The sequence below is a fragment of the Zea mays genome, chromosome 1, assembly GCF_902167145.1.
Source record: "Zea mays cultivar B73 chromosome 1, Zm-B73-REFERENCE-NAM-5.0, whole genome shotgun sequence".
NCBI classification, from domain to species: Eukaryota; Viridiplantae; Streptophyta; class Magnoliopsida; order Poales; family Poaceae; genus Zea; species Zea mays.
Genome location: NC_050096.1, coordinates 276,900,201 through 276,971,235, shown reverse-complemented (window position 1 = coordinate 276,971,235; position 71,035 = coordinate 276,900,201). Strand labels below are relative to the sequence as shown.

At 45.7% G+C, this 71,035-nt stretch overlaps 4 protein-coding genes and 2 long non-coding RNA genes across 9 annotated transcripts; 5 read left to right on the top strand and 1 right to left on the bottom strand.

The window, feature by feature from the left end:
* Positions 1–10,300: 10,300 nt before the first annotated feature.
* LOC103643941 (late embryogenesis abundant protein 19) lies at positions 10,301–11,906 on the top strand (the record flags this gene model as incomplete). The annotated part of the gene is made up of 5 exons (XM_023301009.1): positions 10,301–10,622; positions 10,753–11,102; positions 11,177–11,285; positions 11,635–11,728; positions 11,812–11,906. Coding segments are annotated over exons 1-5 (939 nt in total), but the record flags the coding sequence as incomplete, so codon positions are not given.
* On the top strand, positions 11,907–12,813 carry LOC103643940 (uncharacterized). Of its 2 annotated transcripts, XR_561391.2 has the most exons (5): positions 11,907–11,995; positions 12,084–12,203; positions 12,280–12,474; positions 12,601–12,651; positions 12,735–12,813. It is a non-coding gene; the product is annotated as an uncharacterized lncRNA (long non-coding RNA). The 2 variants fall into 2 exon arrangements; XR_561390.2 differs by having other exon boundaries at positions 12,280–12,651.
* A 4,124-nt stretch (positions 12,814–16,937) lies between these two features.
* LOC103643939 (uncharacterized) lies at positions 16,938–18,306 on the top strand. 3 transcript variants are annotated; one of them, XR_002266871.1, is made up of 6 exons: positions 16,938–16,976; positions 17,057–17,130; positions 17,232–17,327; positions 17,881–17,937; positions 18,052–18,144; positions 18,234–18,306. It is a non-coding gene; the product is annotated as an uncharacterized lncRNA (long non-coding RNA). The 3 variants fall into 3 exon arrangements; XR_002266869.1 differs by having other exon boundaries at positions 17,881–17,955; XR_002266870.3 differs by having other exon boundaries at positions 17,881–17,955; positions 18,223–18,282.
* Positions 18,307–38,073: 19,767 nt separating this feature from the next.
* On the top strand, positions 38,074–38,836 carry LOC118476169 (uncharacterized). Its single transcript, XM_035964370.1, has 2 exons — positions 38,074–38,357; positions 38,433–38,836. The coding sequence occupies exons 1-2, from the start codon at positions 38,133–38,135 to the stop codon at positions 38,757–38,759; spliced, it is 552 nt and encodes a 183-aa protein (XP_035820263.1). The 5' UTR covers positions 38,074–38,132; the 3' UTR covers positions 38,760–38,836.
* A 62-nt stretch (positions 38,837–38,898) lies between these two features.
* Positions 38,899–39,680, bottom strand: LOC109943540 (uncharacterized). The gene is made up of 3 exons (XM_023301361.2): positions 39,627–39,680; positions 39,360–39,552; positions 38,899–39,275 (listed from the first exon to the last, which is right to left on the bottom strand). The coding sequence occupies exons 1-3, from the start codon at positions 39,656–39,658 to the stop codon at positions 38,979–38,981; spliced, it is 522 nt and encodes a 173-aa protein (XP_023157129.1). The 5' UTR covers positions 39,659–39,680; the 3' UTR covers positions 38,899–38,978.
* Positions 39,681–40,019: 339 nt separating this feature from the next.
* On the top strand, positions 40,020–45,404 carry LOC103643936 (cyclase-associated protein 1). Its single transcript, XM_008667109.3, has 10 exons — positions 40,020–40,388; positions 40,865–41,036; positions 41,126–41,190; positions 42,224–42,548; positions 42,634–42,799; positions 43,500–43,609; positions 43,679–43,734; positions 43,824–43,880; positions 44,313–44,456; positions 45,000–45,404. Exons 1-10 carry the CDS (start codon positions 40,104–40,106, stop codon positions 45,084–45,086), a joined length of 1,467 nt encoding a protein of 488 aa, XP_008665331.2. The 5' UTR covers positions 40,020–40,103; the 3' UTR covers positions 45,087–45,404.
* Positions 45,405–71,035: the final 25,631 nt, after the last annotated feature.

The window sequence follows — 71,035 nt, the reverse complement described above, 5'->3', positions numbered from 1 at the left end:
GTTCGAAGTTGGAGTCCCCTGGTGCACCGGACATGTCCGGTGGCACACCGGACAGTCCGGTGCGCCAGACCAGAGAAGCCTTCTGTTGCTCCTTTGCTCTTGTGTTGAACCCAACTCATGGTCTTTTTATTGGCTAAGTGTGAACATTTTGCACCTGTATAACTTATACACTAGAGCAAACTAGTTAGTCCAAGATTTGTGTTGGGCAATTCAACCACCAAAATTATTTAGGAACTAGGTGAAACTCTAATTCCCTTTCAATCTCCCCCTTTTTGGTGATTGATGCCAACACAAACCAAAGCAAATATCTAAGTGCATAATTGAACTAGTTTGCATAATGTAAGTGCAAGGGTTGCTTGGAATTGAGCCAATATAAATACTTACAAGATATGCATGGATTGTTTCTTTCTTGTTTAACATTTTGGACCACGTTTGCACCACATGTTTTGTTTTTGCAAACTCTTTTGTAAATCATTTTCAAAGTTCTTTTGCAAATAGTCAAAGGTAAATGAATAAGATTTTGCAAAGCATTTTCAAGATTTGAAATTTTCTCCCCCTGTTTCAAATGTTTTTCCTTTGACTAAACAAAACACCTCCTCAAGTAAATTCTCCTCTTAGTGTTCAAGAGGGTTTTAGGATATTAAGTTTTGAAATACTACTTCCTCCCCCTTTAGAACATAATAAGATACCAATTTGAAATTGACCAATTGAAAATCTCCAATTTTAAAAACTAGGTGGTGGTGCGGTCCTTTTGCTTTGGGCTCATATTTTCTCCCCCTTTGGCATGAATCGCCAAAAACGGAACCATTAGAGCCCTCTAAGTAATTTCTTCCCCTTTGGTCATAAACAAAATGAGTTAAGATTATACCAAAGATGAAGTCCTTCTTGCTTTCTCCCCCAAAGATGGAGAGTGGCTTGGAGTGACGGCGAAGGATGAGTTACGGAGTGAGAGCCTTTGTCTTCGCCGAAGACTCCAATTCCCTTTCAATACACCTACGACTTGGTTTGAAATAGACTTGAAAACACATTAGTCATAGCATATGAAAGAAATATGATCAAAAGTATATAAATGAGCTATGTGTGCAATCTAGCAAAAGAAGTTGCGAGAATCAAGAATATTGAGCTCATGCCTAAGTTTGGTAAAAGTTTGTTCATCAAGAGGCTTGGTAAAGATATCGGCTAATTGATCTTTAGTGTTAATGTAAGAAATCTCGATATCCCCCTTTTGTTGGTGATCCCTAAGAAAATGATACCGGATGGCTATGTGTTTAGTGCGGCTATGCTCGACAGGGTTGTCGGCCATTTTGATTGCACTCTCATTATCACATAGCAAAGGGACTTTGGTTAATTTGTAACCGTAGTCCCGCAGGGTTTGCCTCATCCAAAGTAGTTGCGCGCAACAATGACCTGCGGCAATGTACTCGGCTTCGGCGGTGGAAAGAGCGACCGAATTTTGCTTCTTTGAAGCCCAAGACACCAAGGATCTCCCCAAGAACTGGCAAGTCCCCGATGTGCTCTTCCTATTAATTTTACACCCTGCCCAATCGGCATCCGAATAACCAATCAAATCAAATGTGGATCCCCGAGGGTACCAAAGCCCAAACTTAGGTGTATAAGCCAAATATCTCAAGATTCGTTTTACGGCCGTAAGGTGTGATTCCTTAGGGTCGGCTTGGAATCTTGCACACATGCATACGGAAAGCATAATATCCGGTCGAGATGCACATAAATAGAGTAAAGAACCTATCATCGACCGGTATACCTTTTGATCCACGGACTTACCTCCCGTGTCGAGGTCGAGATGCCCATGGTTCCCATGGGTGTCTTGATGGGCTTGGCATCCTTCATCCCAAACTTGTTTAGAATGTCTTGAGTGTACTTTGTTTGGCTAATGAAGGTGCCCTCTTGGAGTTGCTTTACTTGGAATCCTAAGAAATACTTCAACTCCCCCATCATAGACATCTCGAATTTCTGTGTCATGATCCTACTAAACTCTTCACATGTAGACTCGTTAGTAGACCCAAATATAATATCATCAACATAAATTTGGCATACAAACAAGTCATTTTCAAGAGTTTTAGTAAAGAGTGTAGGATCGGCTTTTCCGACTTTGAAGCCATTAGCAATAAGAAAATCTCTAAGGCATTCATACCATGCTCTTGGGGCTTGCTTGAGCCCATAAAGCGCCTTAGAGAGTCTATAGACATGGTTAGGATACTCACTGTCTTCAAAGCCGGGAGGTTGCTCAACATAGACCTCTTCCTTGATTGGTCCATTGAGGAAGGCACTTTTCACGTCCATTTGATAAAGCTTAAAGCCATGGTAGGTAGCATAGGCCAATAGTATGCGAATTGACTCAAGCCTAGCTACGGGTGCATAGGTTTCACCGAAATCCAAACCTTCGACTTGTGAATAACCCTTGGCCACAAGTCGAGCTTTGTTCCTTGTCACCACACCATGCTCGTCTTGCTTGTTGCGGAAGACCCACTTGGTTCCTACAACATTTTGGTTAGGACGTGGAACTAAATGCCATACCTCGTTCCTTGTGAAGTTGTTGAGCTCCTCTTGCATTGCCATCACCCAATCCACATCTTGGAGTGCTTCCTCTACCCTGTGTGGCTCAATAGAGGAAACAAAAGAGTAATGTTCACAAAAATGTGCAACACGAGATCGAGTAGTTACCCCCTTATGAATGTCGCCGAGGATGGTGTCGACGGGGTGATCTCGTTGGATTGCTTGGTGGACTCTCGGGTGTGGCGGCCTTGGCTCTTCATCCTCCTTGTCTTGATCATTTGCATCTCCCCCTTGATCATTGCCATCATCTTGAAGTGACTCATTTGCTTGATCTTCTATTTTATCAACTTGAGCCTCATCCTCATTTTGAGTTGGTGGAGATGCTTGAGTGGAGGAGGATGGTTGATCTTGTGCATGTGGAGGCTCTTCGGATTCCTTAGGACACACATCCCCAATGGACATGTTCCTTAGCGCTATGCATGGAGCCTGTTCTTCACCTATCTCATCAAGATCAACTTGCTCTACTTGAGAGCCGTTAGTCTCATCAAACACAACGTCACAAGAAACTTCAACAAGTCCTGAGGACTTGTTAAAGACTCTATATGCCCTTGTGTTTGAGTCATATCCTAGTAAAAAGCCTTCTACAGTTTTAGGAGCAAATTTAGATTTTCTACCTCTTTTAACAAGTATAAAACATTTGCTACCAAAAACTCTAAAATATGAAATATTTGGCTTTTTACCGGTTAGGAGTTCATAGGATGTCTTCTTGAGGATTCGGTGTAGATACAACCGGTTGATGGCGTAGCAAGCGGTGTTGACTGCCTCGGCCCAAAACCGATCCGAAGTCTTGTACTCATCAAGCATGGTTCTTGCCATGTCCAATAGAGTTCGATTCTTCCTCTCCACTACACCATTTTGTTGTGGGGTGTAGGGAGAAGAAAACTCATGCTTGATGCCCTCCTCCTCAAGGAAGCCTTCAATTTGAGAGTTCTTGAACTCCGTCCCGTTGTCGCTTCTAATTTTCTTGATCCTTAAGCCGAACTCATTTTGAGCCCGTCTCAAGAATCCCTTTAAGGTTTCTTGGGTATGAGATTTTTCCTGCAAAAAGAACACCCAAGTGAAGCGAGAATAATCATCCACTATTACAAGACAATACTTACTCCCTCCGATGCTTATGTAAGCAATCGGGCCGAATAGATCCATGTGGAGTAGCTCAAGCGGCCTGTCGGTCGTCATGATGTTCTTGTGTGGATGTTGGGTTCCAACTTGCTTCCCAGCTTGGCATGCGCTACAAATCCTGTCTTTCTCAAAATGAACATTTGTTAATCCTAAAATGTGTTCTCCCTTTAGAAGCTTATGAAGATTCTTCATTCCAACATGGGCTAGTCGGCGGTGCCAGAGCCAACCCAAGTTAGTCTTAGCAACCAAGCAAGTGTCGAGTTCAGCTCTATCAAAATCTACCAAGTATAGCTGACCCTCTAACACTCCCTTAAATGCTATTGAATCATCACTTCTTCTAAAGACAGTAACACCTACATCAGTAAATAGACAGTTGTAGCCCATTTGACATAATTGGGATACGGAAAGCAAATTGTAATCTAATGAATCAACAAGAAAAACATTGGAAATGGAATGGTCAGGTGAAATAGCAATTTTACCCAAACCTTTGACCAAACCTTGATTTCCATCCCCGAATGTGATCGCTCTTTGGGGATCTTGGTTTTTCTCATATGAGGAGAACATCTTCTTCTCCCCTGTCATGTGGTTTGTGCACCCGCTGTCGAGTATCCAACTTGAGCCCCCGGATGCATAAACCTACAAAACAATTTTAGTCCTTGACTTTAGGTACCCAAACGGTTTTGGGTCCTTTGGCATTAGACACAAGAACTTTGGGTACCCAAACACAAGTTTTTGACCCCTTGTGTTTGCCCCCAACAAATTTGGCAACTACCTTGCCGGATTTGCTAGTAAGCACATAAGAAGCATCAAAAGTTTTAAATGAAATAGCATGATCATTTGATGTATTAGGAGTTTTCTTTCTAGGCAACTTGGCATGGGTTGGTTGCCTAGAACTAGATGTCTCACCCTTATACATAAAAGCATGGTTAGGGCCAGAGTGAGACTTCCTAGAATGAGTTCTCCTAATTTTGCTCTCAGGATAGCCGACAGGGTACAAAATGTAACCCTCGTTATCCTGAGGCATGGGAGCCTTGCCCTTAACAAAGTTGGATAAGTTCTTTGGAGGGGCATTAAGTTTGACATTGTCTCCCTTTTGGAAGCCAATGCCATCCTTGATGCCAGGGCGTCTCCCATTATAGAGCATACTTCTAGCAAATTTAAACTTTTCATTTTCTAAGTTATGCTCGGCAATTTTTGCATCTAATATTGCTATATGATCATTTTGTTGTTTAATCAAAGTCATGTGATCATGAATAGCATCAATATCAACATCTCTACATCTAGTACAAATGGAAACATGCTCAACACTAGATGTAGAGGGTTTGCATGAATTAAGTTCAACGATCTTAGCACGCAAGATATCATTATTATCTCTAAGATTAGAAATAGTGACATCAAAGTTTTTAGCCTTAGCAATCAAATTTTCATTTTTCTACTTTAAGGCTAGCAAGAGAAATGTTTAATTCTTCAATCCTAGCAAGCAAATCATCATTATTATCTCTAGGATTGGGAATTAAAACATCACAAACATGAGAATCAACCTTAGCATTTAATCTAGCATTTTCATTTCTAAGGTTGTCAATGGTCTCATGGCAAGTGCTTAGCTTACTAGACAATTTTTCACATTTTTCTACTTCTAGAGCATAAGCATTCTTAACCTTAACATGCTTCTTGTTTTCTTTAATTAGAAAATCCTCTTGGGAATCCAAAAGGTCATCTTTTTCATGAATAGCACTAATCAATTCATTTAGTTTTTCTTTTTGTTCCATGTTAAGGTTGGCAAAAAGGATACTCAAATTATCTTCCTCACCACTAGCATTATCATCACTAGAAGATTCATATTTAGTGGAGGAGTTAGATTTAACCTTCTTCCTTTTGCCGTCCTTTGCCATGAGGCACTTGTGGCCGACGTTGGGGAAGAGAAGTCCCTTGGTGACGGCGATGTTGGCAGCGTCCTCGTCGTCGGAGGAGTCGCTTGAGCTTTCGTCGGAGTCCCACTCCCGACAAACATGGGCATCGCCGCCCTTCTTCTTGTAGTACCTCTTCTTCTCCTTTCTTCTCCCCTTCTTGTCGTCGCCCCTGTCACTATCACTTGATAATGGACATTTAGCAATAAAGTGACCGGGCTTACCACACTTGTAGCAAACCTTCTTGGAACGGGACTTGTAGTCTTTCCCTCTCCTTTGCTTGAGGATTTGGCGGAAGCTCTTGATGACGAGCGCCATTTCCTCATTGTCGAGCTTGGAGGCGTCTATAGGTTGTCGACTTGGTGTAGCCTCCTCCTTCTTTTCCTCCGTCGCCTTGAATGCGACGGGTTGAGCTTCGGATGTGGATGGATCATCAAGCTCGTTGATCTTCCTCGAGCCTTCGATCATGCACTCAAAACTTACAAAATTCCCGATAACTTCCTCGGGGTCATTTTAGTATATCTAGGATTACCACGAATTAATTGAACTTGAGTGGGATTAAGGAAAATTAGAGATCTTAGAATAACCTTAACCATTTCATGGTCGTCCCACTTCGTGCTCCCGAGGTTGCGCACTTGGTTCACCAAAGTCTTGAGCCGGTTGTACATGTGTTGTGGCTCTTCCCCTTTGCGAAGCCGGAACCGACCGAGCTCCCCCTCGATCGTTTCCCGCTTGGTGATCTTTGTGAGCTCATCTCCCTCGTGCGCGGTTTTGAGTACATCCCAAACCTCCTTGGCGCTCTTCAACCCTTGCACTTTGTTATACTCCTCTCTACTTAGAGAGGCGAGGAGTATTGTTGTCGCTTGAGAGTTGAAGTGCTCGATTTGGGCCACCTCATCCTCATCATAATCCTTATCCCCTACGGACGGTACCTGTGCACCAAACTCAACAACATCCCATATACTTTTGTGGAGTGAGGTTAGATGAAATCTCATTAAATCACTCCACCTAGCATAATCTTCACCATCAAAAGTTGGTGGTTTGCCTAATGGGACGGAAAGTAAAGGTGCATGTTTAGAAATGCGAGGGTAGTGTAGGGGGATCTTACTAAACTTCTTACGCCCTTGGCGTTTAGAAGTTACGGAGGGCGCATCGGAGCCGGAGGTCGATGTTGATGAAGTGTCGGTCTCGTAGTAGACCACTTTCCTCATCCTCTTTTGCTTGTCCCCACTCCGATGCGGTTTGTGGGAAGAAGATTTTTCCTTCTTCTCTTTGTGGTGAGAAGAAGATTTCTTCTCCTTCCCTTTGTTGGAGGAGCTCTTCTTCTTCTCCCTCCTCTTGGTACGGGACTCTTCCGATGAAGTGCTCCCGTGGCTTGTAGTGGGCTTTTCGCCGGTCTCCATCTCCTTCTTGGCGTGATCTCCCGACATCACTTCGAGCGGTTAGGCTCTAATGAAGCACCGGGCTCTGATACCAATTGAAAGTCGCCTAGAGGGGAGGTGAATAGGGCGAAACTGAAATTTACAAATATAAACACAACTACAAGCCGGGTTAGCGTTAGAAATGTAATTGAGTCCGCGAGAGAGGGCGTAAAACAAATCGCAAGCAAATGAGGAGTGTGACACACGGATTTGTTTTACCGAGGTTCGGTTCTCGCAAACCTACTCCCCGTTGAGGAGGCCACAAAGGCCGGGTCTCTTTCAACCCTTCCCTCTCTCAAACGGTCCCTCGGACCGAGTGAGCTTCTCTTCTCAAATCACTTGGAACAAAAGTTCCCGCAAGGACCACCACACGATTGGTGTCTCTTGCCTCAATTACAAGTGAGTGTTTTATCATAAGAAAGAATGCGAAAGAAAAGAAGCGATCCAAGCGCAAGAGCTCAAATGAACACTACAAATCACTCTCTCTAGTCACTAGGGCTTTGAATGGGATTGGGAGAGGATTTGATCTCTTGTTGGTGTGCTTTGCAATGAATGCTAGCTCTTGTATAGTGATTGGAAGCTGGAAAACTTGGATGCAATGAATGGTGGGGTGGTTGGGGTATTTATAGCCCCAACCACCAACTTGACCGTTGGTGGAGGCCGTCTGTTTGATGGCACACCGGACAGTCCGGTGCACACCGGACAGTCCGGTGCCCCAGCCACGTCACCAGTTCCGTTGGATTCCGACCGTTGAAGCTTCTGACTTCTGGGCCCGCCTTGATGTCCGGTGGCGCACCGGACATGCACTGTAGGGTGTCCGGTGCGCCAGCATGGGCGTGTCTGACCTCTACGCGCGCTGGCGCGCAATAAATGCGCTGCAGGTAGCCGTTGGCGCCTGAAGTAGCCGTTGCTCCGCAGATGCACCGGACAGTCCGGTGTACACCGGACAGTCCGGTGAATTATAGCGGAGCGGCTGAAGTGAAAACCCGAGGCTGGCGAGTTCCTGAGGCCGCCCTTCCTTGGAGCACCGGACATGTCCGGTGCACACCGGACAGTCCGGTGAATTATAGCGGAGTGGTCTCTGGAAAATCCCGAAGCCGAGCAGTTCGAAGTTGGAGTCCCCTGGTGCACCGGACATGTCCGGTGGCACACCGGACAGTCCGGTGCGCCAGACCAGAGAAGCCTTCTATTGCTCCTTTTGCTCTTGTGTTGAACCCAACTCATGGTCTTTTTATTGGCTAAGTGTGAACATTTTGCACCTGTATAACTTATACACTAGAGCAAACTAGTTAGTCCAAGATTTGTGTTGGGCAATTCAACCACCAAAATTATTTAGGAACTAGGTGAAACTCTAATTCCCTTTCACACACCAGAACCAAGGTGGTGGAAGCCCCGTCTTCGACTCTAGTGGCAGTCATCAGTTACTGACTGACATCCTTCCTCGGCTTGCTCAAGGACGATTCGACCCGTGGCTTGACTGAGGTTAACTCCAACGTCGAAGAACCGCCAAATAGGGCTACTTCACGTTAATGCCCCCGCTAAATGACAACAGCGGAGGGGACAAGGAGGTCCCCAATCAAGAAGAAGAGTACCAATGTCAGCACTAAGCATGCATCCTTTCTCGCGAGGCCTCCCTTCGTGAGCAGTAGGAGGAGCTTGACGCCCACGCCCTCGTGCAAAAACTCGACCACGTCAATGGCGATACCAAGTGGAGGCGCCTCGAAGCCGAGAGGCCCCGACCGAGATAGGTATGTGACCATCTTGTTGTAAGCAGCGACGATGCACAACACTTCCTCAATCCCGCACAAAACATGGTCGACACGACATTGAACAGACCTTGCCCTATCAGTGCCTGGGGCTGGATGGAAGAGCACAGAGCGCACTCGATCCATGGATAAGAAGGGGAGTACGGAGGGGGCTAGACAGTATCCATCGGTACAATCGGCACCCGCGGATACCGCTTCAACCCCGATGAGGACCGAACCGTGGGCCTCCTGCCGCCAGGACTTTGGGCTTTCAGCCACCGCATCCTTCGGGCACCCGTATCGCGGCGCTAGAGGCCCCCAATCAACATCACGAGGTATTCCGGGGAATCAGATCTCCGCCTTTGGCTGGGAGACTACCGGCTAGCATGTCAGGCGAGAGGGGTAGATTGTGATGACTTCATAGTCTGGATTCTCCCTTGTATCTGGTGAATTCGGTACGAGCATGGCTCGAAAACCTCAGACCCAGGAGCATCCAGGATTGGGCTGACCTTGAAGAAGTCTTTGTTGGGAATTTCCAAAGCACGTACGTACGCTCGGACAACCCGTGAGATCTTAAGAATTATCTTATTAATATGTATTTTACTATGTTCGTACTTAATTGTTTAATATTATACTTGATTTGTTATTTATCGAATTGTTTATTGAATTATTAACTATATATAGATTATTTTGAGTTATATATATTTTTATGACGGTATACCTAAACAAAAAAAATCCTAGTTTCCACCTTGTGAGTTGTGATCGTGACGGTTATAGCTTGAAAAAGCTCGAGGCTCGCGATCCCGCTGAGCTCGTAGTGGCTCGGCTCACGAGCCTCGGGCGAGCCGAGCCTGTTTTTGAGCTCGTCGAAGGAACGAGCCGAGCCACTCAGGCTCGTGAGTTGTGCCAAATTAATCTCTACTACTTATTAAGTAAGCAATAGTAGTCTGCCTCTGACGTGTTCTGCCTCTGACGCGTTCTGCCAACGGCTGTTCTGCCTCCGTTAGTCCCGTGCAACAAAATAAACAATACATGCACAAGTTTATGCGCCATGTTCCGTTCCATCTCTCTCAGTGAGCAACATAGAATCCACAACTGCCCTTATAAGCCATGTTCTGTCACTCTCAATAGTCGATGTGGCACTAATAAAATAGATGGCACGCACATGTGGCAGCGTTTCGTGCGGCCCAATGATTTTTGTGTGGATCTGAGGCCCATCCCATCGTGCAGCCCACTGTCCAGCGTGCAGCCTACCGTCCAGCCACGGCCCACGGCCGCCGGCGGCTCCAGCCACGGTTGTGCCGCGCGCTTCCTTCACTGCGCTCAACTCCGGCGGCCTCCCCTTCCTCTCCTCCACCCCATCATCGGATTCCACCTCCTCCCCCACCGCACCGTCGGACTCCTCCTCCCCAATGGCGGCCTCCAGCGCACTTCCGTCCTCCAACTCCTCCCCATCGGCTGCCTTCACCCAACCGGTCAGCGGACTCATGCGCGGCACAACCGTCCCCAATCCCACGACCCCCCGGTCAGCGGACTCTCCCTCTACCCACGACCTCCACTCTCGCATGCTCCCTCTGCACGACCTCTACTTTACCTGTGTCGCGGTTCGGCGCACTGGTGGCCCAGCTGGAGTCCGTAGTGGCATCGGCCAGGCAGAAGACCCCCGACGCGCTGCTCTGCTTCGACCTCCTCTCCGAGCTCTCCTCTGCCATCGACGAGGCCCCCCAAGGTCCACCCCACTGCCTCCTGACCTCACAGTTTCGTTGGATCCAATCTTTTATCCAAGCTCAGCGATGGCTTCTCGTCAGCAGCATCCTACTAGCTACCACGCCGGCGAGACCAAGGCCCATGTCGAGGTGATGAGATGAGACGCGCGCGCACCGCGCTTCCAGCCGCCGTGCCAGCACGTTGCTCGCTCTATCGTCCTTTTGCAGTTACCTACTCCACACGATAGAGTGGACACTAACGTTGGCTGCTGCATCGCAGGAGAAGACGGGTCAAGTGATGGGGGCGGCGCAGGAGAAAGGGAGGGAGGCCAAGCACAAGGCATCCGACGCCGCTGATCGCGCCATGGGGATGGGCCACGACGCCGGGGAGGCGGCCAAGGACAGGGCGTACCGGGCCAAGGACGCGGCCTCCGGCGCCGCTGGCCGCGCCAGGGACACTGCGTCCGACGCGGCCGGCGCTGCCGAGGACCGCGCCCGCGACGGCGCGCAGCAGACCGGGAGCTACGTCGCGCAGACGGTCGAGGCCGCCAGGCAGAAGGCGGCCGGCGCCGCGCTGTACGCCAAGGACACCGTGGTCGCCAGCAAGGACAAGACCGGCGCCCTCCTGCAGCAGGTGAGATGCACTGTTGGAAGGGGTTATCTGTGGATGTATTATGTCATTGAGTGTGCTGCTGATCTACAAGCTTTTGTTTTAATTTTCCTTTCCTTTTTAATGAAGGAAACTCGAATACAATAGTGGCTCTTGCTGGGAACAAGGCTGATTTGTTAGATACGAGGCAGGTGTCAGCAGATGTATGTTAATGTGCTTCTCAAGTTCTATTTTTAACACATTCATGAGCTACCACATTTGTTTATGTAGCTGCTGCCATCTTCATTCTTTAGTGATTTCTCATCCTAGAAGCTTTTGCATTCAATCGCTGCATCTTTATCGGCCAACAATATGTTTCAGAGTGGTAGGGAACATAGAATGTCTTTTTAGTGATTACTTCCAGTTTGATGTCTCGTGTAAGCTGAGACCTGGGAGCATGAAAATGTTGGTGCATGATAGCAGCAATGTTTTTTTGTCTTCCTCTCGTTTGATTGTGATGGTGTCTACTGAACCAAAACAAAATACATTAGGTAACATTATCCTATGCTGCAGGAAGCAAAGGCGTTCGCTCAAGAGAATGGTCTCTTTTTCATGGAAACTTCTGCCAAAACAGCTACCAATGTGAACGACGTGTTCTATGAGATTGGTGAGTAACTAGCATTTAAACACACAGACAGTGTGCTGCTGCTCAATCATTTACCCACTGTCACTATTACATCCTCATTTCAGCGAAGAAACTGCTTCAAGGGCAGCAGGTTCAGAACCCACAAGGCGGGATGGTTCTCAACCAGAGACCACCTAAGAGGATGTCAGTTAAATTGCAGGTAGGTTACTGACTGCACTTGTTTGTGAATACTTGGAGTGACCACAACTAAGTCACACAATGAAACTTTACTTTCCAGAGTGTAACCTGGTAACTGGTAACCATTCATAATATTTCGTTTTTACATTTTTGATATCAATATCCATTAATATGTTTCCCCGTTTTGTTTGTAAATCAGCCGGACTTCTGATAGAATGAACTGAAAGACTTCTCTAACAAAAGTGGAGCTGAGGGGAGCAAGAGTGCTAAAAGTAGTCCAATGTTTTTAGATGTTCTCGAATGTTATCTGAAATATGAGGTTTATCTCTTGCTTGATCAACAATAGAAGCAAAACATCATCCTATTGTATTTCATTCTGGTTGTGTTTTGTACAGGAGGAATCCAATGGGAAGCAGTGCATATCGACCAAGCGCGGTGGCACGGAGGACAACCCGAGAATGGTGGAAAGAAGCAGGGGAAGGACAACGCAACGAAGCCCCCTAGCTGCCCAAGGACTACATCCATGTCTGGGCAAGGCGTGGCGAGCAAGGCATGGCGAGGCGATGGACTGTCACAACCTCATGGAGAGGGTACATTTCCCTAAGGCTCTGTTGCACTATTATTTCTTTGCATCGTCATCCTTGCTGGCTACAGAGATTCGTGTGTTAAGTTTTTTTCCTTGCTTCTTATGTATAATTCATGTGAGACGGGAGAAGATCAGCTAGCAGATGAAGCCGCTACAGGATCTCGTGCCGAGTTGCAACAAGGTAACCGAGAAGACACTCTCACTCACTCACTCAATTAACATCAGGCACTTGCTGTCACTCGAGTAGTTTGGTGTGCTGCTTAGGTTTGAATTCAGAGTAAAATGTTTCTCATTTTGGGTGGTGGGCAAGGCAGTGATGCTCGATGAAATCATAAACTATGTGCGGTAGTCTGCCTCTGACATGTTCTGCCACCGGTCTATTCTGCCATCCAACCATGCCCACGCGCAATAAATAAAAAAAGGCAACAGACCGAGGGATCGAACCCCTGACTGCTCACTTAGCTCACCCCTTCAAATCACTTGACCACCTTTGGTTCTTTGTTAGAAGTAACACTCGGTCTCCCTTTACCATTTTCGTGGTTCAACTACTCATCTCTACTACATTTGGCATACCTTTTCCATAAAATAATAAAAGATCAGCAACCCAGCCTCCAGATTCTGAGGCAACATTTGGCATACCTTTTCCATCATATGAGTAGTTATGAGCACTTGGTAGTAAGTAGTAACATAAGTAACTCAGCTCTTTTGTCGAAAGTACAAATCACAGAAGAGCAGGCCCTAGAAGTTGAATTTAAACCACAAATCACAATCACACAGGATCTACCTGAACCACAAGTAAGTCCCTATCAGAAAGAAGAAAACACATGCCGTTTAGCGACAAATTAGCTGGTCGCTGGTAAGGGCTCCATCACCATCAATTACAAGAAATCAACCTGCCACAATATCATGTCCTCCAGAACTGAAAGCCCCACACTTGGTATATTCCAGCTACCTCGGGCACTTTCAGTTTTCTAAAATGTATTGTTGTCAAGACTGAATAGTGAAGACAGGCATGGCATTGCACCGTGAAGTGTTAACAACACTGGACTATTATCTCTGCCGTTTCTAACTTCCTATGGGGTTTACATGAAATGTAAGATGACAAAGTGCTTAGCCACAGCGGAGCACTGTTCTGATGACTTGATGAGTCGCGACACATTCAATTTTACATGCTACTTGGCTCCCACCTAGAAAAAAGGTGGGATTCTATTTCTAATGCCCCTGCAGCTTCTGTAAACAGAGGATCCAATTATTGTACTACAGCAGTGTAGCCTGTTCAGATTTGAGCTTGTTCGGCCATTAATAGTGTTTAGAAGCCTAACAGAGTGATTCTGTGTTGATGGCACACACTTGACACCTAGAGTGGTATCACCTGTAAGAAGAGGGTACCAGTTATTTTGTCGTGATCCAGCAAGTCACAATATGTTCTGAAACAAAGTAGCTAGAGCAGTAGAGCACACATGTGAGTTCCAGCAAACAGAATTATCACGAAACATACCCTATGGTGGTGGGGTTGATTCAACAATCAGAATAGTATTAGATGCATGCACTAAAATGAAACTGCAATTTAAAGCTCCTTGCAAACTCTACAAATGTTCTGAAACGGTGGATAGCAAGTGCATATGCTAACTTACCAAAAGATGATAAGGAAATATTTTTCTCAAATATGCATGAGAGCAGCAAGTGCCCTCATATTGGATATGAGTGCTATTCATAACAATTATCACCAGAAACTTGACAGGTTTTTCTCCTTCTAATTATTGGACCACAATGGAAAGAAGAATACTCTAGAATTTTTTTCTCCTTTGGATGGAATTAGAATATTCACACAAAAAAAACTTAGAAAAGGCCTCCAAACAAATATTGCAATTAAGACGAACAAATAATGTTACCTTTTCAGCCACTTTGGTCTGCCAGGCTTCTTATTTGTTGTTGTTGGTACAGGAACAGATTGAGATGCATCAGATTGAAGAGAAGAAGAGTTCATTCTAGAATCATCAGGTTGACTAGCAGGTTTCAGCAGAAGTGACAATCCATCCAAACTTAGAATTTCTTCACGGAGAAAGGGTCCTGCTTTTAGATCATCTGCATTTAACAACGAATCTGCAGGTCCAAAGCATTTGATACAACTCATTGCAAGAAGTCAAGAACTCATGAGTATCTAAATGTCTAACAAAGTGACAACCATGATACTCTTGTATAGTATCAGACTAACAGGGGCGAAATAAATAATTTGCCATAGGCACCACCAGTGACAAATTATTTCATGTATTTGCATGTATTTCTGCGTGTAGGGGTGAGGAGAAAAGCATGGCACTGGAATTGACCTCTGTTAAATTACACCATATATTTGAAACATACAGCTGAGAGGTAATTGTTGTTTATTTCTTAACTTGGCATGAGTCATTATGATGATGCATACCTTCAGGGAGATCATAAGAAAAATGAACATTAGCCCCAGGGACAAAACCAGCTGTATAGAAGTCCTGTGATGTGTCCAGTATTCGCTTCTTTGGAGGTACTGTATCTGTTGTTGAATCAAACAGACCCAGGCATTAAAAGATTGCAAACAGTACAGGTTTAAGTCTTTAAGATATGAGTATGGAAGATGCATAGAATTATAACTTTATATACAAGTCAAACCCACGCCAAATAATACCAAAGATCACAACGATTATCAGACTATAGATTTCACAAATTCAATCTAAGGAACATCTGGCATACAAGTTCAGTGATGCATGTTTGATTTATCTAAAAATAGGCACTATGATAGATAATCATAAGCATCACTTTATAAGTTGTGGCTGTTTAACTTTTACAACATAATCTCTTCACTGAAAATGATTCTGTGGTCCAGAATAGGCACCAAACTGCCAGAAGGAATCGAATTGAAAATAGACTTCCCATTTCTTACTATTGTATTGACTTGATGAATCAGTGTTCAGGGGCTCTACACTTATACAATCTGTCACGTGCAGATTATAGGTGTTACTGTTGACGCGAACAGTTACCTATCCTTGTAGCCAATGGGACTATTCTTATCTTTAGCGTTATAAGGAATCAGAAGATTGGATAGCAAGTATATTAGTTTTGTTAAGGATTAGTGACTAGAAAAGATTAGTTTTAATCTGTTAGGGCCATGCAAGATTACTACAAGATGTCTATGGCTTGATAATGGAAGATTGTTGGACGCACTCTACAAAGCAGCTCATGCTGCATTGTCAAGCTGTCCTGTGAATTGTCCACTTAGTCACATGGAGAAGATGGTAGCTGAAATCTTGAGGAAAATGGTACGGAAGTATAGTGAGAAGAGGCCTGATGTCATTGCGGTTGCTATGGAGAACACCACAGCAAGTTTCTCAGAACACCTCGATGCTAAATCATCTGGAAATTTTGAACCTTCCTCAGCTACTAGCCATCTGAGCAGGAGTCCAGCTATAATATGTACGAGATTGGTGTGACGCCAATACTGCGCCCACCCTCGCCTAGGTTAGTCTGCATTCTGTTTACCATTACTCTTGTGTTGTAGCAGTTCGTGATCACGCATAACCATGATCAACCATGTCGTACCTTCCTGTTGATAACTAAAAAATTGCTAACCGTGTTCTTTTATATTGCTGTACAAATAAACTCAACAGTACCTGACCTTTTCTTTGCACTGCGACGCCAATGATTACAGTTACATATCCTTTAATTCTCCTCGTACATATTATTCTGTGGACTAATAAATCTCCCAGGCCCGGGGAGGACTCGGATTTGGTGTGACTGCGAGTGAGTACTGATCCCTCGATCTCGATGTGTACTAACGAGAGCATGTTGGCGTCACTGATGCTTAACGAGCCAACAACGACTTATCAATATCGCTAAAAAGGATTAGATTAATGTACGGTTGTCGACATATTTGCCTATTATTAAAAATTCTATATTAACTCTTTAAAATAGTTTGTCCCATGATATCACGCGCTTATAGTACATTCCAATTTCAAATGTACTCTCATGTTTCATCTGGAGGATGCAACTTTCTAAGTATCCTCCATCAACACGCTTATCTGCGGTGTAGGACACCTCCTGTTTATCCAAGTTACTGATGAAAGGTCAAATTCCAAACCTTTAGACCATAAGTATCTCTATGGTGCTTATCTTTAGATCATTGTTTGGCGATATTATACATTTTGGCCTGTTTATTTTAACAGTACATTGAATTTCATTTATTGGTTCTCTCTCGTTGCCCCTTCTTTTTTTGTTTGGGTGAGGGATAAGCTTCAAGAGTTTTTATCTTTTTGTCTGGAAATGATGTTTACTTTTATTATCAAATATTATGTCAATCACTGTGTGTTGTGCCATGTGCTGCAGTTTTTTACATGTGCCATGAATTGTTATGCATTTCCTAAAACAGCCTTCCCTTTACCTCCTACGTATGATCCCTTTATTATTTTCCTTTCAGGTTTTCTCGGCTTTTGGGTATGTTCATAAAATAGCCACCTTTGAAAAGCTACAGGTTTTCAGGTCAGGTTAAAGTTACTTGCTTCAGATACTTAGTAATTTTGAAATGAACATCAAGAGCCTTATCTTATTCTTTCTGGCAGGCATTGATCCAGTACACTGATGCGGCTACTGCTTCAGCTGCTAGAGAATCCTTAGATGGAAGGAGCATCCCAAGGTGACATTTGTGTGGCCTTCCCTTTGTCATCCATTCTTGTTGATTGTTGTACTTTCTTATGCTTGTTATAAATTGAATTTTCCTTTGGACCTTTATCGTAGTTACTTGCTTCCGGAGCATGTAACATCCTGCTGCCTGCGAATTTCTTTTTCTGCACATAAGGATTTGAACATCAAGTTTCAGTCGAACCGCAGCAGGTAATGCCCATAATTTGTTTTCATGGAGTTATTCATTATTATTTCTGATGTAAGATCCATCCTTTTGTCCCATGTTCTCTTAAGTTTGATCATTCACTACTTTATGGTGTTCTTGGATAGAAGTGCTTGGAAAGAACCTATACACATGCCCAAACCGTGATTAGGCCTTTTTTCTTTTTAGTGCTCTCAAAAGCTTTTTCCCCTCGCTTTGTTTGTCTTTCTCTTTTTGGTGACTTCTTGTTGGTTTTCAACTCCAGCCTACCCCAACTTGCTTTAGAGTTATGTTGATGTTGGTGTTGTCATTTAAGCATCTCTATCTATCCCAGTCCCCACTTACGTGGGAGCCTCTTGCACTGGGTCTGCCCTTTTTATCTATTCCAATAACTAATTATTGTGCAGTAACCATTTGATTTGTTTTTCAACTTCATTCTTCATTGTCTGATTTAAATTAAACTTAAATAGGCATGCTGGTTACTAATGTTTTATTTCATTATTATTTACCATAGTTTCCTCTTATAATGGATAATATCTGATGTTATGTTTCTTTCACTAGTGGAAATTTGCTCATGTTACATTCAGTAAGCCAGAATACCTCCAAGATTCAGATATTGTAATGAATAGATTCCATGTGAGATACGTTTTCCTTTTGGCGAAAGAATCCTTTCGCAAGAACATTCATTGTAACATTGAAGTATTGTATAAGCTTTTCCTGGTATTGTTTTAGAAACAGAGACCTGTTTATGGAGGTTGGGAACAACACCTTGGATTGGAGCATACAACCACTACCCCAAAAAGGTCCTACTTAGGCAACAACCAGGTATCATGCTTAAGAATGCTCACATTAAAAGACTTTACTGTTGCATAAAAGTTGAACATATTCTGATTATGATACTAGAGCAATTACAGAACCGCCATTGTTTTGAGAAGCCTGTGAGGATTTACAACTAAAGCTGGGAATACTTTTTACATGTGATGAATGGCAAGTAACCTCCTTGTTAATTGAAAATGGATGGTTAGTATTAGGATCATCTTTTTTTAATGTCCTGAAGTATGTCTGAACTAAAGCTGGGAATGCTTTCAAACTGCAGATGAACAGGATATGAAGGCAGCCTTGTTCCAAAAGCAGTCTTTTGGTGATGTACATGGAGCTTTTGCATAGAGTAGTTTATGTGGCAGTTATCTCAAGAATTTTCATCTGGTGGATGTATAGGGTTCGTATAGCAACATTTCCTTGTAGAAAGTTGAAGTTGTATATCGAGGGTGGATTTACCTGTGTTTATCTTTTCGACCCCAAGCCTCTGGGAAGCTGTGAACCATAGCCTCATGAAATATGCCTGCTGTTGATTCAGTGTTTGTGTTTTTCTTGTTTGTCATTATTTTGCACTCGCTTTTAATATAACACACATTTTATATATAAGTTACTGTGGTATTATATGTCCTCGTTGCAACGCACAGGCACTCACCTAGTTAATCTATAAAATAACAATGAATATTGGATAAATCTATAGACAATAGGATTATTTCTTTGTTTTTGATGATAAATTTATAACATTTCACAATTTAGATTACTTATAATATTAAATGATAATTTTATATTATAAATTTATATATTTTTTTATTATTTTATAATACAATAATATTTATTATGGTGCGGCTCGCGATCCAACTTCGAACGGACAGAACCTTATTCTCGAGCTATGCAATGGGCAAGGCCGGCTCGTTCGTTTCCAGCCCTTACGATCTCCACGTAGGGCTGGACGAAATACTCATGGGTCGATAACTCGCTCGACTCGGCTCGTTAGTAGCTCGGCTCGACTCGTCTCGTTTTAATTTTGTAACGAGCCAAGCTAGCATTCTAGCTCGGTTCTCTAATGAGCCAGCTTGGGTTAGCTCATGAGCTAGCTCGTGAGCCAAACGAGCTAGGCCACAACATAAGTTTGTCTAGTCGTTGGTGTCGTCTCATCTCTCATAGTCTTGTTTTCTCGTAGTTATGTTCTGTAATATGGACATGTGTGGATGTGTCATATACTTAAATATTTGCATTATTGCATGGTTACATACCTACATTGCATATTTAATATTTGATTATTGGTTATGGTTTTGTGAACTTTATTTCTAGCAACATATGATGTTAGTGTTGTGCAATAAAATGTTACATATTTCTGAAATGGATGATGAATTGCTTTATAATGATGTTTGTTGCTATCTTATTATAATAAGGGTTTATAAATTTGTAAGTTAATACATATATGGTTAAACATATACGGTTAAGCACTAGGACGATGATATAATAATAATACTATAAATAGATTATGTTTATAGTGGTAAACACTTAAAATATGATTTTTCAGTTATTTATATATATATATATATATATATATATATATATATATATATATATATATATATATATATATATATATATATATATATATATATATAGACCTTTGTATTTAGTTGTGTGGCTCGCGAGCCTAACGAGCTGGCTCGAGCTTCTTAACGATCCGAGTCAGCTATTTAGCTCGTTAGTATAACGAGTCGAGCCGAGCTGGCTCGTTACAGTAATGAACTATAACGAGCCGAACTGGCTCGATATCCACCCCTATCTCCACGGCACGTTGGCTGTGGAAAACAGGGGCAGACCGATATTGACTCAATTTTCTTGGTGTAGTGGATTTTTTACTTTATTTATTGTAGTTACAAAGGTTTATTTATTAACAGCACTTTATTTAGGCCTCACTTATATTTTGGTCCCCACTCAATATTTGGGCTGGGTCCGCCACTGGTGGGAAAGGCAGGACAGGACAGGTCCCGTGCCCCGCCGGCCGGCTCCGGTGGGACGCACGAATGCGCAGGGTCTCCAAAGCGAGCGCCGCTAGCGGCCTAGCGCTGGGCGCCCGTGGGGGTGGGGCGCTCGAAGCGGCCCCGCCGGCGACGTCAGCCTCGGGGCGACGGGTAAAAATTCTCGTTTCCCTTGTCTCGAGACCTGTCGGCTCCTTTTTCCCGTTCCTTTTTCCGGCACGCGAATGAGTGCGCCGGCTGCTGGCCCTTATCTAACCACGCACCATGCATGGGCTATATATAGATCTCGCTTATTACCATAAACTATTGCGCGCCCTCGTAACCTAATCGTCTCTACACGTGCGCCGGTCTGAAAATGTTTGTGCCTACGCTGAACACCAATCCCCGGTCAACAGTACTAGTAGATATTTGTAATAAGCAATGGCGGTGTCGGGACGTGAATCTCGAGCCTGACGCTGGGGAAGCGTGCGATGCGCTCTCTGGACGTATATGAGTTGGGGAAAAACGAAGGGGAACCATGATTTGGTCTCTACCGTACCGACCTCACAGGTTCCACTGCACTCAGGTTTCAGTTGGGTTTAAAAACTTTTCTCTCTGTCGGTTTGTGGTTTTCCTACTACCAGGTTTCAATTGTGAACCAGGTTTCAATCGTGAACGAGCTAGCCTTGGGATGGGCATGAGTGGCCTTTCGTTTTTATTGGCCTATCAGGGTTCGTGACTCGCAATGACTCACATTATTTACAGCCTTTCGTGAATTCGTGGTGAGATAGAAAGCGCCAAAGAAAATACGAAAAGTGACCGCACCAACGGGCGCCAAGTTCCAAAGACGGAGGCAAATCCAGCAACTGAAAGCCCCGAAAACGCCGCGCGGTCAAGCGCCGCCTTTCACACCAAGTGACGAGCCAGCGAGGAGTGCCCGCGAGTGCGGACATCGCCATCGCCGTCGCCGACGCCCACCGCGCTCGCGCCAGGGCGCCAGGCCCTGCCGCCGTCACCAACCAACCCGACTGGCGCGCGCCGTCGACCGCCCGCCCCCCCGCGCGCGCACAGCGGTCGCCGGTCAGACCTCTAGCTGACTAGACTAGCTCGATCGCGCGCGTCCCTGTCCGGGACGTGCGCCGCGCCACTCACCACTGGCTTGAACGCGCTTTATTAACTAGTAGCTGGTCTCCAGCGACCAGACGACGGCGTGACAAAATGTCGCCGTCGTGCAGCTGGCTCGCGATCGGCAAAGGCGGGCGGGCGGGCGGTGCCTGTTTTGGTCGCGCTCCGGGCCGAAAGCTGCGGAGCCGCCGCGTAGATTTTGGGTGGCGTCCGACGGCGGACTGATGTGTGCTGTCTGAAAACTGGCACCGGGAGCTGCTAGCTGCGGTGTTGGCCGGGCAGTTGACATTGACAACAACGCAACTTGACGAGATCGGGCTCGGGATGTCTGATGTTTCTCAAGGGTGCGTCATCAGATGTTGGCACGTTGCTTGGCGCACTGCATCGCTTATGTCGAGAGATTAGCTAGTACTACAGCCCCGGTCCAGTGATCTATCATCTGGATATATCTTTCGTGCACGCAGCTGTGGTTACCCGACCCGAAATCCGGAAATCATGCAACTCTAAGTTGTTGCTAATCCGTCTGTTAGGCGGTAGTCGACCAAGTGATTAGTCGTCGCATCCATCGTTCTTACTCTTGGTTACCTATTTGTCGTCTTATATACACTCAAATCTCGCATATAATAATTTGATCGAATAATATGGTCACTGATCAGGTGTAGAGTGTAGACGTGTGCAGTTTTAGTTTAGCAGTATCGCAGATTATGCTACAATTGGACCCATCAGGCCCCAGTCCATCAGCGACGATCCAGGCCCCCGGAAATACAAGCACAGCGTTCATTAGGCCGTAGGCCCAATAGCCAGCCCAGGTCGAATCGATCACATCGACATCCACCAGTACTCCAGTACATCACACGCATATTCGCTGTTTCGTTCGTCTTGCGGGTAATTGCGAGTTATAGGGCCAGTTTAGAAACCTTATTTTCTCAAAAGAATTTTTATTTTTTAAATAGAAATTAATTTATCTTTTCTTTGGAAAAATAGAAATTCTTTGAAAAATTAAAGTTTCTAAACTATCCCTTACGATGAGATTCTTACGATGAGATTTTAAGGAGACAATAAGTTCTCTGGATTTTAGAAATTGACATAAGCAAGTTGCGGTATTTTTTTATCAAAGGATTCTCCATTTTTAGTATTTTCATAACAGAAGTGCATCCGAATTCAAAGGTAACAGACAGACCACATGGGGCAATCTGAGACTGAGGGCATCGTCCGCAACCAGCAACATAGCGTTTTAATAGAGAGCACTGAGCACGACCCTGACTTAGAGACGATACTCTCACGAACGCTTCCAAGTTTGCAGGATAATTGCATCACCAAGGAGGCGAACTGCAGATCCACGACATACAGATAACACCCACGTAGGGGCCAACATTCTCATAGCAACGAAAAACTAAAGCAGATACCCTAACATCACACAAACAGGTTCCTAGAAAACAACCAAAACACTTGCAAGCCTTGCGACTTTACACCGGATCGCGTCACTCTTCTTCATCCTCTTCAAAATCTTCAACCTTCTGGTTGTCATCAGGAGCATCTAACTTGACACTTGCTGCCCTAACAAGGAGTTTAGCACCCACTTTAATTAAGTCTTGGAGCTCTTTTTGCTTAAACATGCCCCCCCCCCCCCCCCCCCCCCCCCCAAAAAAAATCATCAGAGCACAAGCATGACATATGATTTCTTTAGGGGATTTGTTTAAAATCCTTTCAAAGCACATTTTATTTCTCGATTTCCAGATGGCCCAGCAAATAGCTGAGACAGGCACAGTGTAAATTTTTTCAAGTCAACAACATATTTGTCCAACCACTTCCAATGTTGGCTCGGATTATCAGGAACCAAACATGTATTAAAAAACTTACCACAATCCCCCAAATCACCCTATCTACAGAGCAGATATAAAAGAGATGACCAATCGATTCAGGTTGGCTACAAAAGCAACATGATAAATCTCCAATCCAATCCTTCTTAACCATCGAGATGACCAATCGATTCAGGTTGGCTACAAAAGCAACATGATAAACCTCCAATCCAATCCTTCTTAACCATCCTGTCTTTAGTTAGAAGCACCTTGTTTTCTAAAAACCACATAAACACTTTTTTTTGGGGGGGGGGGGGGGGGGGGGGGGAGGGGTTAATTTTGCTTTCCATACATGATTCATGTGTGTACCATGTTATGGTTATGATTAAAAATGTGAGTGTAAATAGATTTGACAGTGAAAACCTTCTCTTTACCCCCACTTCCAATCAATATTATCAGGTTCATCCAAAAAATAGTGTGTTAAGCAATTTCAAAGGGAGATTGTTCCTAAAGGCTTCGCACCATATAAAGCAACATGTACTATCCATTCCTGCTTGAATAAAATGTCATCTCCTTCAAACTTTTTTTGATCTCTCTTCGTTCTTCGTGCATATTTCACTTGGGATAGGAAGGGAGATGTACCAAGCCCTAATGGGAACACAGATCAGAAGATTTGCATCGACATAGTTTAATTTATAAAGGAACAAACATAATCAACTTGATTTTTAATCGAAGTTTTATCAAACAACAAACAAAACCAAGCTCTAATGAGAACTCAAACTCTGATGATAGCAATTAGAGATAACGAATATAGCTAAGTTACAACGTGGAGCTCCAATTATGCTTTTATGAGATGAGCAGTTAGTATCCTTCTATTTTTGTTATCGAACCACTCGTTTCTTACGACACTAGTAGAAAACGAGCACGTTTGTAAATATAAAAACATGATATATGTTTTATTCACGATCTAACATGGTATCGTGTGCAATCAAACATTGTTTAGCTTGATATGAAAACATTATGTTAGATTAATATTGGCATCACAAAGTGATTTACATGTTATTGGATGTTGTGCATATGTGATAATATGTGTTTTAAGATTAATGTAACATACTTTATGTGAGTGGTGTTGTATAGATAGGGGTGGTAACAGACTCTAAATTTTACAGTATAAAATTTAAGGATTGGATCATATTAGGAACAAACTTTATTTCTGTTGATTTTTAACTAAAATTATATAATAACTCAAACGAATCATGAAGAAACATTTGGATCACAATCCATTACCACCCGCATGTATAGATTGACCTTAATTTAAGTCATGGACTTTTGCTCGTACTCGACTGCGTGGAATGTTGATGCGCAAGTGTTGGTTGTTGAAACATGGCCAGTGGCAAAGGTAAAAACTAGTTTCGAGACTGAGTTTAAGGAGGAAATGTGATACAAAACTATGTTTCGGAACTAAATTAAGAGAGGAAGCAATGCCTTTGGCCAAATATGCATCAGAGGCCTTGGGGGCTTATACTTGAGGAGGCCAAGGGATTATACCACCAGGTGCTCCAATGCGCAAGGGGCCCAATGGCTTATGTTTATATGTCACAAAATGTGATTCCAAAGACTTAGTTTAGAGGATACCTATATAAATCGACTCAGAGCAGGAGTCCTCTTTGACCAAGGCCAAAGGCCATGTGGCCCTATGAGCAGTGGTGCCTCTTTTGTGAGCCTGAAAGTCAATCTCCTACATCGGGACCCTTAAGCGTGTCTTGACAGTAGAGGTATATCCTTTACTAGGTGCTGATAATGTTGATGTCATGACTCGCTATGGTGCAGCCACATCTAATAACTTGGCATGAAACCAAACTGACAAATATCCATTGGCACCTTTATCTTGTCATGATATAGATAATTTCGACACATGTTGCATGGACACCTTACAATACCAATGGTTGGCAAAGATGATGCATGAATGATAAATTTCTACGTCTTAACAATTCACTATCGAATAAGCTCCACTCTTACTCCCTCCATGGTGGTAATTGTTAAATTGGTTAATTTCAATTGATCACGTGATCTAGCCAATAGAAATTACTCCCTCCGTTCTTTTTTATTTGTCGAGGTTTAGTTTAAAAATAAACTAGCTAATGAGGTACTATTTTTCATCGATCTAAGAAAATCGACGAAAATAAGTAATTTATGTCAGCCTTTTCCGAACGGCCAACGAAACACTAGTTATGTTTTACATCAGTGTATAAAGTCAATAATAAAGTTAAATTCTATCGGCTGCTTTGTTCTGACTGATGAAAATAACATTATTTTATCGGTTAAGCCTTAACCGATGAAAAAAGATGGGCTACCTAAAAACCTATAAAATTTATTATGGCCCATGATTTTCCATGTTTCTATAGTGTGGGATATGGCTACCTCATTTTCTATACCATTTCACCTTCATTTTCCGTTCCTATTATACAAATATAGGAACAAATCTATTCCACGCCTTATTTCCCAACCCCCGTCTTCCTATCTTCGTTTCCTAGGAACCAAACTTCACCTAAGGCAAGAAGCATTACCCTCTAAGGCTGAAAAAGAAAAGTCAAAAGGCAGAAAGTCTAATTGCATTGATCAACCAAAGAGACGTCTCCCAGTGTAACAGTGTTCATGCCAAGCACAAGTAGTAATCTATACTACTTCTTAAGACTACACTGTAGGCGTCCACGGTTCTGCCCCCCCCCTCTGCTCCCCCAAGCGCGGATCTCGTCTCTGTACGGCAACAACGCCCCTGACCCGCCGCCCGTCATCCACGCCGCCATCAACGCCCCCATCACGCCCTCCGTTACCTCTGCTCCACGATCCTCGTCATCCGAGCCCTCCTCCCCAAGCGCGGGGGATCCGCCTCCCCACACTGTCTATGGAAGGTGGTCAAGTTCTCCTGATCCCATCGCGCCCTCCTCCCCAAGCGCAGGGGATCCGCCTCCCCACGCCGTCGATGGAAGGTGGCAGAGGTCCGCCCATCGCGCCCTCCTCCCCCTCTGCTCCATGATCCCCGTCATCCGAGCCGCCATCAACGCCCCCACGCCATCCGATAGCCATCACCTAGGTCAAGTCGGGCTCGTCGGGCTTGCTTTCCACCTCCAGCCATGGCCGCCCTGCAGCTCCCCCATCACGTTCTGCTCAAGTCAGCACCCAGTGCCATGTTTGTTCTGTTGGGAAACATTACAAGTTCATGACCAATACTTAATCTAAGTTTTGCGGACCGAAGCAAGGAGGAAGAAGATGTACAATACAAGCAGGTACAAACCCATTCTTTTTTCTCTAAACCTGACTTCAGTCAGCAAATTGGTTAATCCAGTGCCACGTTACTAATAAAATCCATTTTTGCTTCATGGTGACTATCATCCCTGGTATGTTTGTTCCTTTGGTCTTGCACGTTTTAGTATATATATACATATGTTTTTGTTTTGCTTTTTTTGACCCAATTAACAAGAACAGAACCTGTGTTGACTTTCAGTTCTATCTTTTTATAGATAAATATAGATAAAAGTGTCACATCTTATTACCGTAATTGAATTCATTTTTATATGCTTCTGCCTTTTTTAGCTTAGTACAAACAAAGAATATGCAACATAAAGTAGGCCTCAGTTTAAATTTGAGCTTGAATTACCTGTATGATTCGCATGTGGAATAATGGGTCACCAATGCACAAGTTTGCTGGTTGACGTCATGTCCAGTTCTACAGCATGGACTCCTTCCAGACCGCCAACAACCCCGTCCGCACCCAGGCATCAGCAAGACAACACAACTGTTGGATGGAATCTATGCACTCTTTGCAGTATTGAGGCTTGCTGTTGTTGATACAAAAGTAGGTTTTCCGCAATTTCTTGTATCCACGTGCCTTTTTTGTATGCTTGCTAGCACATTTTTCCTTAAATATGGTTTGATGAATATACAGATGGTGCCATTCTGAAGGAAAAACTGTGGACATTGATTGCTCAAAATGAACCATCATTAATCTCTTCACATTTGGTAATTCTGTTGTTCTGAATTTTCCACTAAGAATACTTTGTTATCCCACAAAATGACACGAAAGTGCATGTATGGATGTACTTCAGCATCTCAGCACCTTTTATTTATTATTTAGATCCTGATGAGCTACTTATGGAATATACATTTATATAAACTGTGTTTGGAGAAATAATTCTTAGTGGTTACAAGAACTCTAAAGGGTGTAGTGTAATCATTCGTATTAAATCTTATGACTTTTAAGATCTTTGATGATACCTCGAAACTAAATCTCTTTGTATTAATGCTTTTGTAACACTGTTTTCTCCTGACAGCTTCTCAAACTAGCAGATGACGATTGCTTAGCCATGCTGGATCTTCTTCAATCACTGCTTATAGATCATTACTTTAGGTCTAGCTCAAGCATATGAATTGGATTTTGTGTGTCAGACCAGTACCTTTCTTTTCTGCCATCAACTTAAATTTTTTTCTCAAAAACGCGCAGGAGAACTGCGCCTCATTATATTAAGAAGAAAAAGAATCCATGGTCTAAAGGAAGGCCCAATACAAAAGACCCCTTACGAGGCTAGAAACATGCATATAGGAAGGAATCCATCTAGGAAAACAAAAAAACCACACACTGCCAGGGAAGTCCCTAGGGCTCAGCTAAGGGGCCTGCCAAGTAAGAAATGCCTTTTGCCCCCGCTATTTCCCATCGATGCATCTCCTCAAGCAGGTATTTCTTATTCTAAATTGTTGGGTTGGAGAATATTTTCCAATCCAGTCATTGCTGCAGGTACATATATTTGGCTTGAATGCTCTAAATTATTGACCTTGTTTTTCTTATTCTAAATTCTTTTAAAATAGTGATGCACACATTTAGCTTCTTACTACAGGAGAAATACTTATATGTCTGTAGCATGTATTGATTCATTGTCCTTTTGTACAACTGCTAATATATCTACTTTGCCATCCAAGCTCGGAGGTGAGAAGGTAGTTTATGATGCTACCAAGAAAATCTTCTCAAGCTACAGTGGTCTAGCTGAAGATATTATATTCTTATTCACAGATTGGTTGTCACTACTCGGAGAGAGTGTCAATATTGAAACAAGGGTACACACCTAATTCTTTGTATTCCTCTTGCAATCATCCGCTTTCCTCTGGATTTGCTTAGGACTCATGTTGGGTACTTGGGTTTCAACTATAGCCTACCGTAACTTGCTTGAGACTAAATTGCTTTGTTGTTGCTGTTGAATCCTCTGCTACTCCAAGCTTCTTTGATGTCGGGTGTAATGTTGTAACTGGCTATCGTTGTTGGCCGAACATTTGGCTAGCGTGGATGATATATATTGCAATGTGAATCCAATAAGCAGGAGAGTGATCAATATATGTAATCGTTGTACACTAACATTTGTCGAATATTTTATATATCGTTTCAAGACACCTAAATATGGGAACGTATCTGGTGCTCAAAGGGGTACGGTGCTCATGTGCACATTTTAAATCTGGTGCATCCATTTCGCATCTAACAGCAGCACTAATTTTGTGAAGCACCCCTTCCACCTTCCTCCCCGGGTGGGAGGGGTTCTTCGTAAAATTAGCTGGTGCTGTTGAATACAAGATGAATGCACCAGATTTAAAATGTGCACATGAGCACCATACCCCTTTGAGCACCAGATACGTTCCCCCTAAATATTTTCTGAAGATTTGTATAAGTTTGTAGTTTTTGTGATAGTCTTAACATTTAAATAATGCAATTGACATGACATTTTAAAATCATATATAGAAGTTCGTATAGTATTGTGTAGTGTTGAAATAGCTAGATTAAAATAACAATTTATATATGTCTGGATCATAAATGGATTACGAAACGTTTTCTCACAACATTATAACACACATTTGTATATAAGTTATTGTGATACTATATGTTTCCGTTGCAACGCAAGGGCATTCACCTAGTTTACATTACAGTAAGGAATTAACAGTAGTTTCTTTGAGTTAATTGCGACAATGAATTGGAGAGCCGCGCTGCTGCATCTCGCCTTCTTTGTTAGTATATAATAGTGGCGAATCTAGAATTTAAAGTTAGGCTGATTTAATTTTATAAAAATAAAAATGAATGAATGAGTTTGCATTTTAAATCCTACATAATCAAAAGAAAAAATAAATCAAAATCATCTATATAGTAGCAGATCAAAATTAGGGTCCACTTTGTCCACCCTGGTCTATGGTATCTTTCGACTTTCGGCAACCTGACCAGCTCATCGATTACAAAAGGGCAGAAAAAAGATCGTGTGCGGTGTGCCGATGCAGTCCAAACGTCGTGGTGGCGAGTGGTGTGAGTGTGTGACCGATCACCTTTGTTGGAGTACCGGACTTGAAAACATTCTTGCTCTAAGGCTAAGCAATCACAGTCCAAAACCGTGCAAATTGATCGACAAAACCGTGTTAGTGCAAGAGCCTTAGATTTAAACGCCAATTACGCGATCCAGTACATCACAGCTTCACAGTACAACTACGTCGTGCGACGTGTGGCACACCGCACACACCACATACACACCAGTTTCCTGAGATTATCTTTTAAAAAAAAGTATACCACGTCATTCCACATACTCTTATCGCCGCAGAAAAAAGGCCCTGATAAGTAAAAAAGAAAAGAAAAGAGCAATAAGGCGCAAAGTGTAGGAAACGGCACCTAGGGGTGAAAACGGGTAGGGTACCCGAAACGGGTACCGGATACGGATACTGATTCGGGACTATTTTTCGGATACGGATACGGGTATTTTTTAGATTCGGGACGGATACGGGTAATACCCGGATAGTATGGCTTCGGATTCGGGTCGGATACGGAGCGAGTACTACCCGGTAAATACCCGGATATTCGGGTCGGATACGGGTACCCGGAATTCGGGTACCCGTTTTTTCTTTTTCTGCAAAATAATATAGTTATAAAATCATAACTTTTACATATGGAATCGGATGAAGATAAAGTTTATATGAAAATTGTAGAGCTCGAAGAGATCTATAACTTTGTAGTACATCACATTTTTGTTTAAACATATCTTTAGGCCAAAATCATTAAAATAATGTCTAAATTTATATCAAAATAATAGACTTTATCATTTTCATGTGGGGACTTAAGATTATATCCATGTGGGAACTTAGGATTATCTTTTTATAAACTATTTATTAATATTGGTAACTTATTTGCAATTTTCGGTCGACGCTACAATATTTTTATGAATTTAATTGTATTTTGATGATTTTCTACAACAAGAAATTAATAATACACCAAATAGCCTAAAAAATTCATGAATTTTTACGGGGACAACATATATCCACATATAGTTCTCAAAAACATTTGGACTATAAAATCCACAAGATGTTGATGTTTCTTCTATTCGACTCCCACTTATTGCGTGAGTTACATGTGAAATCATTTTATGTATCGAAGTTTCAACATAATTAATATTTCACTTATCATTTTCATGTGGCGACTTGAGGTTTTATTTGAATAGAATGTTTATTTGTTTTGGTAAGCTTTTTGTAATTTTGGATCAATACTAGTGTATTTATGAATTTTAATTATACTTTGATGATTTTATGTAGAAAGAAATTAATAATGTATAAATAGCCTCAGAAATCTATGAAATTATACGAAGGTACAACATATGGCCACATATAGTCATAAAAAATAATGGGACCATAAAATCCACAGGATGTCAACGTTTCTTCTATTTTATTTCCACTTATTGCGTGAGTTACACGTGAAATCACTCTAAGTATCCAAGTTTCAACATAATCAATACTTCACTTTACCATTTTTACGTGGGAACTTGAGATTATCTTCTATTAAATGCTTATTAGTATTAATTTACTTGTAATTTCGTGGTCGAACAAGAATATTTTTTGATAACCAATTAATGCATTATCCGACAAGTATCCGATATCCGATCAAATAATATCCGTATCCGTCACTTATCCGCCCGGATAAATATCCGGTCCCTGTATCCGTATCCGTCCCGTTTCTAACTATCCGTATCCGATCCCGAATCCGTTTTAAATACATTAGGGTAGGATACAGGATGAGCTAATATCCGTCCGTATCCGCCCGTTTTCACCAACTTTTTTGCAAATTGGCCCTTTTCGCGTTTTTTTCCCACATTTATGCCCCTGGCAGTTTCATTTCAAAAAATGGACCCATAGCTCGGCGCCGTCATCATTGGCGCCGAGCATGTGTGTGCCGGCGCCAATACTATTGGCGCCTGTCTGCCTGACGGGGATGACTCGGTGGACGTGACGTGTCAGGGGGTCGGCGCCATAGATCTTGGCGTCGACCCCCCTGTCGGCGGAAGTCCACGTGTCAGGGGGTCGGCGCCATAGATCTTGGCGCCGACCTCCTATATTCAAAATAGTTCAAACCCTAATTTTGACCCGCGCGCCCAGGACTTTTCGCCAGCCAGCCGCCGCGCCGCCTTGTTCGCCCCCCGCCGCCATAGCCGACGCCGCCCGGCGCCCTACCACCGCGCCACGCCGCCCCGGCCGCGCCGCCCAGCCCCGCCACCGGCCTGCCCGGCCGCGCCGCCCCGCCACCGGCGCGCCCGCCCGCGCCGCCCCCGCCACCGGACGGCCACGGCAGCGCCGCCCCGCCCCCGGACCTCCACGCCCGCCCCGCCCCGCCACCGGCCGGCCACGCCCTCGCCCGCCCCGGCCCCGGACGGCCACGCCCGAGCCGCCCCTGCCCGCGCCGGCCCGCCCCGCAAGCTCCACCGCGCCGCCCAAGAAGCGCCGCCGCCAACGCCCGTCCCACGGCCGCGCCCCGTTCCGGCCAACCCCGCGAAGCCCAGTTCCCTCCCGGCGCCCCGACCCCGGCCGTCGACACACTGCCCCGCTCCTCGCCCGCGTCGTCGTCGTCCATCCCCGACCCCGACCCCGACCGTCAAGGTAAATTTTATATGGTTTTTGTTATTATGTAAGCATTTTGTATTAATTATGTTAGATTGTTGTGCTATAATTTGTTGTATTTTGAATGTGATGAATGTTAGTTATTGTGATAAATGCTAATTTAATTGAATATTATGAATGTGAGTCAAATGTGCATGTTTTTTATCCTCCCCGTGCAGGGGAGGTGCTGTCGAAATTTGCAATTATTATATATGAGTATTTTATAAGGTGGTTAGTATATTAGTGGGTGGTGGTTATATTTATACTTATTTAGGTACTAATTAGTGGTTTGTGGTTAGGTAATAACCATCCACAGTTTATATTGAATTTTTAATTGGTGTTTCAAATAGATGGACAATTTTTTGAGCTTGTATCATGGAGGCAATGTGGAACAAGATCCGTATGGAAATGCCAAGTTCATTGACATGCGACACGTGCCGGTACTATTCGATGCTAGACCCTCCTTGAGAGATGTGTTTACAAAGGCTAAACAAAAGTTAGGTTACCATGAAGCTGATGACATTGCGGTTGACGGAGTGCTTAATATCGGTCATCCACCAAATGTCATAAGACGAGTCATCCCAATTGATTGTCAACTGGATTGGGATAATTATATTACTTCGGCTATGAAGACCCATTTGCAACTCATGGAGGTTGTGGTGCGTCCGGTTGTAGTAGACCGTCCCCCTGAAGACTTTGATCGTGCTATCGATGACGTGCCAACTGTTCCTGATGCTCAATCTGGCCCCAATTTGATCCCATTAAGTCAGCCAGGAGATGGTCTGCAGACAGATTTAGAAACCCTAAACCCTTTGGCACAAACCAATTGCAGTAAGTCTTATTGGCATTACATCTTCATTTTGGACCATGAGCACTTTGCTCATTCCAGTTGACGTGGGACTGATCATCTTGTACCTGTTGCAGGAGAGACTCCTACTCTTGTGGTTGATCCTCAGACTGAGGCACGTGGCTGCTTCGGTGATGGTTTTATTGCCTCCAACAGTCCTGAGTTTAGGAATGAAGAGGAGCCATATGCCTTTGCTATGGCTGCCGATTCAGATGATGATCGCCCGGTTGGTGAACTCACAGAGAGTGACATTGAGATGTTGCAACGTGTTTTTCCAGACGGTCGGGATCCAAGAGTGCATGAGTTCAGCGATCTTAGTCTTTCTCATCAGGCAAATGCAGAGGGCAGGGATGATGAGCTGCTTGACGCTCCTGAGGCCGGTCCTAGCATGATGATTGAAAAGGGTAGGGTCTTCAAGGACCTAACTGCCTTGAAGAGGTGGTTGCAGCATTATGCAGTCTTACGAAAGAGGCCGTATAGAGTACTTCATTCGTACGAGAAACGTCGTTACACGGTTGTATGCGACAAGGATAACTGTTCATGGAGGGTTTGTGCTAGGATACAAAAGATCACCGCAAAGTGGAAGATAACAAAAGTAGTGGGGCCACACACATGTGCTGAACATGAGTTAACGATGAAACATCGCCAATTGACATCAACCCTCATCGGGAAGCGACTTATGGGAATACTGCAGTCGGAACCAAATATGAAGGTTAGGACAATCATGAGGATCGTGGAGAATGTGTTTGATGGGTACAAGATAACATATGGTAAAGCTTGGAGGGCTAAGCAGTGTGCGTGGAAGATGATATATGGGGACTGGGAGTCTGGGTACGAGCAGCTACCTGTTCTTTTAAATGCAATGAAGGCGGTCAATCCAGGCATGCATTATGAGTACATCCCTAAACCAAATGCATGGATTGATGGGAGACAGATATTCTTCCGTGCGTTCTGGTGCTTTCCCCAGTGTGTGGATGCCTTCCGGCATTGTCGTCCTGTCTTTTCAATTGACGGCACGTTTCTTCTCGGCAAGTACCAGGGCACTCTTCTAATTGCCATATCCGTTGATGCAAACAACAAGCTAGTTCCCCTAGCATTTGCTCTGGTTGAGAAAGAGAACAAAGACAGTTGGGGCTGGTTCCTGCGATTGGTCCGGATACATGTGGTTGGCCCAGGACGGGAAGTTGGTGTAATATCAGATCGGCACCAGGGAATACTCAACGCGGTCCGTGAGCAGATCGATGGGTACCCTCCTTTGCATCACAGATGGTGTACTCGACACCTTGCTGAGAATCTTCTGCGTAAGGATGGTGTCAAGGATAACTTTGAGCTTTTCCAGGAGACATGTCGACAGCTCGAAGACAAGTTCTTTAGAGAAAAGTTAGAAAAGCTCAAAGTCGCAACAAATGCCGAAGGTAGAGATTGGTTGAATGGATTGATGCCGGATTTGGAGAAGTGGACGAGAGCTCACGACTTAGGTGGATGGAGATATGAGTTCCAGTGTAGTAACATGGCCGAGTCATTCAACAAATTATTGTTGGGCATACGTGGTATGCCGGTCACTGCTATAGTGACATTTACCTTTTACAAGCTTGTGGCATGGTTTAATGATAGACACACCCACGCAGTTGGATTGCAGAATGAGGGAGAGAGATGGGCTCCAAAGCCTAAGACCTTTCTAGAGAAGGCAAAGGAAAGGGCAAACACACACACTGTTGATTGTTTTGACTTACAGTCAGGGACATATGAGGTATTCCTTCAAGCTGGTACTACTTCTGACGGCGAGTCACAAGAGTCGAGGAAGCATGTGGTTGTCCTTAATGACTTGTCATGTACTTGTGGCGCACCCAGGCAATACCATTTTCCATGTTCTCATCTAATCGCAGCTGCTCGAGCTCGTAACTTTGACTTAGAGAGGAGGATACCTCAAGAGTTTACTATTGATAAACTAGTGTTGACTTGGAGTCCAAGATTTATTCCTTATCGTGACGCGGGTGAGTGGCCTCCGTACGATGGCCCAAAGTATGTCGCTGATCCAAGTAGTCGTTGGACCAAGCGTGGATCCAGGAAGAGGACGAGGCACAAGATGGTTATGGATCAGGTTGGTGGTAGGAGTAGAAGGGGAAGGAGAACACCATTTCTTACCGACCCCGAGCAGTATGAGTGTGGCAAGTGCGGTAGACTTGGTCATAATTCACGCACTTGTCGTTGGCAGATTAGCGAGGTTTGTATTTTTTGTTTAATGATACTACCTTAATTTTATTTAATAAGGCTATATTACTTACTAACATTAATTTCATTTTGTAGGATGGCACAGTTCCACCTTCTCGACCCGTTCTACGACGAGAGCCATCGGGGGCGCCTTCTGTCGGAAGGCCAGGTATTTAATTGTAAATATCTTTTGTAGATTTGTTGTTGTACAAATGGTGTTGCTTATATAATATTTTTCCGTGTAGGACCTAGCAACGCTTCGTTCTAGGACACACAATGGGTTCCTAGACATGGTGTTCGACGACAGGTACACTAATTACCTCAGACGAGCAGGTCTAGATGTAATATCTTACCAGTTACGACGCGGGTTGCCTACTATTGATTCGGCGGCCATTACTGCACTTGTGGACAGGTATTGTTATGATTTTATAAAAATATTCTTGAATCATTGAGCTCTTTTACACTATTTTTTTTAATTATGTAGGTGGCGTCCTGAGACACATAGTTTTCATCTTCCTTTTGGTGAGATGACAGTCACATTAGAGGATGCACAGAAGATACTTGGACTCAATGTTGGTGGCAGAGCAGTGACAGGCCAATGTGACTCTGACGGATGGAGGGCTAGAGTTGAGGCCTTTCTTGGTAGGGAGCTTCCTGCTGAGGGCGTTGAACGGACTGCTGGAGTAGGCATCACATGGCTCCGTCAGTCTTTTGGTGTGTGCCCTGCTGATGCTGATGAGGCTACAGTCCAGTTCTATTGTCGAGCTTGGATCTTGCACATGTTTGGTTGTGTCCTCTTCCCAGACGCCACAGGAGACTGCGCGTCCTGGATGTACATCCCATGTCTAACCGACTGGGATACAGCTGGACAGTACAGTTGGGGCTCCGCTGTGCTTTCTTTTTTGTACCGGCAGCTTTGTGAAGCTTGCCGTCGTACGTCCTCCTCTTCGTCTATAGGCGGTTGCGTCTACCTCCTGCAGATATGGATGTGGTACGTCTTGGACCGAAGTCTTCAAAATTTTATTTAATAAGGCTATATTACTTACTAACATAAATTTCATTTTGCAGGTTTCGCATACCAGTTGGTCGACCACGTGTTTTCCAGCCTAGACCCTGGCCATGGATGATTCATGGAAATGATCGTCTTCGACCGACGTATGCTTATATTTGGGACCAAGTGGCAGCTCCTTTTGCGAGAGCTAAGAGGGCATACATGGAGTATGTTAACGAGTTTGACACCCTTTCTGCCTCTAGCGTAAGTACTCAACATGTATATCTTATCGTTATGAAATTTGTTTTATTATACTTAACATAGATTGCTTCATTTTTGTTTTAGGTCACATGGCAGCCATACAACGCACCTGAGTATGCTGGGATGATCTTTAGTGTAGTATGCAGCAGTGAAGATGAACTCTATATGATGCAATGTCCTTTGGTCTGTTTCTGGTGTGTTGAGTGGCACCTACCTCACAGGGTTCAGAGACAGTTTGGTAGGAACCAGCTATGGCCGGTTGAAGATGTTCCTACTTCAAAGGAGCTACACAAGTAAGTTCGCAATCTATAAATCCAGTTTGCAATTTATAACATCAATCATTCTTAACTTTGTGTTATTTATATGATATGATTTGTGTGTAGATTTGACCGGCGGAAGCAAAAGAAGATAACGGACTTTCGTCAACATCATCTGATATTAGTAAATGATTGGGAATCGGGTGCTGAGAATGTATATTCCAACGATGAGTTGCACAACAACAGTGATTACAGGCGGTACCAAGCTTGGTACCAGGGTGCGACTCGTTGTAAGCTTCGCCAGCAGTGGACAGCGGAAGACTACGCCGACATTGATTCTTCAGACGATGAAGAAACGGAGTATGACCTGACCACTAGACTGGGAACCCAAGTGGAGGCGGCACCCATATTAGATCGAGTGGTAAGTTTTACTCGATTTTAATACTCGACATGTATAAATAGTATGTGTGATGCAAATTGTGTTGTACAGGGTAACACATTGCGACGGTCGGTAGATGACATTGATCGCCAACTTTTGACTACGGGCGACAGCAGCATGCGCAGCTTCTTGCAGGTAAGCCCACATGCATCGTTTATAGCCTTTAGCGTGTTATGAATATGTTGTAAACTAATATGTCTTTGGCATGCAGCGTTTATCTAGGCGCCTACGTGGAGCTGCTGCTCGCTGTGGCTGCAGGACTACTGTTGCACATGACGTCCATGTACCATCGTGTACCGACACAGCAACGCCCTCCACAGGTCTTGGTGCTGGCTTCGACTACGATCACGACGAGATAGGACCTTCACAGCTTGAGGGGGCTCCTTCGACACAGCCATTACAGCCACAAGATCGTAGGCGACACCGCTCTCCACAACGTTACACTCCAGGCACCGACGCTTTAGGCAAGGGTAAGACTAGGAGACGTTGAATTGGTTTGGACTCTATGGACTTGTTATGTAACGTATGAATTATATAGACTTGTAATGGACTCATTTGGCCTCTACGGGCTTGTATGACATTTTAATGGACTTGTATGAATTCTATGGACTTGTAATGAACTTGTTTAGACTTTTATGAGCTTGCTTGGAATTGTTTACAATTGTATGCACTTGTATGTTATGCTTATCTATGAGTATGTCTTGGATTGACAAAAAACAGAGAAAACTCTGCCGAAATTTTGTGAAATTGTTGGTTATGTCATGTAGCCTTTACATAACTATTACATAGCCTTTTCAGAAGCATTAATTTTAGGACTAGCATCTATACTTTTCAGATCCATTTCGTAGCCTTTTCAGGAGTGCTTATATAGCCTTTTCAGAGTGTAAAAATAGCCTTTTCAGGATTGTATATATAGCCTTTTCAGAAAAAGAACATAGCGTAGGACATGTAGCCTTTTCAGAACTAGAACATAGCCTTTTCAGAGTTTTTGTACATATCTGATGTTTATAATCTATTACACTATCTATCCTTTAGCCTATATATACACGATCCTTTGTACATTTGCTACATTTTGCAATAGAATGGCTTCAGGGTCTTCTAGGGGCAAGGGTGCGGTAAATGAGAGACGAAAGGATGGAGGGAAGTTAACTCCAATGTCTTTTGATGGCCCTCTTGGTCCAGATTTTTTTGAAGAGGCGGTTTTTAACTTTCCAGTTCAAAGTAAAAAAGATTTCAACAAAGAGGTTAGACTTAGGTCCTACGATAATAGGAGAGAAGATTGGCCGAAGTGCATGCATGGCGAGGATTGCTTGGTGCAGATGTTCGTTGAGGGTGGAATTGATGGAGGCCGGCGTTTCTTCAGATGTCCTTATGCATATGTACAAATTAATTTCTAGTCCTTTTTTCTAAATACTTTTGTTGTTCAGTGAAACTAACTATAAACATTTATGCAGCATTCATTGGTCAAGGAGAATTGTGGGTTCACTCGTTGGGTAGATCCTCGTCCAATTTTTCCTCATGCGGAATACATATCCTACCTACAGAATAGGATATTTGATCTAGAGAGAGAAGTAAGCAACAAAAATGATGAGGAAGAAAGAGACACAAACAATGGTGGTGCTTCACAGGTGCAAGTATGCCCAGATCCATATTGTTGCTGCCCTTGTCACAACAAGAATGTTGGTCCTCCGTCGTCTCCACCGCACCCACAGCAGACACCAACAATGGGAGGATACTATGGGGAAGGGTCAACTCAATTTGGAATGTGGGAGCACTACTAGAAAACTCTTATGTATCAATTGCTTTTAGCGTGTTGGTTATCTATTTCAATTGCTTCAAGTCGCCTTCAAGAATTGCTTTAAATCTACTTTTCATCAATTATGTATTTATGTAATTTTTCATCAATTTGAAGGTAATTCATTACGAAATATCATTGTTCGACAATACATATTACCGAATAATAAGTTCATTATTACATAACTTCAAATAAAACACCAATACTACTGAGTACAACGGGGCCATTTGCCTTTGCGAAATGCATCAGGGTTCTCCTCCATTGCTTCCTTTGCACGACGTGCACGCTCAAGCTTCTTCTCCTTATCTTCCCTGCATTCAGCAACACGCCTCATTTTCTCTTCGTCTTCACGTTGTTGCTCGGCAGCAAGCTCCTCTCGTCTTTTTTTCATCCTCTCTTTGTCCTCTGCATCCCACTTTTGAAGATTCTCCAGCCACTTCTTATCTTTCTCTGATATTTCGGTGTCAATCCACTGCTCAAAATCACATAGCGGTGGAGGAGTCTACAAAATGTGCAATTATTAGTACGCAAAAAAACATTTACAAAAACATTCACAAATATAAACATATTACAAGACTATTCTCACCATTAAATTCATCCGACGTTGAACAACAGTTGGCTCAAATGCAAAGTTAGCACACATCCAATACCTCTGTCGATAGGTGTCATGATCTTCAGACTTATCGACCTTACAAGGATCACCACAAAAACACATAGGCACTGGAACACCACTTGGCAAAGGCAGCGGGTCGAAGGCAGTTCCGGTCAAAGGACCCTTCCTAAATTTCCATAAACTCTATAACAATCAGAAATATAATAGACTCACAAAATAAGAGGCAGATCCAAAACTTACCTTTGTTTAGCATATTTACCACGCCTAGACATCTCTAGTCTAGAAGAATTGAAATGAGCACAGCAACAAGCCAGACGTAGGGTACTATTTATAGGAACGTACCTCGGCGCCATAGATCTTGGCGCCGAGGTAGGCGTCGTTGACCGGGCGCCTACCTCGGCGCCAAGATCTATGGCGCCGAGGTACGTGCCACGTCAATCCAGATCACACCGGCGTCTGACGTATAAGCGCCAATAGTATTGGCGCCGGCACACACATGCTCGGCGCCAATGATGACGGCGCCGAGCTAAGGGTCCATTTTTTGAAATGAAACTGTCAGGGGCATAAATGTGGGAAAAAAACCCGAAAAGGGCCAAATTGCAAAAAAAGTTGGCCGTTTTCACCCCTAACGGCACCAGAGGGATACGCTGAGACGCACACGCCCGTTCGCACAGTGGGGAAGGCAGACTGGGAGAGAGGAATCGAGTGATCTCCGAGATGGAGGCGGCGCTAGTGGAGCGGCTGGAGGCGGCGGTGGCGCGGCTCGAGGCCGCCGTGGCCTCCGGCGCCTCGCTCGCGTCGGCGGCGCCGCGCGACCTCGACGCTCCTGAGGCCCGGTTGGATCCAGCCATCGTGGCCTACGACGAGTTCGTCGCGGAGGCCGTCGGCCGGCTCACGGCTGCGGCCGAGAAGATCGGCGGGAAGGTGCTTGACGCCACCAAGGTGCTCGCCGAGGCATTTGCCGTCGCCAAGGACCTGCTCGTACAGGCCAAGCAGCTCCAGGTACCTGACGGACACGCTTTCATTTCATCCTCACTTGACCTGGTCGATTTGTATGTGCTCCGCGCGTATATCTTCTTGTGTTTTGCCAATCCAATGTGTCATATCGCCGGAAAATGGCTCGCTGAGCTCATAATTTGGTGGCACTACTGCTAGGATTGTTCTGCCTCTATTTTCTGTAATCGTACGCTCCTATGTGTAAGCTGGTATCCCCAGCAGCTACCTTTTGCTTTTAATATAAGCAGGCCCAGAAGCCTTTGGTTTAATTTTTTTGGGGCGCATGTACTAAGCGTCAGATTTTGTTCATCATGAGTATTGCGCTAGCTAAGATCATTCTGCTGAAGTGGGTTTATCTAGCAGCAATTTGGCTCCAGGATTGTTTACTTATATGCTACGAGTTGCGTAGGCATTGGTGGATCTAACTATGCAATGCTTGTTGTTACATCAATGAGCATTTCCCACTCTTTTATGTTGTGCAGAAACCAGCATCAATGGCTGATGCACAAGGCTTTTTTAAGCCCCTCAGTGATGTTATTGCAAAAGCAACTGCAATGACCGAAGGAAGGAGACCTGACTATTTCAACCATTTAAAGAGTGTTGCTGACAGTCTCCCAGCTTTGGCTTGGGTGGCATTTTTAGGAAAGGACTGTGGTTAGTAAAGTCGCCCCCCTTGGTTTAAGCTTATCAAACATACACAAGATATAGCACTCATTTTGTTTTACCCTTTTCCTCTTTGTAAGGCATGAGTTTCCCAACAGCACATGTAGAGGAAAGCTGGCAGATGGCTGAGTTCTATAATAACAAGGTATGCTTCTCCTATGACCATTTTGTAGTTTGTGCTCTACTTATATGTTGAACATCTATTCATATAGTGACATTGGATGCACAATTTTTGAAAGCATCATCAGACTTTTTTTTAAATATGGGTTTATCTTAGACGAGAGGGATGTAATGAGAAGATAAGCAGTGCACTTCAGCACATTTTGTTTCTAGGGGTTATACTGTTACTGTTACCAACTAATCTTGATGCAGCTTTTGTTACATACTCACAAATGGAAGTTTGTTTGTGTAACAAGAATTCAAAGTTAACCAAGTAGATAAAATCCATGATCAGTTTTTGGAGAAAATGCATGTGGCCATTTGCCACTTCCTGTTTTTTTTCTTGAAATGACATACCTACAAAAATGTTGGCTTGCTTCCAGTACAAATATTTGGTTGGAAACGAGATTCGTTAGGGAATGGAAGGACGAAGGAGCGTATCATAGAGCCATAACAGTAAATGTACCAGTTTCAAAACCCAGGAAAACACACTTGCTCCTCCATTAGCATTTTCATAAATTTGTTAGTATTGGTTATATGAAAATTTATCTTACTATTTTTTCTTTCTTTTCGTAAAAAGTTTATTATAAATACAACTCTGGAAACACCCTTTCTCCTGCATTAATATGTTTAGAGTTACAATACCGACTATATGAAGACTTCCCTATAGACGTGCTTAAATAAAAGTATTTGTATACTATAGATATGGTATATGGGTATAAATTTAGATAGCACTGGTCAAACTATGTCTTGAGGGTTACAAAAAGTCAGTATAACTATTACCAAATAAGAATGGAGGAGCCGAAAAATGGATGTATTCATTTATCCTTCTTAAAGTGCAACCCTAGAACATATTTGTTTAGACTTAATTGCTCTTTTATGTTTTGCTTGCTGATTAATTTGCTGTGGTGCACTAAGATTATCTTAGTAATTCAAACTTTTGTTCTACTGTGAAGCAATTGCATCTTCACAAGTTATGGTTGATGAAGCATATACTTCATTTTTTTCCTTGCTCATAGGTTCTTGTGGAGTACAGAAACAAAGACCCTGATCATGTTGAGTGGGCTAAAGCATTGAAGGAACTATACATGCCTGGTTTGCGGGATTATGTTAAAAAGCATTACCCTCTTGGTCCTGTTTGGGGTCCTGCTGGAAGTGCTGTTGTTTCCCAGCCAAAGCCTGCTGCTCCAACACCTAAAGCTCCAGCGGTCAAGGCTGCCCCCCCTCCACCAGCTCCTCCTGCTGCACCTCTTTTTAGCACAGAGAAGTCGCCAAAATCTTCAAAGCCTAAAGAAGGGATGTCTGCTGTGTTCCAAGAGATTAGTTCAAAACCTGTGACTGCAGGTATATGGAAATACATGTTAGAATATGATGATTTCCTCTCCAGACCTGCAGAACAGACATATTAAACTACATTATTGCTGTGCAGGGTTGCGAAAGGTTACCGATGATATGAAAACTAAAAACCGTGCTGAGAGAAGCGGTGTTGTCAGCAGCGCTGCTACTCCTGCTGCAGCTCCTGAAAAGACTTCTCGTGCGGGGTCCTTCTCTTTCAAATCTGGACCCCCAAAACTGGAACTTCAGATGGGACGGAAGTGAGTTTACCTGCAGTTCTTAAATGGCACACCATCTAGTATGCTATCGAAGAAACTGGAGCTGTTGGTCTGCTGGTATATCTTGGGCTTAGTGAGGAATCAGTAACAATGCCAACCATGCTGAATTTTTGGCTGGACTATTGTTATGGGTTTCTGTAGCTAGCTGGCACAAATGTGACTAAAAGAGGACTTTGGCCTCTGCACAATATAAGCTATTAAGCTGTTGCCCCCCCCTCCCGAATTAAGATTATTGAGGGCATGTAGGTAGAGTACACATAGCTCAGTTTGCGTTCTTTTAACCTCATATGTCTTGCATTTGCATTCACACACCCTACCAACCCACCATCGACTAATCATCATCTCAATTTTCAAGCATCCCTCACTTGCATATCTTGATTGTTTGCTGAGTTTGAACCAAATGGGTTTATCTCATTCCACAAGTGTGGGCCAATCAATCACACCCACTACATGGTAGACATGTGGCAGTTGTGTGTACCTTATAATCTTCTAAAATGGTCATACCATTCTTGAATATTTAAATGTTAACAATGATATAACGGTGACATAGAACTCTGCTATATAGATACAACAGTACACCACTCCATTTTAACTTCTGTCATGCTTGATCAAACTGTGTACTGACATGTTACCAAATGATGTCCATGTGTTAATATGTTCCATCCCTTGTGATTAATGGCAGATGGGTGGTTGAAAATCAGGTTGGCAAGAAGACCCTTGCTATTGATGATTGTGATTCCAGACAATCTGTCTATGTGTATGGATGCAAAGATTCTGTCCTTCAAGTAAACGGTAATGTATCTTAGTTTGAATATATAGCTTTCTCTCCTTTGGTAACAAAAATCTTATAAACTTTTACAGGCAAGGTTAACAATATCACTGTTGACAAATGCACTAAATTTGGAATCGTTTTCAAGGTTTGTTTAAATTGTTTGAGGTCAAGAGGTCCTCACCTATTTTGTTCTATCATCCTGGCAACAAATATTTTACCTACTATGTATTTCAGGATGTTGTAGCAGCTTTTGAGGTTGTCAACTGCAATGGCGTTGAGGTCCAATGTCAGGTATTTTATTTTATGTGTATGTATATTTATATTTTCCTTTCCATTAGGTATCTTTTCTTGCATTGTTTCCTCTGGATCTGCTCTTTTATCCTTTATAAGCAGATGTATATGAAGTGTTTGGTTTGATTGTTGACCTATTTATGATCTTTAAAGTAGTTCCTTGAAGTATGGGTTGATTACTTATTTTAGTTATTAATTCTTCCAACCAGAGCACTCATTGCCTTTATAATCTTGATTATAATTTTGTTCTGTTTTATTTTTTAATTTGTTATGTTTACAAATTTCAAGAATATGAAACTGTCCTGAGTTTTATAGTTCTCTGTAACTGACATACAGTAACAACTAACAAAGTCACTATTTGAATGTACATTTTGTTACATTTCAAACTTGTATTTTTGTCAAAAGACTGAATTGTCTTTTTTTCTCTCTCAGGGTACGTCACCGACAATATCAATTGACAACACATCTGGATGTCAATTATACTTAAGCAAAGATTCGCTGGGAGCTTCAATTACTTCTGCTAAATCTAGTGAAATCAATGTGATGGTTCCAAGTGGCGGCTCTGACGGTGATTGGGTAAGACCTGCACCTTACATTTGTACTTTCGGATGTATAAGAAAACTTAATGTAGTAACAAATGGTTGAAAGTAAAGAATTTTGGCAACATGTTACATTTTGCTGAGCTTTTGGGCCCATAGATGATTATATATTGATGTACGACTGATACATGAATATTGGTAGTACATTATCGTGACTTCCTAGTGTATGCAGAAATAGAGTGGATGACTAAATCTATCGTTATGTGTATATATATAGTTTAATTAATTTTGCACAGGGCCCCTAAAAATCTCGGGACGCCCCTGGTACTAGTACCTTTTTTCTTTTTGCATATCATGTGAGGTGTTAGTACTTGGTATACGCACACATAGGATTTAACTTGGCAATTTAATTAGCAATTTTTGTGTCAGATTTCATCTTTTCTTCATTTAATTAGCATCCTAGAATTTCTTACTCTGTGAGCCAGTAATTTAGGATCGATTGGCACTGACATATTTCTGTTTCTGTAAGTATGCCGACACTATCAAACGCTTGTACTTAACTCGAGTTCTTGTGTTATAGGTGGAGCATGCATTGCCTCAGCAGTACATCCATAGTTTCAAGGATGGGCAATTCACCACTTCACCAGTTTCACACTCGGGGGCGTAAATACAATTTGTTGCTGCTGTGTTTGTTTTTTATTTCGCTTTTGCCTTGTTTTTGAAGATGAACGTATGATGATGAGGTTTGTAACAGTTTTGGGTCTCGCAGCACTGGACTGGACCCTGACTGCGATTGTTGTTTGTGTTGCCCCTTGCTCGGTGCGCGGTGTGTATGTTCTGCATGCACGTGGTTCCATTCGATTGGTGTATTTGTGTGCCAACAAACCACTATACGTGGTGTGTGTGTGTGTCTTTAGCTGACCATTCTTTGACACTGAATCTCACTATATTTGAATTGATGTGGACGCTTGCTTTTTCGAGTCTCTTTTCAGATTCTTGTTTAACAAAGTGACAATGACAATGCAGTTATCGTACTTGAAATCTCAACGCTGTGCTTGGATCCTGAAACACGTACTAGGAATGCGAAAGGTGGCGCGATACATTAGCCGGAAAAAGCATAAAGGAAAAGGTCACATAAACACCTGCAAAGCATTAGGATGAGCGCCAGCAGTGGTGGTCCCTCTCGACGTAGCCTTCCCTGGCCCCCGCGTGCAGAGGCCGGAAGGCCCAGCTGCCGCCGTCGAGCCCTACCTGCACCGAGGGAGGCACTCCCATCAGAAGTTCCACAAAAAGCGAGTGAACAAACTACAAACTCGAGCCAGGAAGAAGCAGCAACAGCATTCATTGTACTGTACCCCACCAGCGGCCGCTGCCTGGTGTTGGCTTTAGCGCCGGGGCGGATGTTATTGGCGCCTGCGCTGTGGCTGGTATCAGTCCGGCCGAGCCGTTCCTGGACAACCCCGTCTGGTACGTCTCGGTGAGGCTGGTCTCGAACAGCCCGAAGTGCCCGCTCCGACGCCTTGCCAGGCTTGAGGTCATCGTCGTACCTGGCAAAGATGTAATTCAGTTTCTTTTTAGTTATCGCTGCATAGTTTAATTTTGCACTATCCAGCGACAACTAAAATGAAACGGAGGGAGTACTGTCCACCGACTTGCCGGGCGCCCGCAGCGTGCCGGCCAGAGACCGGAGGTGGGACACGAGGCCCCACACGAACGCGCGCGCGTTCTCCACCGTGGCGCCGTCCTCGTCGGGGTCGCGCAGGGCGTCGAATATGGTGTTGGTGAGCACGGATCCGGTGTCCGGCGGGTCGGTGTTGGGCTGGAACAAGCACAAGGCCAGTGTCTCCGGCTGCGGATCGCCGAGGTACGCGAAGTAGGGTTACCGGTTGAAGATGTTACGGGATTTAAGCAGTTACTGCTGCTCCCAGCCGACATTCAAGGGAGGTTGACCCTTGATAACACGTATCCACTTCTCCGTTGAGTCGTCTGGTTGTGTCCTATACTGGCGTCCACTTCTTTCACTGTACATGCATAAATATCAGAAGCAATAAAGAATGTGGTGTCCCTGGATTCATTCTCGCACAACAGTTTCTATTTCATCACGTCATCAACACTTCTTACCTTCATCCTTCGGTCTTTGAACGGCGGCCGTCGTCGCCGGCGAGGTGCTGATTCTGTCGCACGTCGCCTTCTACGTGTTGCGCATCGACATGGACGTCGCCATGCCAAGAAATGCCGCAACAAGGACGCTCGGGCCACATTTGACCCTGAGCGTGTCCGCCGAACCGGTGGTGATCCTGGCGCTGGACCCAGCAACGCTGCAGCACCGCCGCAGCAACCGCCAGCGCCACATCAAGACCGATGGGTGTGTTTGCCATCGCCTTCGCCGGAGCGGATTGTAGAGCGGTTGCGTAAGTCCGAGACCCAACAGCCGCTCCGTCCGATGCGGTACTGCCCCCTCCATGGATGGGGGTCGTACCCTACTCGCCAACCATGGGCTTCTCCACCGGATGCAAACACCCCCGCTACCGGTGTTCGATCGAGCGGGCTGCTCATCCAGGTCGCCTCTCCAGTGCGCCCTCGTGCCCGGACACGGCTGACTGCGCGGAAGTCGACCAACCCTCGCGGTCGCCCCATCAGCCAGATCGCATCAATGACTACTGCGACTGTTGCTGTCAACAACACCTCTTCTTCATCCGACGAAGACGCGCGGATGCACTTGATCCTCACCGGGGTGCCGGCGAGGCTGCCTAGCTTGACCCCCGACGTCGGCCCCTCGGGAACGCCGTCATCACCGTCACTCTTGAGCCCAAGTGGCAATCGGGTCATCCATCGGTTGGCACACCACCTCCCCCCTCGGCCTCGCGTGTCGGGGTCATGGTCTGCGACTGCAAGATCGTCGGACGACAACAGTGGGCGCTCACGCTCACACTCGCCCCCTCGCCATCTTCCTTGATGTGCGGGCTCGACGTCCGACCTTGGCATGACAAGGCCACGACGCACTTGGCCCCTGCGCGGCGCGGCTTCGCCCGACCACGACGCGCTCGGCCCCTGTGCGGCGCGCGCGCCCCCATGACGGCGCGACCTCTCCCGGCTAGGCGTGCTCGGCCCGTGCGCGATGGACGCAGCTCCATGCCGGCGCGACCTCGCCCGGCCACGGCGCGCTTGGCCCTGCCGGGTGGGTGCGGACCACAATGCCTGCACGGCCTTCCCCGGTCACGGCGGCTTCAGGAGCAGGCCCAAGGCGGCTACCGCTACCGGTTAGAGCCATGGGCGTCCGGCGGCTCGCGGTGGCTGATGGGGGAAGTTAGGACCCTAACTGCCACCCCTTAAAAAAGGCCACGCACGCCTCAGCCTGGGCCATCCAACAGGCCCATGTGTCAGCAGGCCTACACCATAGTTATCCATTTTCATTTTTATTTTAGCTATTTTCAGTTTTCTAAATCATAGAAAATTTAGATTGCTTAGATTAAAGATGTTTATAAAGTCTTCAGTAGCAGCTTGTGTCAAGAATTTTTTCCAATGTTTTAGTATATGGAAATGATGTCAATAAATATTTTCTTTAAATATGATATTTATTGCCATGTGTTCTATTTTGCATTTCTTAAAATGCAAACTCAAAAAAAAAATATTCATCTCAATTATACCCATAGTAGTTTAATACGAGCAGAATTAATTTTTGATAGAACGTATAGAATAATTAATATTCATCTTAGTTAAGTTATTCAAAACTTAATACAAGCAAGAATATTTATTTATTCGATTCCATACGCAATTGATGCTATCCATATATTTATCTTATTTACTACTAGTACTTAATGTCATTTGAATATTTTTTATTAGAAATGCTACATCATTAATGTCGGTGTTTTGGGTCCGACCGCACACCCGGGGTTGCCCCTCAAGGTGTTTTAGGAGTAGGACGGTGTCGACAACTGTAGCAAAATGGTTCGTGCTGATCGCACGAGGGACAGTGGACAAGATTTACAGGTTCGGGCCGCTTAGAGATGCGTAACACCCTACATCCTGGTGAGTATGTTTGGTGAATGTGGTTACAAGAGAGCTCTCTGGATTGAGAATGCAGAGAGTTGGCGTGGATGGCTAAGTAAAGGGTCGATCGATCTGAAGGGGTGCCCCCTAGGCCTTATATACTCGACCGTGGGGCAGTACACATGGGATAGATAACAACAAGTAGCTAAAAGATAGTGAACCTCCTGAGATTATCCCTACGTAACCCTCGCCGACTTATCCTCGCATGGTTTTGTTGCATGGAGGCTCCAGCGCGGGAAAGTCGGATCTCTGTTGCGGTCATTCGCTCGACGCTGTGGGCCGTCCGGGTTTGCACCAATCTGGCCTCATGTCGTTCTGCTTTGCTGGTTGTTTCTCCCCAGGCCCACGAAAGAATGACCTCACGATTTATTGGGCCCTTGGGCCTTTCGTGAGGTCCTTTACTCTTTTAGTGGACCCGGGGGATATCTATCCCCCACAAGCCCCCGATCTTTGGGTTAATTTAGAGGTAATCAACCCGAAGATCCCAGGTCCAGCCTGCAAGTGATTTGAAGAAAAACGGCTTTCTGTTGTCTTCTCCTGCTCCGATCACTCGTTGACCAAAGCCTAGTTTCGTGTCTGTGCCTTAGAGGTCGGCATTCCAATTTGTAGGATTCTGAATTTCATTGGATGCACCAGAGGTGCACCCAATGGGTGTAGCCCCCGAGCTTCGAGTAGATTTTAGAAAATAATCTACTCGAAGGTCTTCAGTAGAGATTATTTCCATTTGTGTTCCTTCATTTTGGTTGAGGGTTGGCTTTTTTAATCTTGTCCCACGCTTTAGAAATCGGCACTATCTCGGCTTGGAATGATAATCCATGGGGTGCACCAGAGGTGCACCCAATGGGTGTAGCCCCCGACCTTCAAGTGGATTTTTGAGGATAATCCACTCGAAGGTCTTCCTTTCGTGTCCTTTTGCTGAAGATTATCCTTTCTGCTTGTAAAAAATTGGCATGATGTCATCCGCACTATGTCATCAATATTATGCTTCAGAGGTCAGCATGTATTTTGTCTTTTGCAGCCGAGTTCGCAATCCATCCATATCTTGCTAGGTAGTGTAATTTATTTGCTCTGTGACTGATTGGACATTTGATGGACGTTCTCTGTCTAGTCTTCAAGTCATTTCTGTCGACCATATTTTGCACTCTACTGGCTATATTTGGCTTCCCTCTAACTCTTGTTGATATCTCATTTTTGTCTTGAGGCATTCACTGCGTGCCCTGCACAGATGTGACCATTTTGAAAAATATACTGACAATTCCTGGGCGTCCCCCCCAATGGGTGTGGGCAAGGGACGTCTTGGTACGCTGAGTGTTTTAGCCGGCTGCTTCTGAGTAGTAATGTGATGGGACGGCGAGTGTAATCATATCCTTTATGCTGTTGACTGGAGTCCCAATGGGTGTAGTGTTGCATGAAACGGCGTCAGCCGCCTGACGTGTCTCCGGACGGGTGGAAGTGCTTATTGAATGCTTTGCGACTGTTCAGTGACCGCGATTGGAGGTGAGCGGTTGCCCTTCCCTTCTATAAATAACGCCGTTGCCCCTCTGGTTTTTTCACATCTCTTCGCTGTTCTTTACTGCTTCCTTCTCTTCTCTCCCGCCTGCTTCCGCCATGGGCAAGAGCAACAAGCGCAAGCGCGAACCGACTCCTCCATCGGAGGATTTCGGTGACTCGGAATACTCGGAGGAGGAGTTCTCCTCCGAGTCCGAGGGAACTCCGGCTCCCGTCTCTCCCCCGGCGTCGTCCGATGACTCGGACGACTCCCAGGGGATAGCCGCGGAGGTCTGGTCATACATCCGGGCCGTCGAGCGCTCCGGGCTCGAGGGCTCGGATGAGTCGGAGTACTCCTCAGATGAGGAGGACTCTGACGGCGGCGGCGAGGACGAGGACGACGATGACGACGACGACGGTGGCGACGGCGACGGCAGCGGCAGCGGCAGGGGCAGCGGCGACGGCAGCAGGGACGATGACGGCGGCGGCAGCAGGGGCAGCACCAAGGGCGGCAGCAGCAAGGGCAGCACCAAGGGCGGCGGCGGCAGCAGGGGCAGGGCCAGTGGCTAAACACCACTGGCCTTCTTAGATATTAGTATAGTATAGTATAGTTAGAATAATGTAGTAGTAATGTAGAGTAGTATAGCGTAGTGTAGTAGTAGTAATGTAATGTAGTAATAGTAGGGGAGTATCAACTCGCGGAGAGTTGATTTGTAAGTTTATTAACTTCCCTTTGAATGAAAGAATGACGTTTGGCTTCTCCTTTGATGATTGCCCCGTTTACTTGTGAGTCTAATTCCTTTGAAAAAGTAAGAGAAATACTCGAGCATTGAACTGATGTTTTCTGAAATGGTTGCCGAGTATCTTTGTAGGTGGTGCCGGCGCTTGTAGAAGTAACTGCCGAGTAACATGAAGATTGTGTCAGCGTTTTTAGAAGCAACGCCGAGTAACTGAATATGATATCAACGTTTTAGAAGCAACGCCGAGTGACTGGAGGCCGGCTTCGGCATTTTAGAAGTAATGCCAAGCAACTGGACATGAAAACAGCGTTTTAGAAGCAACACCGAGTGACGGGAAGTCGACGTCGGCATTTTAGAAGTAATGCCGAGCGACTGAATACGAAATCAGCGTTTTAGAAGCAACGCCGAGTGACTGGAGGTCGACTTCAGCATTTTAGAAGTAATGCCAAGCAACTGAACATGAAAACAGCGTTTTAGAAGCAACACCGAGTGACGGGAAGTCGACGTCGGTATTTTAGAAGTAATGCCGAGCGACTGAATACGAAATCAGCGTTTTAGAAGCAACGCCGAGTGACGGCAGGTCGCCCGAGCCACTTTGAGGATGGTGTCCGAGTGATGAGGTGGCGCATTGGTGTTCTGGGGATAACTGCCGGGTGACCACGTGGCACGCTGGTTTTGGAAATAACCGCCGGGTGATGACTGGGCACTTTTTGAGACGGCATCTGGCTCGAGAATATCCCTTAAGAGCTGCGCTTTTAGCCGCCTTTGCTTTCCGTGCCCTAGTTCTTACATTCCCGCTTCCAAATCCTCTCTGCCGCTCGCCTCCACTCTGCTCGCTGGTAGAATCGAGATGGCGCCCAAGAGGAAAACTGCGAGCTCGTCTACTGTGGTGATTCCTCCAATCGATCCCAACAGCCAGTTGCCTTTTGCAGGTAACCACATGTCCATCATTTCCGAAGCTGAACTCTTCCACCTCGTGTCCATCGGGGTTCTTCCTCCGCAGGAACTCTGTTCTTGGCGGATTTGCCACAGGACTACTGTCCCGACAGAGGATATCCACGAGTCTGTAGTTTACGCCCCTTTTCTTCTCCGCGGCCTTGGCCTTCCCATCTCTCCCTTTTTCCACGGTCTCCTTGATTTCTACCACATTAACCTGACCCATCTGAACCCTAACTCAATTATGCAAATCTCCATCTTCGTTCACTTATGCGAAGCCTTTCTTGGCGTGCTGCCGCATTTCGGCTTATGGAAATACCTGTATCATTGTCGCCCTGGGATGGCCGGGGGACAACATCAGTTGGTCGGAGGTGCCAGTTTGGAAATGCGCCGCGGGCGAAAGACTGAGTATCTTGAGATTCCCCTTAAAGACAGTATTAAAGGGTGGCGTCTAGAGTGGTTCATAGTTGATAATTATGGAAATTCTCTCCCCTCCCGGTCGGGAAGACAGCCAGACGTTCGCACCCCAAGCTGGACCGAGTCTCCCACAGATGAGGAGGTAGCTGAGGCGGGAGTGTTGCTAGCTGAAGTTGGACTGCTGAAAGAAAGAGGTCTAACTGCTGAATCTGTGGTCGCTGACTTCGTTTTCAAGAACATTCAGCCACTGAAAGATAGGGTCTACCCAGCTTATCTGTATCGAGGGCTAGCCGACTCAACTCGGGTTACCAATAGGAAAATCCCTTCTGCAGACTTGGTGAGCCGACTGGAAATGATTCTCAGGGGCAAGGTGTCCAATGTTGGTGCTCCGGTGGCGTACTCGGCCTGGAACTTGCCTCCTGCCAAAGCCTTCACCCTTTTCATATCAAATCCACCTGTGACTGATGGCAATTTGGGCCTTAGAGCGCGACCCTCTGCTGAAGAAGTCAGTGCTTTGGTTGCTTCGCTTGGGGAGATTCCTGATGACGAACGGCAAGTCCATTTTGAGGTGCCCCTGAACCCTAGTGATGCAGATATAAATGCCATGCTTGATCTGCTAGCTGAGGATTCTTCCGACGCTGCTCCTGCTGGTATATTGGCAGTATTGCCCCTCCCAAAGGTTGATACAACTTTGGATGTTCAGAAACCTGTCAGTACTCGCCCGAGGCGCCCTAGCCGAACCAATCAGCCTGAGCCTTCTGCTGATGAGCAAAAGAAGAAAAGAAGACGCGTCCGGCGAGTATCTAGTTTTGATGAAGATGCTGGTACCTCAGTTCCTGCTGCTGAAGAAATGCCTGCGACTGGACTTACTGACGCTGACCCCAATGGGTGTACCCAAACTGCTACTGATCCCAATGTGGGTGCTCCGCCTATTGCTGATCCCAATGGGTGTGCTGCTTGTGTTGTCGGTGTGGATGACAAGGGGGAAGAGAATGAGGTTCCTTTGACTCGAAAGAACAGTCGGCAGTTCATCGCCAGTGGTGAGAGTAGTGGAGTTCCCTCTCCTGCTTTGTCTGCCCTCATTGGTCTACAAGAACTGTCTCTGGCCAACTTTGATCAAACTCTTGAGGATATGGTCCCAGAGGACTTGTTAATGGAGCCAGTGGATGATGGTGCAATGGAGGCTTGTGCTGACGTGCCCGATGCTGGGTTGAGGTCATCCCGTGCCTCGTCGACCTTAGAGCGCGATCTTGAGGGCCGGGAGACTGACTTGAATCGTCTTGGTCCTATGGAGGTAGATGAGGGCCCATCAACCTTAGAAGTGGTTGCTGCAGAGGGCTTGGACCTCAAGAGTTGTGCTGTCACATGCCCAGCCCCCGAGGGTGTCGTCGGGGATGACTTAGCTTGGGTGGAGAGTGTAAGCCACTGCCCAGCCCCCGAGGGTGCTGCCGAGGATGATCCGGCTCAAATGGGCAGTGCCAACCATGACCCAGCCCCCGAGCATGCCCGAGCAGGGTCTCCTTCCTATACCTCCATGGACGTTCACGTGGGATCTCCTCCACACTCTGACTGTATGGTGGTGGCCCAAGATTTGAATCAGGAAGTTGCTTTAGAGGGCAGCACCCCTGCTGATCGAGTGTTGGGTTCTGTTGAAGGTACTGAGTTGATCTCTGCTGATTCGTTGCAAACTGCTCCGGGTGATGGCCTTGCATCTGCCTATCAACTGATCTCTCCTGATTTGGGGATCCCTTCATTCTTCTCCAACCTCCAGGTACTGTGCTGTATTTTAACTTGACTTTTACATTGCCTAAACTGTTATCATCACATTCATCTGTTTTCCTCATCAGGCTTTGGTGGATGGGATGGTTAACCTGCTGAGGCTTCAGGGTGCTTCCACCCCAGAGGTGGCTTCATCTCTCGCATGTTGGAATCCAGTGTCACTTCAACGTCGCGTCTCTGAATTGGAGGCAACCAACGCTGGTTAGTGCTTTTTTGCTTCTCTCTGCCTTCGCGATGGACTGCCTGACCCCATTTTGTTTGATTATCTCTCATTAGGAGTGACTCGGCGGATTTCAATTCTTGAGGAAAAACACTCCCTAGATCTGGCTGAATTGACGCAGCGGTGCTCTGACTTTGAGGAGAAGTACACTCAAGGCCAAACTGAACTGGGTCAAGTCTCCGCTGCCTTGGATGACGCCAATGCCCTGAATTCTTCCCTTCATGTTCAGCTTGATTCTGAAAAGGTAATATACAAAACTGTGCCTTGCCTTGCTGTGCTCCTATTACTCGCTTGGTTTTTGAAGGAACCGACTTTTTGCTTGCAGGAAGAAAAACGTATCCTTGCTGCTTCTCGTGACAATCTTGACAGGTTGTATCGTGATTCTAGCAATTCGCTGACTATCTTGGAGAGGAGTCATCGCTTCACCATGGAAGAATTAGACCTCCAACGTTGTAAGCTGCAGGAATCCATGGGCGAAGTGACTCGCCTCAAGCAGTTGATACTGGCGAAGGATGCCACTATCAAAGAGCTCCGAGTTTCCAAGAAATCTATTGCCCAGGAGTTAGAGGCTGCTCAGCTGGCTGCTAAAGTTGCCGAAGAAACTTCTGTTACTCTCAAAGCTCAGCGCGACAAAGCCCTGGACAAGGCTATTCGGGCGGGCCGAATCTTGATGAGGAGACCCGGCGTGGTTGTTCCTGAGGACATAAGGGCTGACGTGAATGCTACCCCTGATTCCTCGAGTCGCCCTTCCTCATCGGTCGCTCCTGAGAAAGACATTGCAAAGTAGAGAAGCATTTTGCGTGCTCCGAGCACGCGGTTAGCATGATCGAGTATTTGTTAGAAGACATCAGTTTATCATTCGAATGATATAACTACTCTCTCATTGTATCAGAGTTTATTAGTTCGTGAGTTTGCGGTAATGAAATGACGCATGACGATTATGAAATTTGTTTTCGGGATATAGAAGTCATCCCCTGAATTACGTAGGCGCGAGCACGTTACACCGGTTTAAGTCGTTGCCAACTTAAGTCGATTGATCCGTTAGTAGGGTATAGTGGTCACCCTGAGTTAAGTAAGCGTGAGCATGTTGCACCGCCTTAAGTCGTTGCCAACTTAAGTCGATTGCTCCGTTTGTAGGGCATAGTGGTCACCCTGAGTTAAGTGAGCATGAGCATGTTGCACCGCCTTAAGTCGCTGCCGACTTAAGTCGATTGCTCCGTTTGTGGGGCATAGTGGTCACCCCGAGTTAAGTAAGCGTGAGCATGTTGCACCGCCTTAAGTCGTTGCCGACCTAAGTCGATTGCTCCGTTTGTAGGGCATAGTGGTCACCCTGAGTTAAGTGAGCATGAGCATGTTGCACCGCCTTAAGTCGCTGCCGACTTAAGTCGATTGCTTCATTTGTGGGGCATAGTGGTCACCCCAAGTTAAGTAAGAATACAAGTCAATCGTAAATGAACTGAGTATCCTTGAGACCTCTTTCTTATTGATGACATATTTCCGCTTTATAGAGTACATCGTGCTCCCAGCAGTTTTGAGGTACAGCTAGGGATAAAACTTTCTGAGGTGTTCTACGTTCCAGGAATTCCCAACTTCTGTGCCATCCATCTGGGTGAGGCGATACGATCCGGGCCGAGTGACTTCTGCTACCACGAAGGGTCCTTCCCATAAGGGTGATAACTTGTGCCGTCCCTCCCCCGTTAGAATTCGGCGGAGGACGAGATCTCCTACTGAGAAGGATCGTTGTCGCACAGCCTTGTCGTGATAGCGCCTTAGAGTCTGCTGGTACCTTGCTGATTGGATTACTGCGTTTAGCCGTTCTTCCTCAAGTACATCTATGTCCTCCAGTCTGGTGGCCTCAGCTTCTGCTATGCTTTCAAAGATCAGCCTTGGCGCCCCAAACTTGAGATCAGCAGGTAGCACTGCCTCCGACCCATAGACCATGAAGAAAGGAGTGTTTCCATGCAAAGCTCGGCTAGGTTGGGTTCTTAGGCTCCAAACGACATAGGGTAATTCTCTTATCCACTTTCCTGCGAATTTTTCATTCTTATCGAAGACCTTTTTCCTGAGTGCATCCAATATCATCCCGTTGGCTTGCTCAACTTGCCCGTTGGCTCTTGGATGGGCTACAGATGCATACTTGATCTGAATGCTCTTTTGCTCGCAGAAGTCAAAGAATTCTGAACTTGTGAAGTTGGATCCTAAATCAGTTATGATGCTGTTTGGTATCCCGAATCTGAATATCATGTCTTGTATGAATTCCACGGCCTTAGCAGAGGTTAAAGAGGCAATGGGCTTGAACTCTATCCATTTAGTGAATTTGTCAATTGCTACCAATACATGAGTGTATCCCCCTTGAGCTCTCTTGAAAGGTCCAATCATATCCAGTCCCCAGCATGCGAAAGGCCAAGTTACTGGTATGGTCTGCAGTTGCTGTGCTGGCATGTGTTGTTGCTTTGACAAGTATTGGCAGGCTTCACACCTCTGAACTAGCTCTACTGCGTCGTTCTTTGCTGTTGGCCAATAGAATCCTGACCTAAAGACCTTCCCGACTAGTGTTCTGGAGGCTGCGTGTATTCCACATTGCCCAGCATGGACCTCCTCCAGAAGTTGCTTCCCAGTGGACGGGAGAATGCACCTCATGAGGACGCCTGATGCACCCCTTCTGTATAATGTCTCCCCAATAAGTGTATAGTGAGCCGCCTGTCTTGCAATGCGCTCTGCCGAATTCTTGTCATCTGGTTCTTCTTCATTATTTATATACTTAATGATCGGCCTTCTCCAGTCACCAGGGTCTGACTCGGGTTGGTCTATGATGTTGCACTCTTCTGTTTGATCTATTGAGATGCTCGGCTGCAGAATTTCTTGCACGAAAACTCCGGGTGGGACCTGAGTTCGACTGGACCCTAGCTTGGACAGTACATCGGCTGCTGTGTTCCGGTCCCTCTCTACATGATGAAATTCCAGACCCTCGAATTTATCTTCCAATTTTCGGACGGCAGTGCAGTATTTTCCCATTGAATCGTTTGAGCAATCCCACTCCTTGTTTATTTGGCTGATGACTACCAGAGAGTCTCCATATACCATTAATCTTTTGACGCCCAACGATATGGCAATGTTCAATCCATGGATTAAAGCTTCATACTCGGCTGCATTGTTGGAGGTCGGGAATAGCAACTGGAGGGCGTACTTGAGGTGTTCGCCTCCAGGCGCAGTGAAGAGAATCCCTGCTCCTGCTCCCTACAGCTTCAGCGAGCCATCGAAATACATACGCCATACTTCTGCAGTCTCCGGGTTGTCTGGTACTTGTTGTTCGGTCCACTCTGATACGAAATCAACCAGTGCTTGAGTTTTGATGGCAGTGCGAGGTCGTAACTCGATGTCATGAGATCCCAGCTCGCAAGCCCACTTGGCTATTCGACCGATGGCTTCCTTGTTGTGAATAATATCCCCTATTGGGAAACTTGTCACTACTATGACTTTGTGGTCGTCGAAGTAGTGACGCAGCTTGCGGGCAGTTAGAAGTACTGCGTATAATAACTTCTGAACTTGAGGATACTTTTTCTTTGAGGGGCCTAGGACTTCGCTAATGAAGTAAACAGGATGTTGTACTGGATAGGCATGTCCTTCTTCTACTCGCTCGACTACCAACGCGGTGCTTACCACGTGAGTCGTGCAAGAGATATATAGCAGCAAATCTTCAGCTGGTTGAGTTGACGTAGCTCGCCGGGGTGGTTTCAGTACTGGTGGTGTTGTCAAGAATTTTTTCAGAGCATCTAGAGCATCTTGTGCTTCTGAAGTCCATTGAAACTTATCCACCTTCTTGAGTATCTTGTAAAATGGCAAACCTTTTTCTCCTAGCCTAGATATAAATCTGCTTAGAGCTGCCATACATCCAGTAAGTCGCTGAACCTTCTTTTGCGATCGAGGTGCTTCCATCTTCATGATAGCTTCAATCTTATCTGGATTAGCCTCAATTCCCCGGTGGCTGACGATAAACCCGAGCAACTTTCCTGCTGGTACCCCGAAAACACATTTCTCGGGATTAAGCTTCCATCTATACCGCCTCAGACTGTTGAAAACCAGTTGTAAGTCTTCGATGAAGTTTTTTGAGTCCCGTGTTTTGATTACCACATCATCCACGTAGGCTTCCACACGCTTGCCCCAGTGATCGGCTAAGCATGTTTGAATGACTCTCTGGTAAGTTGCTCCAGCGTTTTTGAGGCCAAACGGCATGGAGGTATAACAGAAAGCACCAAATGGAGTAATGAATGCCGTTTTTTCTTCATCTTCCTTTGCTAGACTAATCTGATGGTATCTAGAGTAGCAATCCAGGAAAGACAGCATAGAACATCCAGCGGTGGAGTCCACCACCTGATCTATCCTCGGGAGCCCGAAAGGATCCTTCGGACAGTGTTTGTTGAGATCAGTATAATCAACACACATGCGCCAGTCCACTTTATTCTTTTTGAGTACAAGAACCGGGTTGGCTAACCACTCGGGACGTAACACTTCTCTAATGAATCCGGCCGCGACCAAGCGGGCTAACTCGGTGCGAATGGCTTCTCTCTTGTCGGGCGTGAAACGACGTAGTTTTTGCCGAATCGGCCTTGCCTGGGGATAGACCTTTAATTTGTGCTCGGCCAGTTCTCTTGGGACTCCCGGCATATCCGCAGGTTGCCATGCGAATACATCTCGGTTATCTTGCAGAAACCGGACGAGCGCGCTTTCCTATTTGTCATCCAAACTGGAGCTGATGATAGCCGTCTTGCGCTCATCAGCGAACCCCAGGTTGATTCTCTTGGTTTCTTCAGTTGGCCGCATAGAGGTCGCGGTCTGAGCTTCGTTTGCCGGTACTGCGAGGTCCTCCCCAGGCTTAGAGTTCACCAGTGTGGAAGGAACCGTCGATGGCTTGGCGGTGAGGGCTGCTTGAATGGCCACTCGGAAACACTCTACGGCGCCTTGGAAGTCGGCGCGCACAGTTATGATCCCTTGCGGTCCTGGCATCTTCAGTATCATGTATGTGTAATGCGGAATGGCCATGAACTTGGCCAATCCAGGCCTTCCGATGATGGCGTTGTACCCGCAATCGAAGTTCGCCACTTCAAACCTCAGGAACTCGGTTCTGTAGTTCTCCGGAGTTTCGAAGGTGACTGGCATGTAGATGTGGTCCAGCGGGTATTCCCCTTCCGTCGGCACGATGCCGAAGAAAGGAGTGTCCGACTCGTGGAGCTCTCTGAGGTGAACTCCCAAGCCTTGGAGTGTCCGGGGGAAGGTGACGTTGATGCTGCTCCCCCTGTCCACTAACACCTTCTTCACCCGGCTCTCTCGGATCACCGGATCGACGAGGAGCGGGTATTTGCCCGGATGGTCGAAGTTGAGCCATTGATCCGCCCGAGTGAAGGTGATCGGGTGCTCCGACCACCGGTATGGGGCGGGAGGGCCGGTGGTCGCCACCAGTATCTGGCGATCATTGAGCTTTTGCTGTCTTCTGTTCTCCTGCGATCCGTGTCCGCCAAAGATGACGTTGACCTCCCTGTCAACGCGTGGGAAAGCTCCTCCTCCTCCCTCCTCCTGCCGATGGGGTTGTCGTGGTTCATCTGGTCCTCCTCTCGGCGGAGGAGGAGGTAGAGGTTGGAAAGGTCGGCCATGTCCGACGGAATGCTTGAAGTCTCGGCAGTTACGAAGAGTGTGGCGCATGTCCTTGTGGTACGGGCACTGGGCGTCGAGGATGTCGTCCAACGTGCGTTCGCCTCCACGAGGTCCTCCTCGGGCGCGAGAGGCAGGTGGTCCGGCGGCGTGCACTTCTTCGCGAGGCCTCTTCTCCCATCGTTTGTCGGGTTGCTGGTTCGTGTCGCGTCGTGGTGCTGCCGGTGCAGGCTTTGCTCCTCCGATGAGGTCCTGGGCCCGCTCGTCGGCGGTGATGTAGAGGTCGGCTTCCCGGAACAGCTCCTCGGAGGTAGTCGGCGCCTTCTGTAGTATGGCTCGGACGAAAGCCGAGTCATTGGATCCTCTGTAGAAGTCCTCGATCACGGCCGCCTCCGTGACCTCGGGGATACGATTTCTCATGGTCTGAAACCTTTTAAGGTACGACCGGAGAGTCTCGTCCCCCCGGCGCTTGATGGATTTGAGGTCCCACGGTTGCGCCGGCTTGTCGGAGAGAGACTGGAAGTTGGCGGTGAAGTGTCGACTGAAGTCGCCCTAGACGTCGATGCAGTGTCGGGGTAGATGTCGTAGCCATTGTAGCGCGTCTTGCCCAAGGACAATGGGTAAGTACGCGGTCATCACGTCTTCAGACGCCCCGGCAGCTCGAGCAGCGGTGGTGTAGACAGCTAGCCAACCCCATGGATCCTGCTTAGGTTCATATTTGTCAACATTGGATACCTTGAAGTTGGGAGGCCATTGGATGGCCCTAAGGCGCGGAGTAAGAGCGGACACTCCGCACGTGTCCTCTTGTCGTCGGGAACGATGTCTGTCCCGGGGAGAGGAGTTGTGATCGTGGTTCCTCGACCATCCCCGGGTGGTTCCGCCAGTTGAGGCCGTTGCCGACTCAATTCTGGTGGCTTGGCTTTGAGTCGGGATGCCATGATCCCTATCATACTCCTCCCGACGGCGAATCTCGTTCTCATGCCGCCGCTCGCGCGAAGCATTAATGGAGCTTCGCGCGTCTCGGCGACTGTTGATGGCGTGTCGTAGATCGTTCGGCGGGTGAGCAAGCGGTAGAAGATGGTTGGCCGCCTGGGTGAACAGTCGTCGGTAGCCCTCGGCATCAGGAGTCCGAGGAAGTCCCTCAGCTATCCGAGCCAATACCCCTCCGACTTCGCTCGGCGTGTTCATAGCTCGGGCAAAGTCGGGATTCAGGTTGCGCCCGAAGAGTGGATTCTCCCGGCGCTGCCTCGCATCTTGCTCAGCCTGTTCCTGAGCTCGTCGCCGATCACGTCGTCGGGAGTTTCTTCGCTCTCTGAAGACGCGTTCTTCCGGAGTTTCTCCCATCTCTGAGACCTCGTCTCGCGAGACAGGCTGCTCCGGATTCCGTTCTCCGGCCGCGTGATGCCGTCGAACATTCCTGCGTCGATTCCTCCGTCGTCGGGACTCTCGTTGAGGTGGTTCTTCCCCGGGTACGGTCGGCTCGTCGTCGGAGACGACAGGCGACTCCACTCTCCCGATGAAGAGGACGTCGGGGTAGAATGGTGCTGCTGTCGTGGTGACCTTCTTCCTTGCGATCTGTGTCCACTCTTTTGTCGGAGAGGTAGACAGTGGAGTTCTCCGGGTCAGCGAGCCCTCGGCCCCTGACTTTCCGGAGATGATCTTCATCCGGAAAGCTGGAGGTTGCGCTTCTCCGGTATTTTCGGAGTTTGTTGGGGGAGACTTCTTTTCTGGCAGATCCGCGATACGGTGCAGAATTCCTTCCTCATCCGCTACGGATGAGATTGTTCCGAAGCAGAATACGGATCCGGGACGCAGGGTGATCTTGCTGTAGAAGGTGACGACCATTGAGCTAGCTTGGATCGTCGACACACCCCCTACCTGGCGCGCCAGCTGTCGGTGTTTTGGGTCCGACCGCACACCCGGGGTTGCCCCTCAAGGTGTTTTAGGAGTAGGACGGTGTCGACAACTGTAGCAAAATGGTTCGTGCTGATCGCACGAGGGACAGTGGACAAGATTTACAGGTTCGGGCCGCTTAGAGATGCGTAACACCCTACGTCCTGGTGAGTATGTTTGGTGAATGTGGTTACAAGAGAGCTCTCTGGATTGAGAATGCAGAGAGTTGGCGTGGATGGCTAAGTAAAGGGTCGATCGATCTGAAGGGGTGCCCCCTAGGCCTTATATACTCGACCGTGGGGCAGTACACGTGGGATAGATAACAACAAGTAGCTAAAAGATAGTGAACCTCCTGAGATTATCCCTACGTAACCCTCGCCGACTTATCCTCGCATGGTTTTGTTGCATGGAGGCTCCAGCGCGGGAAAGTCGGATCTCTGTTGCGGTCATTCGCTCGACGCTGTGGGCCATCCGGGTTTGCACCAATCCGGCCTCATGTCGTTCTGCTTTGCTGGTTGTTTCTCCCCAGGCCCACGAAAGAATGACCTCACGATTTATTGGGCCCTTGGGCCTTTCGTGAGGTCCTTTACTCTTTTAGTGGACCCGGGGGATATCTATCCCCCACAATTAACATCATAATGAAATTTTTGATCTCTTGCATCACTTTGCAATTGAGACCTTAAATTATCATTCATCTATGCAATATCGCATTCTATTGCATATTATTCATCTCAATTAGGGTTTTCTCTTAAATCCATTACGAGCAAGAATACATATATGTTGTCAACACCACACATATTACAACACACCCATGATGATTTCTTAATGAAATTCTCTAGTTGCTTGTGTAGGATCATGGCCCGCGAGTTCGAAGAACTTGCTCTTGATGGACACAACTATCCTACTTGGGCGTTGGATATCAAGATCAGCTTAGCCTCAAAGAATATTCTGAGTGCATTACTCCCTCCCAATGAGAGGATTGAACCACTACATGATGCTTATAAGTACAACACTTTGTACATTATAAGACATCACCTCCATCCTGATATGAAAGCAGAATATGTGATGAAAGAAGAGCCAAATGTATTATGGTTATCTCTTAAAAACAGATATGAGCAGCAAAAGGTTGTAATCTTAACAGAGGCAAATCATGAATGGACCCATATTTGTCCGTCTATAGGTGATTACAACCATGATGTTCATAAGATCTGTGCTCGCTTGCGTTTTTGCGACAAAGAACCATCAAATGCGGATAAGATTGAGAAACACTTCAAACTATGATCCCATCTGATAGGGTCCTGCAGCATCAGTACCGTGCTCGCAATTATCAAACTTGCTCTGAACTCATACATGATCTACTTCAGGCAGAAAAGCATGATGAGCTTACGATGAAAAATCATAAGCAACATCGTGTTGGAGCTGCTCCTATGCCTGAAATACATCATGCTGTGAAGAATGAGAAGAAAGGGGATGGCCCCAAAAACCATCCCGAGAACTCTGATAATTCAAAGAAGCGCAAACGCAACAAGCGTATGAATAAGCAAAATACAAAGGCTCCGAGGAAAGACACCCCCACTTCTAAGCAAGAGAAGTGTAAGAAGTGTGGATGCTTCAACCATCCTACTAATAAGTGTAGCATTCCTCATCATTTAGTGGCACTATACCAGCAATCTCTTAAGGGCAAAAATGCTGAAGGATAGGGATATGAAGCTCACTTCACCACCCCACCTAGCTTGAAGGATGGAGCTGGTTGCTTAAGCATGGCTACAATGGAACCAAGCACTACCGACCCTCTGCTTCTAACTGACATCGAATACATGGACTTGGACAATGCCATCATCGAATATGCTTCGAGTGATGTGTTTGGAGACCTTAACTAGGCTCCTTATGCCTCCACAAGATATCATCTATCTGTAGTCTATGAGTGTGTGCAACTAGTGTGTTGTAGTAAGTACCTAGACCTTGGTATTTGTGTGTATATTCCATACTCTATTGTATAATTTTGTATGTACTTATATGTATAATTAATTGAGTTCTCGCAATTCTTGATTATACAGATTATGCGGAAGTCAATCCAATGGAGGAAGAATTTTGCCTTGTAGACAGTGGTACCACCAACTCTATTCTTCGAGAAACAAAAAATTTCCAAACTCTCACAAGGAGGCCAGGAAATGTTTTGATAATCGCTGGACGCGATGCGAAAATAGTTGGCTCTGGACGAGCGACTATTACACTCCCTATGGGTACACAAGTCACTATCGAGGATGCTTTATTATATCCCGATTCAACTCACACCCTTCTGAGTTTTCGAGATATTTGGATAAGTGGTTTACATATTACTACTCATACAGAAAATAATGAGGAATTTCTCCTCATTTCCAAACCTTCTGAATATGGCGCTAACATTCTAGAAAGAATACCTTCACTTCCATCCGGATTGTACTACACATACATAAAACCAGTACCTCATGTTACGTACAAAGTGATTTTTTAGAATGTCGATTCATTCAAGACCTGGCATGCACGTCTTGGTCACCCTGGAATAGGGATGATGCAGAAAATCACATGTAATTGCATTGGTCATGATTTAAAGCCTGCTAAATTCCCTAAACGATCTGATTTTATATGTACATCATGTGCAACGAGAAAGCTAATCTTAAGACCATCTCCTCTTAAGATTCATGCTGAACCACTCAAGTTCCTTGAACGAATTCAAGGTGAAATTTGTGGGCCCATACAACCATTATCTGGACTATTCAGATACTTCATGGTATTAATAGACGCATCTACACGATGGTCACATGTGTGCCTTCTGTCTACACGTAACCATGCTTTTGCTAAAATCATAACGCAAGTCATTCGATTGAAAGCACATTATCCTGAACATCAAATCCAGAAAATCCGCCTAGATAATGCGGCTGAATTCTCTTCTAGAGCATTCAATGATTATTGTATGGTCCAGGGAATACACATTGAACATTATGTGCCTTATGTACATACTCAAAATGGTTTAGCTGAATCTCTTATTAAGAGGATCAAACTCATCGCAAGACCTTTACTTCATGAATGCAATTTACCTACTTCTTGTTGGGGTCATGCCATTTTACACACTGCTGATCTTATTCAACTTCCCCAACTACATATCATACCACATCTCCATTACACCTAGTATGAGGAAATCCTCCAAATATATCCCATCTGCGGAAATTTGGATGTGTTGTTTACACCCTTGTATCACCGCCTCAACGAACAGCTATGGGACCTCATAGGAAATTGGGCATCTATGTGGGATACCAATCCCCATCGATCATCAAATACCTAGCGCCCCTTACAGGGGATTTGTACACAACTCGTTTCGCTGATTGCATCTTTAACGAGGACCATTTCCCGACATTAGGGGGAGAATTCAAGTATCCTAATGACTGACAGGAAGTCAATTGGGATGACAAATCTATCCTGTCCTCACATCCTCGAACCCAGGAATCTGAACTTCAAGTTCAGAAAATTATAGAATTACAACATTTTGCTAATAATTTTCCTGATGCGTTTACTGACTATAATGGTATCACAAAATCCTTGAATCCTGTTGTTAATGCGCCTAGTCGAGTGGATGTACCAAGAAAAACCATTCAACTAACTTCTCAACTGAGGAGGGGGAGGGCTGCTAAGTAGGATAATGCTTCTTGAAAGTCGCCTAGAGGGGGGCGAATAGGCGGAATCTGAAAATTATAAACTTAAGCACACACTACAAGTCGGGGTTAGCGTTAGAATAAAATCCGAGTTTGAAAGAGAAGGGAAAAACAAATCAACCAAGAAATAAAGTGGATGAACACGGTGATTTGTTTTACCGATGTTCGGTTCTAAAGAACCTAGTCCCCGTTGAGGTGGTCACAAAGATCGGGTCTCTTTCAACCCCTTCCCTCTCTCAAACGGTCACGTAGACCGAGTGAGCCTTTTCCTTAATCTCCCGGGTCACTTAGACCCCGCAAGGACCACCACACACTTAGGTGTCTCTTGCTTTGATTACAAATCACTTGAGAAAAGAAATGAGAAAGGAAGAAGGCAATCCAAGAGGAAAGAGCTCAAAAGAACACAAAATCACTCTCTAACAAGTCACTAATTGCTTGAGTTGAATTTGGGACTTGGAGAGGCTTTGATCTTTTGAAATATGTCTAGGAGTGAATGCTAGAGCTCTTGTAATGAATGTGATACTCAGAAATCTTGGATGCTTGGAGTGGTGGTGGTTGGGGGGTATTTATAGCCCTCAACCACCAAATAGCTGTTGGGGGTGGCTACTGTCGATGGGCGCACCGGACAGTCCGGTGCGCCACCGGACACTGTCCGGTGCACCAGCCACATCACCCAACCGTTAGGGTTCTGGAGCATTTGACCGTTGGAGGCTTTGTCCTCTAGTGGCACCGGACAGTCCGGTGCCGCACCGAACAGGTCCTGTTCACTGTCCGGTGCACCTCTGACTTCTGCTCTGACTTCTACCGCGCACTGTAGCGCTGTCAGGGGCACTGTTTGCAGTCGACCGTTGCTCTGGTAGCCGTTACTCTGCTGGTACACTGGACAGTCCGGTGAATTATAGCGGAGCGCGCTTGGAGAAACCCAAGAGTGGCTAGTTCGTTCCTGTACGGCCCTGGTGCACCGGACACTGTCCGGTGGCACACCGGATAGTCTGGTGCGCCAGACCAGGGTACACTTGGTTTCTTTGCACCTTTGTATTTGAACCCTATCTTGTATATTTATTGGTTTGTGTTGAACCCGTATGCACCTGTAGAACATATATTCTAGAGCAAACTAGTTAGTCCATTATTTGTGTTGGGCGTTCAACCACCAAAATTATTTGTAGGGAAAGGTTAACCCTATTTTCCTTTCACTTCTACTAAGCGTTAAAGGAAAGAAAGGAACATACGATCCTCCAAATCAGTAAATGAAAGTCAACCACCAGTTGATGGACACCGAGTGGATATTGTACATCTACAAACCAGCACTCATGTGCATAATTCAGATGTTGCTGGTACATCGAAACACCCCCTATCTACTCTTCCTATGAATCAAGAAGACTTTCATGGGGTATAGGAGATTTCCATTAATTATACTAGTTCTGGAGAATTGTATGATCGTAAAAATATGGTCGTCAATTCATGTTTCTCATCAATCATAGCTGGTAACCTTCTATCTGACCCAGATCCTAAATCCATGGCAGAGTGTCAACAACGCTCGGACTGGACCAAATGGAAGGAAGCAATTAACTCTAAATTATCCTCATGAAGCGTTCTGATCCTCTGGGACTCAAATGTGAAACAATTACTAGTCCTAGGAGGCTAGTAAACACATTCCTTACTTCAAATAGTATAGAGTTCGAATAAAAGTTATTACAATACCAAAGTACAAGCTCAAATGAGCCTGAGATACAAAGCGCAGTGAAAGATAATCTAGCCCAAGCCACAAGCTGAACTGGGTGCAGACACAACCCCCTTCTAGTCGAGCATAACAGAAAAGAAGTCTTCAGCTGCTGAAAAACATAAATAAATCTGGGTGAATACACTAGGTATTCCGCAAGCTCATCCCGCCCATAAAGAGGGAGGGACCTATATAATACATGCTTTATAAGGTGGAGTTGAAGTCACCCTTTTTCAGAGAAAGGCAATACTTTGATGGTTTTCCCCAAGGAAGAAGTAGCACATTTTCACACTCAACCACCACTGAGCTTCCCACTCCCATGGTATTGTTTTTCATTTCCAAAAACACTCACGCACACATTTCCCTGATGGCGGAGATCATAAAACACTAATTGTCATACCACACTAGACTCGTCCATACCAGTGGACACAAACTATTCGAATAGGTTTGAACTCTGCGTAGAGGGGTACACTTTACCCACTAGTCCGGCTCTGCGGTCTCATGGCCAATGAGACCCGAATCCGGATCTCTTTCTTTCCTCGCATGTCCATACCTTAGCGGTTATACCGGAAGGAGTCAGGCCACCGCCATGTCCAAAACGGACAAAACATTCCCCCTCCTTATCTTCCCAGTGCTCCCCAGCCATCATAACCCTGCGGTTTGGACCGTACAAGTTCAGATTGAGTGACTGCCCATACAGTCTCGAGTGGTTGTACTTGTCATGAGTACAGGTAGTGAAGGATGACAAGCTGGTCCTTATATGAGGGGACAATCCTCCTGCTCACACCTAACCAGGCTGATCCAACACCTGAGGCCCTCCCCTAAACCAGGGAGTCCCTGATTATCCCACTCCAAAGGTGATAAGGGTTGTCGGTGTTTTGGGTCCAACCGCACACCCGGGGTTGCCCCTCAAGGTGTTTTAGGAGTAGGACGGTGTCGACAACTGTAGCAAAATGGTTCGTGCTAATCGCACGAGGGACAGTGGACAAGGTTTACAGGTTCGGGCCGCTTAGAGATGCGTAACACCCTACGTCCTGGTGAGTATGCTTGGTGAATGTGGTTACAAGAGAGCTCTCTGGATTGAGAATGCAGAGAGTTGACGTGGGTGGCTAAGTAAAGGGTCGATCGTTCTGAAGGGGTGCCCCCTAGGCCTTATATACTCGACCGTGGGGCAGTACACGTGGGTAAGATAACAACAAGTAGCTAAAAGATAGTGAACCTCTTGAGATTATCCCTACGTAACCCTCGCCGACTTATCCTCGCATGGCTTCGTTGCATGGAGACTCCAGCGCGGGAAAGTCGGATCTCTGTTGCGGCCATTCGCTCGACGCTGTGGGCCGTCCGGGTTTGCACCAATCCAGCCTCATGTCGTTCTGCTTTGCCGGTTGTTTCTCCCCAGGCCCACGAAAGAATGACCTTACGATTTATTGGGCCCTTGGGCCTTTCGTGAGGTCCTTTACTCTTTTAGTGGACCCGGGGGATATCTATCTCCCACAAGCCCCCGATCTTTGGGTTAATTTAGAGGTAATCAACCCGAAGATCCCAGGTCCAGCTTGCAGGTAATTTGAAGAAAGATGGCTTCCTGTTGTCTTCTCCTGCTCCGATCACTCGTTGACCAAAGCCTAGTTTCGTGTCTGTGCCTTAGAGGTCGGCATTCCAATTTGTAGGATTCTGAACTTCATTGGGTGCACCGGAGGTGCACCCAATGGGTGTAGCCCCCGAGCTTCGAGTAGATTTTAGAAAATAGTCTACTCGAAGGTCTTCAGTAGAGATTATTTCCATTTGTGTTCCTTCATTTTGGTTGAGGGTTGGCTTTTTTAATCTTGTCCCACGCTTTAGAAATCGGCACTATCTCGGCTTGAAATGATAATCCATGGGGTGCACCAGAGGTGCACCCAATGGGTGTAGCCCCCGACCTTCAAGTGGATTTTTGAGGATAATCCACTCGAAGGTCTTCCTTCTGTGTCCTTTTGCTGAAAATTATCCTTTCTGCTTGTAAAAAATTGGCATGATGTCATCCGCGCTATGTCATCAATATTATGCTTCAGAGGTCAGCATGTATTTTGTCTTTTGCAGCCGAGTTCGCAATCCATCCATATCTCGCTAGGTAGTGTAATTTATTTGCTCTGTGACTGATTGGACATTTGATGGACGTTCTCTGTCTAGTCTTCAAGTCATTTCTGTCGACCATATTTTGCACTCTACTGGCTATATTTGGCTTCCCTCTAACTCTTGTTGATATCTCATTTTTGTCTTGAGGCATTCACTGCGTGCCCTGCAGAGATGTGACCATTTTGAAAAATATACTGACAATTCCTAGGCGTCCCCCCCCCAATGGGTGTGGGCAAGGGACGTCTTGGTACGCTGAGTGTTTTAGACGGCTGCTTCTGAGTAGTAATGTGATGGGACGGCGAGTGTAATCATATCCTTTGTGCTGTTGACTGGAGTCCCAATGGGTGTAGTGTTGCATGAAACGGCGTCAGCCGCCTGACGTGTCTCCAGACGGGTGGAAGTGCTTATTGAATGCTTTGCGACTGTTCAGTGACCGCGGTTGGAGGTGAGCGGTTGCCCTTCCCTTCTATAAATAACACCGTTGCCCCTCTGGTTTTTTCACATCTCTTCGCTGTTCTTTACTGCTTCCTTCTCTTCTCTCCCGCCTGCTTCCGCCATGGGCAAGAGCAACAAGCGCAAGCGCGAACCGACTCCTCCATCGGAGGATTTCGGTGACTCGGAATACTCGGAGGAGGAGTTCTCCTCTGAGTCCGAGGGAACTCCGGCTCCCGTCTCTCCCCCGGCGTCGTCCGATGACTCGGACGACTCCCAGGGGATAGCCGTGGAGGTCTGGTCATACATCCGGGCCGTCGAGCGCTCCGGGCTCGAGGGCTCGGATGAGTCGGAGTACTCCTCGGATGAGGAGGACTCTGACGGCGGCGGCGAGGACGAGGACGACGACGACGACGACGACGGTGGCGACGGCGACGGCAGCGGCAGCGGCAGGGGCAGCGGCGACGGCGGCAGCAGGGGCAGCACCAAGGGCGGCAGCAGCAAGGGCAACACCAAGGGCGGCGGCGGCAGCAGGGGCAGGGCCAGTGGCTAAACGCCACTGGTCTTCTTAGATATTAGTATAGTATAGTTAGAATAATGTAGTAGTAATGTAGAGTAGTATAGCGTAGTGTAGTAGTAGCAATGTAATGTAGTAATAGTAGGGGAGTATCAACTCGCGAAGAGTTGATTTGTAAGTTTATTAACTTCCCTTTGAATGAAAGAATGACGTTTGGCTCCTCTTTTGATGATTGCCTCGTTTACTTGTGAGTCTAATTCCTTTGAAAAAGTAAGAGAAATACTCGAGCATTGAACTGATGTTTTCTGAAATGGTTGCCGAGTATCTTTGTAGGGTGGTGTCAGCGCTTGTAGAAGTAACTGCCAAGTAACATGAAGATTGTGTCAGCGTTTTTAGAAGCAACGCCGAGTAACTGAATATGATATCAACGTTTTTTTAGAAACAACGCCGAGTGACTGGAGGTCGGCTTCGGCATTTTAGAAGTAATGCCAAGCAACTGAACATGAAAACAGCGTTTTAGAAGCAACACCGAGTGACGGGAAGTCGACGTCGGCCTTTTAGAAGTAATGCCGAGCGACTGAATACGAAGTCAGCGTTTTAGAAGCAACGCCGAGTGACGGCAGGTCGACGTCGGTATTTTAGAAGTAATGCCGAGCGACCGAATACGAAGTCAGCGTTTTAGAAGCAACGCCGAGTAACAGCAGGTCGACGTCGGCATTTTAGAAGTAATGCCGAACGACTGAATACAAAACCAGCGTTTTAGAAGCAACGCCGAATGACGGCAGGTCAATGTCGGCATTTTAGAAGTAATGTCGAGCGACTGAGTACGAAACCAGCGTTTTAGAAGCAGCGCCGAGTGACGGCAGGTTGCCCGAGCCACTTTGAGGATGATGGCCGAGTGATGAGGTGGCGCATTGGTGTTCTGGGGATAACTGCCGGGTGACCATGTGGCACGCTGGTTTTGGAAATAACCGCTG

Coding starts and splice junctions, on each gene's coding strand:
- LOC103643936 (XM_008667109.3), top strand. CDS start 40,104: ATGGAGGCGGCGCTAGTGGAGCGGCTGGAGGCGGCGGTGGCGCGGCTC. Junction 42,549..42,633: donor TTCAAAACCTGTGACTGCAG/GTATATGGAAAT, acceptor ATTGCTGTGCAG/GGTTGCGAAAGGTTACCGAT. Junction 44,457..44,999: donor GCGGCTCTGACGGTGATTGG/GTAAGACCTGCA, acceptor CTTGTGTTATAG/GTGGAGCATGCATTGCCTCA.
- LOC109943540 (XM_023301361.2), bottom strand. CDS start 39,658: ATGTCTAGGCGTGGTAAATATGCTAAACAAAG. Junction 39,553..39,626: donor GGTAAATATGCTAAACAAAG/GTAAGTTTTGGA, acceptor ATGGAAATTTAG/GAAGGGTCCTTTGACCGGAA. Junction 39,276..39,359: donor AACGTCGGATGAATTTAATG/GTGAGAATAGTC, acceptor CACATTTTGTAG/ACTCCTCCACCGCTATGTGA.
- LOC118476169 (XM_035964370.1), top strand. CDS start 38,133: ATGTCTTTTGATGGCCCTCTTGGTCCAGATTTTTTTGAAGAGGCGGTT. Junction 38,358..38,432: donor TCAGATGTCCTTATGCATAT/GTACAAATTAAT, acceptor ACATTTATGCAG/CATTCATTGGTCAAGGAGAA.